The sequence below is a fragment of the Nelumbo nucifera genome, chromosome 4 (assembly GCF_055504915.1).
Source record: "Nelumbo nucifera cultivar China Antique chromosome 4, China Antique-T2T, whole genome shotgun sequence".
Classification (NCBI taxonomy): Eukaryota; Viridiplantae; Streptophyta; class Magnoliopsida; order Proteales; family Nelumbonaceae; genus Nelumbo; species Nelumbo nucifera.
The window spans coordinates 56,002,909-56,063,856 of NC_142652.1; the positions used below are offsets into that span (position 1 = coordinate 56,002,909).

Below are 60,948 nucleotides of genomic sequence, written 5' to 3' on the forward strand. Positions count from 1 at the left end.
CCTTATGAGCTATGGACCGGAATGAAACCAAGTGTAAGACACTTGAAAATAGGTTGTCCAGTACATGTCCAAAGGACAAGTGTGGATAAATTGGAATCCAAAAGCAGGCGTTGCCTATTTGTAGGCTACCCCAAGGGTTCCATAGGGTATCTTTTCTATAACCCACAAGAACAAAAATTGTTTGTCAGTCGAAATGCCTACTTCTTGGAGGAGGACTATATTTTAAACAATCATCATCAGGAAGTTGTTCTTGATGAAGAGAACTCAAGAGTAGTGGGAGATAACCCACAGATTGCAGATAATAATACCCAACTTAGAAGATTTACTTAGGTTTCTAGACCTCCAATTCGTTATGACTATAATCAAGAAAGTTACTTGATGGAAGCTCTAAGCAGTGAGGAAGATCTCGTAACTTATACGAAAGCTATGTTGGACATAGACTCCTTGAAGTAGGTAGATTCCATGAAAGTCGATATGGACTCAATAAAAACCAATGGAGTCTAGACTCTTGTAAACCCAACCCCTAGGGTGAAAGCAATCAGTTGCAAGTGGATCTACAAGAGGAAGAAGGGCCCTGATGGAAGCTGGAACATCCGATTTGACTCAACAATCAAACAGTTTGATTTTGAACAAAATCCAGATGAACCCTGTGTTTATTGAAAGACAATGGGAGATAAGGTTACAATTTTGATTCTGTATGTAGACGATATTCTACACATTGGGAATGATGTATGAATGTTGACTACGGTGAACGTATGGCTTTCGTAGTAATTCTCCATGAAAGATCTTGGAGAAGCCCCATACGTCTTGGGACTTTAACTCTATAGAGATAGATCGAGGAGGATAATTGGATTATCCCAATCTACTTACATTGACAAGATCGTTAACAGATACAACATACAAAACTCCAAGAAGAAATTTGTTCCTTTCAGGCATAGAGTCACTCTTTCCAAAGGAATGTCACCTAAGACCCCTAAGGAGATTGAGGGCATGAGAAAGGTTCCCTATGCCTCAGTCGTAGGGAGCATCATGCATGCTATATTGTATACTCAACCAGACATTGCTCAAGTTGTTAATGTGGTAAGTAGATACCAATCTTACCTGGGACAAGAGCATAGGACTGCTATGAAAAACATACTAAAGTACTTACGGAGGACTAAAGACTACTATCTTGTCTTCGACGGTAGTTCACTACAGATGGTCGGGCATACTGATGTTGACTTCCAATCTAACCCAGATACTAGAAAGTCTATGTCTGGATACTTTGGGACCCTATGTAGAAAGAGAAATAGTCCATGACCGAGGCCAAGCACATTGCCATAAGTGAGGTTGCCTAATAAGTAGTACGGATGAAGAAATTCATCATGGAATTTGGAATCCTACCATATCACCCATTCCACTGTTGTGTGACAACACTGGATCTATGAGAGATTGTTGGTGTAGAGGACATCTAGATTTAGAAAGTAGCATTAGCGGAGAATGTGGCAGACCCATTGACTAAACCGCTAACACAGAAAGTGTTTAAGAAGCACATGGATAGTATAGGATTGAGGCTTGTACCCAATTGGACCTAAGTGAAAATTGGAGTTGATAGACAATGTATGCCTTTAGCTCTAATCAGATTGATGTATAGATGCATTTATTGTAAATGAATAAAAGTACATTATTGTTTCATGCTAATATTGGTATGTTTCTATGAAATTACCCCTTAAACTAGACACTTATGAGACTCATGTTAGCTTATAATGTCTCAGCCGTTGGATATACTTGGGGAGTTTATCTTGCCAAGGCTGACACTGATGTGCTACCAAAGAAGTTGGGACAGCTTGTCTCAATTGCTAAGGTTACACCCAAAGCACATGCAGTGTGTGTTTGGTTAAAATACTGAACCCAAACCATTTTCTAATAATGCCCTAGACCTTGGAGATTGAAAGGCAAAATTGAAAAGTTACACATAACCCCTTGACTTGATTATGCTACTGCACTAGGTGTCGAATTGGGTTGTCTTTGATATGCTAATCAGTGAGATCCATTGTGGATCAAAGCCTAGATATGTTGGGGCAGTCTAAGAATTCACTTAAGTGGGTGATCATAGTAAGGATCGGCCCCTTTGTCAGACAAAGTGAATGATAGGGTTTACACTCTCTTTGATGTAAACCTAAACTATCGACAATGGATTTTCATTGTGTTTGAGATTTGGTTTTGCAAAATATATGTTTTATGAAAAATGTTTGCAAAAGATTTTAATTCTCGGGATCCATCTGAGCAGAGAGTGTGACATTGCACCTTGTAGCCAGGGGAGAGGTCCTTCCCTGTCAGGCAATGTTTAATCATTATGGGCCGAGAGGTTAAGTGTAAGAGACCACTACAGGGTTGATTACCTGATGGGCATTATCTTACTTAAGTCCATTATCCTTGGGTTTTCATAGATTGGCTGAATTCAAGTATCATTTAGTATAAATGTTGGGCCCATTTTGATCCCATGGTGATGTGTTTAGGAGTTCACTGCATTTGGTAGTGAATTCAGTTAGGCCTTTTCATAAAAACTAGGCGGAACCCATGTGGATTTATGTAAGGTCATTGTGGGGTCCCATCCCATACAAATCAGGCCAAAGTTGGCCATGCAACACCCTTGGGTCGTGAGCCTTATAGTTGCTGATGGGCCTAAAGCCCATAATTAATATGATTAATTAAACTGTCACATGACAGTTTAAATTGTCATGTGACATGGGGCGAATCTAGGTATAGAGCACCTAATGTTATAAGAAGATAAGGTATATATCTAATTAGAGTCCAGATCTGATTTAGATATGGATTATCTCCTAATTAGATTAGGAGATAGCTCCATAAGAGATTATAAAAGAGGAGGGGGCAAACCAATCCAAGACAGCTTCATATTTTTGTAGTTTTTGGTCCTCTCTGCACCCTTTTGTTTCCCAGTTCGACCACAACTTATTTGGGACTGATAGAGATAATTTTTCCTTTGATTTTTGCAAGAAAAATCCAGAGGAATTTCGTGTTCACCTCCCCAATTCGATCCAAGTTGTTGGATTGCAGTTTTGATAAAAACCGCGTTGTTGAACCAGCTTCAAGAGTACACTATGCCATCTTCAATGGAGGCTGGTTTTAGGACTGATTTGGGTGTGAACTTCCACCTTGGGATCTGCATTTGTGTTATCCGTATCAGGTATACATCTCTCTCTTTTATCAGTTTCAAATCTGGTCCAGTTCAGTGCAAGACCGATCCTGAAAAATGTAGTTTTTCAAAACATAGGAAATTTGATTCCCAAGGATTAGGAAATTTTTGAAATTTCACCCAGCTATCTAGCATGGTTCGGCCATCTATATAATGGATTTTAACCCTTCCTTAAAATAATACTCAATCTCATATCTGCATTTTTTTTTTTTCATTTTTTGTTGTGTTTCAGGTCATCTCAAGCAACCCATGCAAGGGATTTTCAGGCTTAGGTACCACATACCCTGTGGAAAGTTGTGATTTGTCATAGTGGTTTTTGTTTAATTTTGTTTAAATATTGGTGTTTCTTCTATTGTGTATCCCTTCACCCGAAATAGACCATTACCAGATCTGAAAATTGTAGGACCCCCCTACCTGTCTTACATTAGTAACAATTCAGATATATTGTTTTGATGAAAATGGTTTAATAAAGTTTAAAAAAATTAAGAATAAAAAGATCTATTTGACCATAAATGAATGTGAACGCAGTAAAATGCAATAACTTCATTTTTGGTCCTAATGTGAAAATGCAATGCCTAAATTACTGATTTATTTTATCAATATATAAGGTTGCTTTAAGTTTCCAAAAGTCTAGGCAATGGGCATTTGAACTTGTCAGAAAAATGGTAGCTTACATACTAATAGTTGAGAAAAGATTTCTACAGGATTTTGCATGTATTATGTTTCAGATTAGGCATCGTAGGGTATGATACACAATAAAAACTACAGTCTACAGCACTTGCAGGAGCATATCATGAAAGAGATTTATGGACATTAAGGAATGAAGGTTGAATTGCTTCTGTATGGAGTCACCCAGCTGGTCCATACCATTTGGTAAAACCGAAACCAGATTAAAATAATTTTAGCTTTGTTTTGCGCTCGAAGTCATATGTAGGCTGAACAGTCCCTACTAAATTTAGATAGTTAAACCTAGCCAAAAGCTTAAATTACAGAAAGGTTGAATCGAATCTGTCTGGAGTCACTCTAGTGTATTTGGAAATTGCCTAGCCAAAATGTGAACATAGAGAAAAACAATTCTCAAGTTTGGGTGCAATGATAAGTGTGTGACTCTGCTTCTTATCATGATAAGTTTTTTTTTTTAATCATCTATATATATATTAAAACAAAGCGGTCAACAAATTTTCTCCTTTTTTGAAATTTTTATTTTTTTATTCCATGTCATTTTTAAAGAACCAATGAGATGCTCTCATTCCTCATGAAAAATTATCTAAAATCTCTCTCTTACCCACAAGTTCCCAACAATCTCCTCTCCTAAAGTTTATCCTAAACTATCTCCCCCACTTTCACCTAAATCATCTCCAATTCCTATTTATCTCCTAACTTATCTCTAATTTACAAGAGCATTTCTCTCCAAATTATCTCTAATTCCTATTTATCCTCTTTGCCACTTTTTATCTATATCTATCTAAAGAAAGTTTAAATTATAAAATTTCTCTCCAAATTATCTCTAATAAACTTTAAAATAATTATTAAAAACATAAAAAATAATTATGATAGATTTAACAATATTCATATTATTAATAGTTTTATATTTCTACATAATTCATCACAAAATTATGTACTTACAATATAAATTATGATTTTCCAGATTACTCAAATTAAATGTTATTCAAATAATAGAAATTTAAAATTAAAAAATAAAATATTATTTCAATAACTAAGTATCTTAAATAATAAAATACTAAAAATAGCTAAATAACTATATAGAAAAATATTTAATTATTTAATTTCAATAACTAAATATCTTAAATTCAAATGATGAGTATTTCTAAATATTTTATATATTATTTAAATATATAAATAACTAAATGTTTTAAATAATGAAATATTTAACATAACAATATTTTAAATAGTTAAAATAACAAATTTAACAATAAAATAAAAAAAAAAATCTTAAGATAAAAAATCGTAACATAATATTCAAAATAATAATAATTTAATATTTTTACAAAATTAATAATTAAATAATGTAATAATAGTATAAACTTTAAGATATTTATTAAAAACACAAAAAATAATTATAATAGATTTAATAATATTCATATTATTAATAGTTTTAAATTTTTACAAAATCCATCACGAAATTATGTACTAACAATATAAATTATGACTATCTAGATTATTCAAATTAAATTCTACTCAATTAATAGAAATTTAACATTAAAAAATAAAATATCATTCCAATACTTCAATAACTAAATATCTTAAATTCAAATAATAATAATTTTAAATATTTTATATATTATTTAAATTTTTAAATTTAAATAATGAAATATGTAACATAACTATATTTTAAATAGTTAAAATAACGAAATTATGCAATAAAATAGAAAATCTTAAAATAAAAAAATCATAACATAATATTCAAATTATTAATAATTTAATATTTTTAGAAAATTAATAATGAAATTATGTAATAATAGAATAAATTATAATTTTATAGATTGTTAAATTCAATAAATAATTAAAATTATAGAATTTAAATAAGGATATTATTTAAATAACTAAATAATAATAATAACCAATTTCACTTACATCAATTAATAATTCTTGAAAAATAACTTTCAACAAAAATATTAATTAATTTACACACACACACACACACACACACACACACACACACACACACACACACACACACACACATATATATATATATATATATATATATATATATATATATATATATATTAATTCCATGTCATTTTTGAAACAACCAATGAGGTACACTTTCCCAATAACCTAAATAATCTCTTCTCCTAAAATTTCTCCTAAACTACCTCCCCCACTTTCTCCAAAATTATCTTTAATTCATATTTATCTTCAAAATTATCTCTAATTCCTATTTATCTCCAAAATTATCTCTAATTTAGTAGAGAGTTTCTCTCCTAAATTATCTCTAATTCCAATTTATCCTCTCCCTACTTTTCATCTATATCTATCTAAAGAATTTGGATTAAAAAATTTAAGAATTATTCAAATATTCTAACAAAATTATATAATAACTTTAAAATATTTATTAAAAAATATAAAAAATAATTTTATATTTCTACAAAATATATCACAAAATTATGTACTAACAATTTAAATTATGTTTTTCTGGATTACCAAATTAAAAGTTTTCTCAAATATTTAATAATATGTAACAACTTTAAATAAATAAAATTCAAATAACAAAAAAATTTAAATATTTTATAGATTATTTAAATATTTATCATAATTATATTTTAATTAGTTAAAATAACGAAATTATGTAATAAATTTAAAAAATTTCTTCAAAGTAGAAAAATAATTATAACATAATATTGACATTAATAATAATTTAATATACTACCTAATTAATAATGAAATTATTTAATAATAGTATAAATTATGATTTTATGGATAATTAAATTCAATAAAAACTAATATTTAAAATTTAAATATTTTTCATATTATTTAAGTATTTAAATAACTAAATATTTTAAAGAAAAAATATTTAACATAACTAGATTTTAAATAGCTAAAATAAAGAAATTATGTAATAAGTTTAAAAAAATTGAAGAGTAGAAAATAATTATAACATAATATTTAAATTAATAATAATTTAATATTTTTACATTATATTGTAAATAACGAATTTCACTTATATCAAGTAATAATTCAAGAAAATGGCTTTCAAAAAATTAATATTTATTACTAATAATTATATATACTAAATTTAATATTTATTGTATTTTCAGTAATCATTTATTATTTTTTGTGATAAATGTATTTTCAATGATTATGTATAAATTTATTTTGTTTGGTTATTTAACAGAAAACTTTCAATAATTATTGGAGATTAAACTACTATTACTGAAATTTTTAAATTTAATTTATTGTATTTTTTTTATAACTTATTGGTTAATATTTATTAGAGATTAAACTATTATTTGAGATTATACTATTTATTGACTAAGTTAATATATTTTTAGTACTTATTGTATTTTTGTAATTTTTGTATTTTTTCATTATGAATATATTTTCAACAATTGTGTATTTTCGCTATAAATTTTCAATAATTATTGGATATTGAACTGTTGTTATTTATTAGAGATAAGACTATTAATTAGCAGAAGTTATGAGTGTTCATGAGTTGTTTCAGTTTAGTCGTTGCTATTTGGCCAACCAAACTAACATGGTCAGGTTGGGGAGTTGTTCAGTTGAAACTGACTGACCTTTTGTGAAAACCAACCCACTCAAGTTGTATCGGTTTGGGTCGATTTTTTTTGTTTGGTTAGTCGGTTCAAAAGATTTAAACTAACACTATCATTTTCCACTGTCATCTAATGGAAGATTGATTAAATCCACTGCAAATTATAAATAGTGTTTTAGTAAAATGCTAAATATAGGGTAGATTTTAGTAAGTCCATGAAACTATAAGGGGTATTTTAGTAAATGACCATTTCTATTATTTAACTTTCGCTTAATATATCCTGTACATCACACGGTTCTCCACTAGTTTAATTATTAAAGCGTTGAGATTTGTTTTCTGGCTCTAGAACATCTTAACTTGAATATTGATTCAAATTTCTTAAATATTGTTCAGCATTTAATTAATGAAGCACAATTTTTTCCTCGTTTATAGCTGGTTGATGCCTCACATTATATGTATATAACACCTAGAAGTTACAGTGAAAGCACCAAATTTCTATTTTAATATATCCATAATTCATTAATAAGAATTTGCCTGTCCTCATCTCCTTTTAACATTTTGTTGACGGATGCAGCCAAACTCTTACAATAAGCTTGTATCTTTGACCTGCACTAGTCAATGAAGTTTGAAATTCTAAACAATAATATTGAGTGACTGTAACTCTGTAAATGCTAATTGATGTTTCTATGTGGTATTTTAATGTCCAAGTCTGTAAAACTAGTGATGAAAGGATGTTTTGGTTTTTACATGAAAACAGACACTATTAGTAAAGATGCATGGTTCTGATAATGCACATTTTCTTCATTCGTGAAAAGCCTCATTTGATAGGAATGAAAGTTCATGTGCTGATTATCTATTATGCGAGTCTTTCTGTAGACTGAAATAGAAAAAAGACGCTCCATATTATTGATGGCCAATCTTCAAGATGCAGAAAGTGTTTAGAAAACAAACTCTAAGTTTTTGGAGAATTGAATTATGAAACTGTTGAATTCTGTATTAGTTCATACAAAAAGCTGTATTTACCCTTCTCTCTTATAGAAGCATGTGCATATGTTTTACTCAAGGTTCAAAGTATTGGAAGCACCAAGTGTATCGGAAAGGCAATTTTAAGAGATGTATTGGGATACGTATGTCTATCGGAGAAAAATTAAGATACGCATATATACGCTTGGAAACACTATAAATATTTTAATAAATCATAAAAATGCATCAAAAACACTAAATATAAGACCTCAATGAGGTGTATATACATTAAATTAATATATTTTAATGGTTTTATGAAGAAATATATTGTAGTTAATTACAACTTCATTTAAAATCCTATGCTTAACTATAATTCATAAATTATAATTCTTAAGTTTAATGTTTTATAGGATTGGAAAAACCCAACTCTCCTATCCAACCATAAAACATGCACTGGCACAACTACTATGTGAAAATATAATTAATAATTATTTACTATTTAAATAATTATTATTTATTATTCATTTCCAAGAATTATAAAAAATAAATGAACATTATTTAATATATTCAAAAAATAGTTATTAAAGAAGAAATTTCAACTGTTTTGCGGATATGATAGATCATCCATAGAATTATAATATATTCAATCATTGTGATTGAATAATAAAATATAATTAACTATTTATTTATTTTTTAATTCTAAAAATATAAAAAAATAATTATTAAAGAAGAAATTTGAATAAGTCTATGGATATGATAGATCATCCATAGAAATATAATATATTCAATTGTTGTGAACAAATGATAAATATAATTAATTATTATTTATTTTTTAATTCTAAAAATATAAAAAAATATATATTAAAGAATAAATTTCAATTGCTCTATGGATGTGATAGATAAATCCATACGTGTAAAACATATTTAGTCTTTATGGGTAGAGAAAAAATTACATTTTCAATTTTTTTGTTAATTTATATTTCCCCAAATATCTTCATGAAATTTCCATAAATCTACTAATAACACAAAAATATTGTGATTTTAAATGTAAGAAATGTAGATCAACATAAATTTAAACACTCAAGAAAAAAAAAATCACAAGATATTATAAAAAATTGAAAAAAATACCTATTTTTGCCATATTTTTTCAAAATTTGAAATATCTTTAAAAAAATTAACGATTCACACTTGTTTCTTGCAAACTTTTGCAAATCTAGCACTCTAGGAATGAAGTTTGGAGTTTTAGAGTCATTTGGGGGTGAAAATAGGCTTATTTCAAGGAAAAGAAGCTTGCTTCCCCTCTTTAATTTTGTTTAGTTTTTGGCTGTATCTTTTACGTCAATACGCTCCCGATATGCCTCAATACACCCCCAATACGCCCTTGATAGAGGTCTGATATGCATGAGAAAAGACGAAACATCCAATTTCCATGCATATCCCGTATCTATTTTTCAAAGGTACGATACGATACGCCCTGTATCGGGCGTATCATATTGAAATTTTAAACCTTGGTTTTACTTTGTTGGGGTCTATTTTTGTAAAAATGTCGATTAGTAAATCTCACATCTTGTTATCTATTGCTCAGTTATAGTTTCAAACCAGTTTTTAGCTTGGATTTGCTGGCATGGGGGACTGGTCAGTTCAATCTTTATATATTATTAACAATACAATTGGTTCGGGTCTGAATCAGTTTCGAACAGCAAGAACTGGTCCCAACCCAATTATTAATTAGGACAAAATCATAGAACTAGAACCGATATGCTTGGTTCAGTTTTGTTTTGTTGGGTAGACCTGACCCATTGGCAGTCCTATTGTCTTTAAATCTGGCATGTTAAATTTGGAAAAGGACTCAGAAGTTTAAATACCACAGTGGCAGAAGGTGTTTGTAAATCACCAACACAAAGAGGAATAGCTTACTCTTGTAAGAAATGTGCTTTTGGAGTGCAAAACATTGTACTAGTATTGTTGGTTGATGTTTGCTTTTATCTTTTTTTTAGGTGGGTGGGAATGGAGGTGGGGGTGGGGGTGGGGGTTGGGAGACTACATATTTTGTTTGTGTTAACTTTTCAAAAGAAAAAAAAAAAGTCATTTATGCATTTTATTTGAAAATAATGTTCCCACATCCAAGTCATCAACCCTGATAGCCCTGGATACATTGTATTACTACCCAAAAATATTCACTCCTGAACACAGCAGACTGGCTGATGTTAGAATACATACAATCAGGTTGAGAGTATTAAAGCATTGAACCGCTCTATGGATTTTCCATTTTGGATGGTTAAAAATATGAGAGTGGTTTAAAAAGTAAATCTTTCTAGTTTATGGTTGTACTTTTCCTATTAATGAATTGATACTTTACTTCTAAAAAAAAAAACTTTCTAGCTTATTTTAAGATTGGAACATTGTTTAGTTCCTGAAAGGATTTCATTGAAAACATTCCCCATTTGTCCCATCTCCAGATCTATTGATCCGCTATTCCTGTGACTAGATGGTAGCACTGAAACTTAGCCAAAAGCACCATGTTTTGGTCTTGGACAATAGTGATAGATGTTTACAAGTGGCCACCACTACCAATCTGTTTACAACAATGACTAGATTGGTAGATAAAAGATTATAATAACCAACTAAACCAAAACACAGAATTTAAAATATGTTCCAGCAGCCATTAAGATGGTCTATCCCACCAGACTTCAGAAAATGATCAAAGGTTAGCCCTTTGAGCTATCTCGAGTGAGCAACACTGTTTACAAATTTGAGGAATATAACTACAGGAAACAGAACTAAAAGAAGACATCACAGATTTAATCAGATCCAGTTCAGCCACATAACAAACACCAAAGTGGAAGGAGAGGAGTAGAGCTTGAAAGGGAGCAATAACGAAGTGGAAGTAAGGCAATTCAGACTTAGATGAGAAAGCCAGAAAGGGAAATCAGATTTGCTTGCTTGTAGGCTTTGGCTGACAATAAATAGATTATTCTGAAATGGCACTTAAGAATTAATAAGATACTAACTTTGGTAAGACTAGAACCATATATATATACAAAGACTATAGTTAAGCTGAGGTTGGTTTGTGGGCTTCCTAATGGAAGCCCAATTTATTCATTTTGTGGGTGGGGCTTGAAACTTGAAAGGCCATTGACAAGGATATGGACCCCAACTGTCAATACAAATGGGCCCTACCCTATACATTAATTCAAGATGTGAGTGAAATGAATTTGTTAGGCCTATCAAATATTAACAATGTAGTTAATGAGATTTATGTTCAGTGTTCACCCTTCTTCTGCACTGCACTGCAGTAGCAGTAGATGTAGATTTTGAAGAGTACAAGGTCAAGCTGGCCGACAATGCTCTAACACAAGTGGGCTCGTGCCCACCATACCTTTCAATACCTAAACCCATTTAAGGATGTCTGTTTATTGTCTTGGACAATAGTGGTGACTGACCACTTGTTTTGGCCTCCCTAGGCGAACTGTTGACTAGTTGATGCCCAGGTAACAACTGGTCAAGCAAGACAGAATTTCTTGAGAAAATAAGAGAAGAGTGATTATAGGAGATAGTTTCCATAAAAATAAGGTATTCAATTTTCTAAAGTTGATAATTCTGATAAATGTGAATGGACATCTACCTACAAATCTGCACATATAGAAACATTAAGTGATTCAATACTTTGAACAGATTTTATCTTGTTTGCACCATGTTGAAATAAACTAGCAGAACTCCAGTTACTTTGAACAGAACTGTGCCTTTCTTCCTACTTATTCTTCCATTTTGAGAAGAATTGACCAGTAAGGGAAACTGATTTTTAGTAAATGAATCTATTAGTTTGCAGAAAGAATGGACCCATTGGGTGCTTTCATACCAATATCTTCATTTCTTCTCTAATAAATGAACATTACTGATTACTTTAACTAATCTTTATCTGGTTTTACTTATAGTTAATATGCAACAGGTAGAAAATAACTATTCTCAATTACTTTGTGGCAAGCTTTCTTGTCAATCTTCTTGCTCTTCTAACCCAAACAGGATTTGTTTCAATACTGAACTGATTCAAGAGAACCCTGCCTAATAAGGAACATGATTAGAAGTTCCAGGCAGCAACTAAGAAACTTAAACAATCATAGTTCCAGAAGAAGTCCAATCAGCCCCATTTTATTGGGTATCTTGAAAATGGGGAATATTTTCTGATTTCAAGAGACACCAGAATGAATTTCAGAAAAATATTTGCTTCACTAGATTGAATTTTGGTTTAGTAGTAGAATTTAAAACCTTTGATACAGAGACCTTATGAGACTGAATGAAGAGTTGAACCTCCAAAAGTGATCTGGAAGGGAGAAAGAGAAAAATACATTTTAAAAATTTATGCAAATAGTTCAAGACATGACTAATAACTGAAAGCCATATTAAAATGACTTTAGGCACATACAGAAGAATGGCATCAGATATGCATAGAGATGGAATTCCTATATGCTTAAAGTGATTGACATCATTTTGGAATTGCTTTGGCAGTAGGAAACCAGATAACAACAAACTTGGGGCATCCATCTAATCTCTGTTCAATATGTTAGCATAGAGGGTCCTAAAATTAATGTCAATTGTGTGAACCTTAATTTTGAAGTTATGCATTCTTTGTATTCCTTTCAGATTTTTGTTGAAACCTCCACAGAACATGTTTCGATTATCTTTTGCAGCATCCAAACCATGTTTGACCAATGATAATAATGTAGACATCTGATTATGTTAGCGTAGTCTCTCATATGATTCATACATTAGGGATTTTTTCTCCTTTTTTATATATTTCTTGTCTGGATATATGGACACAGAACTTTGATTGCAGTGGTTGGGGCTGCAACCGCTGCAACTTCATTGACCCTGACCATCTTGCAAGAATGGATGGACTATGTGGATAGAGAACCTTCTGTCAATAGAGACTTAGATAGGCAGGATTTGTTGGATCGACTATATAGGGGGAGACCGATTGATTGTTACAACCAATTGAGGATGGGGAAGGAGGCATTCTATAGGCTTTGCAAAATTCTATGTGAAACTGGTCGATTGAATGACACATTACGAAGTACTGTTGAGGAATAAGTTGCTAGATTCTTACACATTTTAGCACACAATGTTCGGAATAGAATGATGGGGTTCCATTTCAGTAGATCTGGAGAGACGATGAATCATCACTTGAACTTGGTACTAGATGCAGTTCTAAAACTAGAGGATAGATATTTAATCCAACCAAACGGGGCAGAACCACCGTCCAAGATTAGAAATCAATTAACCTTTGGACATACTTTAAGGTAATGAATATGTCAAAGTTTTATATGCTTATGAACTTTATACAACATCTTAGGCATTAGATATTAAAAAAAACTGTTGAAATGGATTACTTGGCAGGATTGTGTTGGGGCAATTGACGACACACATATACCTGTGAAGGTTCCTGCTGCAGATGTAGCTAGATTCCATGGCCATAAGACATACTTGACACAAAATATTCTTGTTGCATGTTCAATCAACTTGCATTTAATGTACATATTACCTGGTTGGGAGGGTGTGGCATCAAATTCCCACATGTTAACTAATGCATTATCAAGAGAACATAAACTATATGTTCTAGCAGGTGATAATACAAGTTCACATAGGTTATATAAATGTTATACAATTAAATTTGGGGGTTTGGTTCTAATCTTTGCTTTTTATATATTCAATTAGGTAAATATTATCTTGTGGATGCCACGTTTTCTCTAAAGCCTGGATTTTTAACACCGTATCATAACACAAGATACCATCTTAAAGAATGGGGCACACACTAACTTGAGAACCCAAGAGAATCGTTCAACCTTCGTCACGCATCACTTAGGAATGCAGTTGAACGAATCTTTGGTGTCCTTAAGAAACGTTTCCCAATCTTGGTCTCTGAACAACATTACCCATTCAGAACTCAAGTGAAGATAGTGTTTGCACGTTGCATATTACATAACCATGTCATGGGGGTGAATCCATATGATCGAATCATGTCTCAATTTGACCAAGAGGAAGGAGATGCAGATTTAGATGCAGATGAATTAGATGATGGGATGGACACCCAAACATCTCAACCATCCCAACGCATCAGTGGAAATGAATAAAGCAGAGAAGGGAACCGATTCAAAGAGGAGATAGCTAACCAAATGTGGGCAGATTACCAAGTGTCTTGGTCTAGGCGTCAGAATTAATTTCAGTGTGTTGTTTTGTTATCTAGGATCTTTGTTGAACTTGTGTTATTAAATGTAGTCCTATATAGAATTTTGATACTATGATCTTCTACATTTGGGTTGATGATTTTAATGGCTTATATTAGTACATTTATTCTGAACTATTGTATTTGGTATCATGATTGCAATTGTTTGATAGCATGTTATGTTGTGTTGGATGTTTGAAATAATTAACCAAACTATGCTTGATTGATTTAAGCCAGCAATGGATTCTATACCTTCTCAAGATGATGTTAGATCCACCAGGCCTAATATGTCTTGGACCATGAACATGGATAACTTGTTAATAGAGACCCTTGTTGAGCAAGCAAACCTTGGAAACAAGGTAGACAAGAGCTTCAAGGCTTTGGCATATGATGCTGCTGTTAGGGCCATAAGCTTAGCATTTAGGGTGGACTGCACTTATAACAACATTACAATCCACTTGAAAACAATCAAGAAAAATTTGAGCACCATTTCAAACATCCTTAACTCGAGTGGTTTCTCTTGGAATGACCTTACAAAGACTATAGATGCAGAGCCTAAAGTATGGGCAGAATACATCCAAGTAAAGTTCAACTAGTGTTCTTTTTTTAGTGTAACAAAGTTGACATACTTGATTATATTATGATATTAATGGAATGATTCATCAAAAAATGATCAGGCACACCCTGAGGCAGGGAAGTTTAGAAGGAAAGCAATCAATAACTACGATCAACTTGCAATAGTTTGTGGTAATGATCAAGTAACTGGGGCTAGAGCTTTTACTGCTAGAGAGGCACTTAGACAGAAGGTAACAACATCAATGACTCCCAATAACATACAAACAATGCATGAGCCAGCCTACGGGGAGTTGGATGAGGGAGAAAATGCTGGTGACTCTACCCTGTAAGCTAGGGTACCAGAAGAGGGTAGCTTTGTTGAAGGAAGGAGCTCATTGGGGAAAATGATGTCATATGCTAGCATTGTTTCTGATGAAGTGCAAACAATAGCTCATAGCATATCTACACTAGAAAATGCAGTTGAGAAGACGATCTCTCTCTTAAAGAAGGACAAAATATTTGATGATGTATACAACCTCAGGGATGAGAACCTAGAATTCCTCATCAAGGCCATAGATTTTCTATCTCAGTTAGAGAGTAGGGCAATAGCATTTTATGCCCTTAGGCCCGAATTAAGGAAAGCGTGGTTGGACATGAAACTTGCATCCGAATACTAGATTGAACTTAGTCTTCTGATTAGACTTTGATAGACACATGAACTGATTGGATATCCATTGCATCATTTTGTTCTTGTCTTTTTGGGATGCATTGGATGTTTGTTTGACATAGTATATAAACATATACACGATAATGGTGATACAAACATATACACGGACATATGGTATTGTGATTGGTTTGTGAATATATCACTATTTAAAGTTTTTTGCAACTTAAAAGATGATATACATATATAGGTTTTTGTGAATTTATGATCTTACTCAGGTTTATTAGCATTGGATTGGTGAAACCAAACATCTTATAGCTTTAATATGATATATTTGCAGGTTCAGCTATAGGTTAGAGATTCATTGGATTTAACCCACTGCACTCTGTGGTTGTTATTCACATCTTGCCATGTTGATGTTTGATTGTGAATTTATGATCTTGCTCATAGGTTTATTAGCATTGGTTCGGTGAAACCAAACATATTGTAGCTTGAGTATGACATATTTGCAGGTTTACTTATAGGAGAAGATGCATTGGATTTAATCCACTACATCCCATGGTTGTTATTCACATCTTGCCATGGTGGTGTTTGATTGTGAATTTATGATCTTGGTCACAGGTTTGGTGAAATATGTATTTACGTCTTTATAGGTATTAATATGGAAAAATACTATGTTGTGTTCAAAGGCCGCTGACTAGGAATCTAATTCATGCGGGCAGAGCGTAATGCCCAAGTGCATAGGTTTAGCGAAACTATTTTTTGTTCGTATAGCACCTACAAAGAAGCGGTATTTCAATTGCAACAGTACCAGTGCAATATGTATTCAATATCCCAACACCCAATAGTTGGGAACACCTCTAGGATCCATGTAGAGAATACCGACACGGAGGTAAAGACATCAAAAGAACCTTGTTCACAATCACTAGTAATTCTTGTGTTGGTAGTCAGTTTGATAGTTATGTCGATCTTATACTTGTTTAAATGATGGCTACAAATATTTGGTTGTTATGAACCTAGTAAACCAACTTATGACATTTATGTTTGATGGAATTATTATGTTAACTATTATAGGTAGGCTATATCTTTAATACATATGAGTTTTTAATTGTGCTATATCAACATGACACATGGCAATGTTCAAATACTATTATGCCATGTCATCCCAAAAACAAATCTTGTGTTGTCGAATCAGATATTACATGGATCATTCATTTATATAGAATGAATCCATCCACCCTTCAAAATTTCTCAGCAACCAAACACTGGAAAGTAGATTTAGTAGGATAACTGGTCTCAGCGACCAAACACATTTGACAGAATTGAGAAAATAAATTTTCCCCTCTCATCCCATCCCATCCCATCCCATCCCATTCCATCTCCTCACATCCTTTCTTGGCAACCAAATGGACCATAAGGACAAGAAATAAAATTCAAAGGTAATAAATATAGCGTAACCTACCTATGGGCCTAAGGTCAGCCTCATTGAGCATCAGTTTGGCCAGGAACTCATCGACTAAGGAGCGTCGTTCAACGAGGAGTCTAAGATCGTTCAGCAACTCTTTGTCAATCTTGACCTCATACCTATTTTCCTTGGCCCTCCAAGTCGTCAACATAGGCCAACCCTCCTCATGGCACAGAAAGAAGAACTTTGTCTTATAGTTCACGATCTTGGACAAAAAACCACCCAAAAGCCTAAACTCAGACCGGTAGCTGATGTAGAAGCAACAGTTTTCATTTGTCACTCGCTTTACGTAACATATCCCCCTGAAGATCTCTATATCTAAGGAGAAACTGAGGTGATAGCTAAAAGAAATGGTGCCTACAATGGTCCTAATTGAGTCCGGATGCAGTTGATCTAGTGCCAAACCATAGTAATGGAGGACTTCACAGATGAACAGATGAAGGGGAAAGCGGAGCCCGACAATGAGGGCGTCCTTAAGACACAAACCTCTGTTTTTTCATGGCTCCACGGATATTGCCTGTCCTCATGCTGGATACAATTTAAGCTATTGGGGATCTAATAGGTGTTGATCAGGTCCACTATCTCCTTGTCAGACAGTTCGGAGGGCCCGAAACATGTTCTAGATGGGTTGAGAGGTTGAGGCTTCTCCATGGGAACCTCTTCGCTCTTGAACCGAGGTCCCTACCTTGGTCCAAGCATTTAGGTGGCTGGAAATGGAGACTTACCAACAATAAGAAGAAAAAGACGAATTGCCGAAAACCATCACAATCGAGTTGGAGGTCATCAACAATCTTCGCTTCAGTGTAAGTCCAAAATCAGAAAGCGACATGGGGCCCTTGAGGATCCCCCCAATTTATAGACAACAACGCGGACTATCGATGGTCCAAATTCACCCAATCCAATGGTCTAGGAAAAAGCTTGTGTCTGAAATTTTGAAAGGCACACGCAATAATTTAAATTTGGAAAGTGTACCCTATTTTGTATTTTGAAAGTGCGCCCTATTTTGAATTTTGAAAGGCCGCGCGCGCTCGACATTTTGAAGGACGCACGCACCATTTGAAGGCACGCCCTATTTCGGATTTTGAAGAGCGGCGCTCAGTTCCAAGTGCACACCTCCGCGCCAACAAGTAGCCTGGTAACTCGGCCAACTAGTGTGGATCGACTCGATCGACTTCCAAAGCAGGTCTCCTCGAGCTTCGTCTTCAAAGAAGCTACACCCTTCGCCGAACTAGCCTCGACTTGAGAGTGGGGGCAATTAATGGGGGCAGATTTAGCCCTCCAGTGACATACCAACACATGGCATCTGTCTTTGCCACTTGACACCTCAACACCACACAGATAGACGCGTATCTTGCCAGGTCAAGGAGACGCACCCTGGAATCAGTCCAAGGCACCTCATACACAGCTTGGGCACCTTGGAAAGAAGGCTAGAAGCAACTCGTCCAAGTTCGACCTATAGTACCTCGTCATTACCGGTCCAAGGGACCTCAGCATGAGGAGCAACCTCCTCAAGAACTTGCCAACCCGTGGTACCTCGTCAGTACCTGTCAAAGTGACCTCGGCATGAGCAGCGACCTCCTCGTTAGTACGTGTGATACAGCTCTCACATACTCTAGCAATCTTGCTCCCTAACTCTCTCCAAAACCTCCAGTTCGCTAACTTAAGCATCGGAGTGCCCACCCCGGGCAAAGCAGCCCGGGCACTCTAATATTCTCTCTTTGCAAGTCGACCTGGTGAACTAGCCAGATCGACATCCGAGTCACCTTCCTGCAGGATGAAGGGATGGGAGATCCATTATATGGATGGCCGAACCCTGTAGGAAGGTTGGGCGAAATTTCAAAAATTTCTTTACCCCCATCCAGGAATCCTATTCCCAATTTAGAAAACTGCATTTTTAAGGTTCGTTCTTGTAACCAAACCGGACCAAATTTGAAACCAAGATTAGGGAGGGATATACCTGATACGGAATCCACGCAAAAAGCTCCTCCCAACGTAGGTGTTCATGCCCAAAGAGTGTACCAAATCCTCCCTCCACTGAAGATGACACAACTTAGGATGAGGCAAGATTAGTAGGCAGTTCTTCACCAAGAACATGTGATTCATCAGCAAGAACCGAATGGGGTAGTGAACACAGCTTCAGAATTGTTTCTTCTATCAAGAAACAATATCAAGATCCAATCTTGATCAATTTCAAGAAATGGAGATTGAACAGGGTAGGGCGGCAAGAGCAGGGAGAAAAAGAACTGAAGATAGAAACAGTCAAATTGAGTTGTCTTCTGTGTTGTGTGTCTTTTTCAGGTCTGCCCTACTCTCTATTTATAGCCTTAAAGAGACAACCTCTTAATCTGATTAGGAGTCTCCTAATCCAAATCTTTATTTGGATCTGGACTCTTTAAGTGATAAGGACAATCCCTTATCTTATCTGCAGATCAAGATCAACCATTCCTAATCAAATTAGGAGTTCCCTTATCCAAATCTATATTTTAGTATGTTTTTCACAATGGTCCAATGCTCTTGTCCTAGGTTAGATTGGTATCTACTTACCACATTCACGGCCTAAGCAATGTCTGGCCAAGTGCACAACATGGCATACATAATGCTCCCTACGGCAGAGGCATGGGGAACTTCCTTCATGCCCTCAATCTCCTCAAGTGTCTTGGGAGACATACCCTTGGAGAGAGTGACTCCATCCTAAAAGGAACGATTTCTTTCTTGGAGTTCTCCATACTATATCGCTTGACTATTTTGTTAATGTAAGTAGAATGGAATAATCATATTATCCTCTTCGACCTATCTCTATAGAGTCAAAGTTCCAAGATATATAAGAGTCTTCTCCAAGATCTTTCATGGAGAATTATTGGGAATTTCACTGTAGTCAACATTCCTACATCATTCCCAACGAGTAGAATGTCATCTACATACAGAATTAAGAACGCAACCTTATCTCCACTGGTCTTCTTGTAAACACAAGACTCATCTGGATTCTGCTCAAAGTCAAACTGTTTGACGATAGAGTCAAACCAGATGTTCCAGCTCCTATAAGCTTGCTTAAGTCCATATATGGATCGATTAAGTTCACATACCATGTGTTCCTGACCTGCAACTATGAAACCTTGGGGTTGCTGCATATAGATATCTTAAGTAAGATCTCCATTCAAGAACGTGGTTTTGACATCCATTTGCCAAATCTCGCAGTCATGGTATGCTGCTACAACTAGTAGGATCCTAATGGATTTAAGCATGGCCACGGGAGAAAAGATTTCCTCACAGTCGATTCCTTCCTTCTGAGTGTACCCTTTCGCCACAAGATGAGCCTTGTAGGTCTCAACCTTACCATCAGGGCCCTTCTTCCTCTTATAGATCCATTTGCAACAAATTGCTTTTACCCCAAGGGGTGGATCTACCAGAGTCTAAACTTCATTGTCCTCCATTGAGTCCATCTCAGCTCTCATGGCATCTACCCACTTCAAGGAATCTATGTCCAACATAGCTTCCGTATAAGTCACAGAATCCTCCTCACTTGTCGTGGCTTCCACCAAGTAACTTTCTTGGTCATAGCCGTAATGAACTAGAGACTTGGATACCCGGGCAAATCTCCTAGGTTGGTTATTATCTGGAGCTTGTGGGACATCTCCACTACCCCTGAGCTGTCCTCATCAAGAATAACTTCCTCACGATGATTGTTCAAGATGTAACATTCCTCCAAGAAATGAGAATTTTGACTACAGAACACTTTCTGCTCTCCTAGGTTATAGAATAAATACCCTACAGAGCCTTTGGGGTAACCTACAAATAGGCAACGACTAGTCTTAGATTTCAATTTGTCAGCACTTGTTCTTTTAACATGTGCTAGACAACCCCAAATCTTCAAGTGTCTCACACTTGGTTTTTTGTCGTCCAAAACTCATAGGGAGTCTTCGAAATGGATTTGGTTGGAACCCGGTTCAGCACGTATATCGCAGTCTCTAATGTGTATACTATCCCATTTAATTGTGGTGTAGTTGGAGGAGGTGGTTGTAATACTATCCCATTTTCCTTTAAGTAGTCCCTGAACTCGTCAGAGAGATATTTGCCTCCTTGATCTGATCGAAGGGCCTTAATGTGTCTCCCCAACTATTTCTCGACCTCTTGCCTAAATTCTTTGAACCTTTCAAAGGATTCAGACTTATGTCTCATTAAATACACGTAACCATACCGTGAGTGATCATCGGTAAATGTTATGAAGTAAACGTGTTGGTTACGTGTCCTAATATTCATGGGACCACAGATATCAGTATGTATAAGGTCAAGTGTACTTGTTGATCTTTTAGGCTTACCAGTAAATGGTCGTTTCGACATTGTTAGCATAAGGGTATTTCTATCTTTATACTTATATTGAGGTTGTTGGTTTGTAGTTATTATGTTAGAACTAGTGTCTCTTACTTAAATAAGGGCACTTGTGTCTTTTCCATTATATTAATAATATAAAAACATGTCTAGCCGAATGGGAGGGTGACTTTTCCCTAATTCGAACCAAACCTTTTCTCCTCCTTTCTCTCTCTCTTTCTTCCTTCTTTCTTTCTCTTTCTTCTTAATTGCTAACAAACAAACAAAATTCAAAGGCAGGCCAAATTATAACATGGTATCAAAGTTAATTAAGCAAATCGGATCTGCCTAGATTTTTGTTCTCTACGCACTCAATCTAGGGTTTTCCCTTGAATTCTCTACCATCGATTGGAGATCAGGGAAAGGGCTGAAAAGGAGTGATCACCCTCTTCCTTTGGGGGTTTCTATGCCTCCAGTTGTGTCTTGTGTGGTCGGTTGCTGTGGTTTCTAAGCCCTCCCCTAATCGATGTAAGGCTGATTTGTGTGGTGCAGTGGGTGTCTTGTGTGGACTGATTTTCTTCTCGTGTGGTTGTCCTTCCGGTGATGAGGTAAGAGATTTCTATACATATTTTCTGTTATGAATCAAATAGGAAGTATGTTTTAGATCGTATGGTGGAATTTCAGACTATAGTATGCTAGGGTTTATGCTGTTTTTTGTGTGATTCGAAGGAGAAGTGGTGCTCATATAGTGGTGAGATTTCAGGTAGCCGTAGGGTAGGTTTTGTGGTGTCACGAGTGCAACTTTCAGCAATAATCAGTGCTGAAACCAGTGTGATCAGTGTGATCAAGTCGTGTGCAGTGTGCAGAATTCAGTGACAACAGAATTCAACAAGTGTGCAGAATTCAGTGACAACAGAATTCAACAAGTGTGCAGAATTTAGTGATAATAGAATTCAGCAATGGGAGATAACAGTGATAGCAAATCTAATGTGATGATACCCACTGACTACCTGAATGTTCAAATGACCTCCATTAAACTGAATGGGGAGAATTATGTCCCTTGGGCTAAATCTGTATAAGTTTTTCTGAAAGCAAAGAAGAAGGTGAAACACATAAGAGAGGAGAAACCCTCCACTGATTCTCATGAGTACGAAGACTGGGAACAAGAGGATGCACAAATTATCACGTGGTTATGGAATAGTATGGAACCCAGGATTAGTGTAAATTTCATGTTTCTTGACACTGCCAAAGATGTGTGGGACCATGCTAATAAATTGTATTCTGGTCAAGACAATACAACTAGGGTATATCAGCTGTATCAGGAATACCTGCAACAGGGCAATCAGAGTCTTGAGGAGTACTATGCCAGTATGAGAAACATCCGTAATGAGTTGAATGTTTATCATCCCCTCACTTCTGATGTCAAGATTCAGCAACAACAGAGAGAACAACTTGATGTGACTCGATTTTTGGTGGGGCTGAAATCAGAGTAAGAACCAGTACGGGCCCAGATACTAGGAGGATCAGTTCTTCATTCTTTAGAAGAGGTGTTTGCTCGACTTCAAAGGACTTCTATTGGATCTATTGAAAACTCTAATGTCTCAAATAGATCAGCCTTTGTAGTGTCGAGAGGCCATGGTGTTAGAGGTGGAGCTAGAGGAGCTCAGTCTGGCCGTGGCAGTAGTAGTGGTCTGGTATATGGCCGGAGTGGTAGTGGTGGACCTACATATAACCGTGGTGGTGGTCGTACTGGAGGTAGAGATTCAAGGGGAGCCCGTGGTAGAGGACGTGGCTCAGGTCCGAGGAGGTGTAATCATTGTGGTATGGATGGACATACCATTAATTATTACTATGACTTGCATGGTCCACCCTCAACCTGGGCCAATCATGCCATGACTAGTGACACCAGTTCCAGTTTTAGATAGGAGAATCGTTCAGCTGATCAGATGCCTCCTAAAAATGGTCCCGGGAAGGAGATGGGGAGTGTTCCCCGTGATGAGTATGAGAGGTTTGTCCAATCCATGTCTCAGCAGAACACGACTACTTTCGCACACTCAGGTATGGCTTGTTTGGCATCTACACCCAATCTCTAGATTATTGACTCTGGAGCCTCCGATCACATTACTGGAACTCCATGTGTGTTTTCTTCCCTCTCTCATTGCTCAACATCACAGTCTGTTACCCTTGCTAATGGTTCCACATCCTCAAATTGTGGTGTTGGTAATGTTGACCAAGACCCTGTATCCCTATCCTCAGTTTTGTATGTTCATAAGTTGGCTTTTAATCTTATGTCAGTTAGTAAGTTGACCAAGTCACTTAAATGTTCCATTACCTTTTACCCTTCTCTGTGTGTTTTTCAGGATCTCAAGACGGGGATGAAGATTGGTGGAGGGCATGAAGCTGGTGGACTGTATTATTTTGACGGTGGTGGAAGAACATCAACAGCCCTCCAGTCATCTATCTCTCCTCTCTAGTGGCACTGTCGATTTGGTCATCCTTCGTTGAAAGTTTTGAAATCTTTGGTTCCTTCGTTGAGTCAACTTTCTGTTTTAGATTGTGAGTCGTGTCTGTTTGGGAAACACCATCGTGTTCCCTTTAGTTCTAGGGTTGATAACCGTGTGTCGAGTCCTTTTTCTTTGATTCACTCAGATGTTTGGGGTCCTTATAAAGTGATGTCATACAATGGATATAAATATTTTGTTATTTTTGTTGATGACTTTTCAAGGATGACGTGGCTCTATTTAATGAAAGAGAGAAGTGAATTGTTTACCATCTTCTAGAAATTTTATGCTGAGATTCACAATCAATTTGGTGTTCACATTAAAATTTTTCATTCTGATAGTGGTCGTGAATATTTATCTTCACCATTTCAAGAATACTTGGACCAACATGGCATTATACATCAGACCTCATGTACCTACACTCCACAACAAAATGGGGTGGCTGAGAGAAAGAATCAACATCTCTTAGAAACAGCACGATCCCTCATGCATTACATGAATGTTCCCAAACCTTTTTGGAGTGATGCGATGTTTACCTCTTGCTTCTTGATTAATCGGATGCCCACGTCTATCCTTGATGGTCATTCCCCATTTAATGTCTTGTTTCCCACCATGTCTTTGTTTCCTCTTTCTCCTCAGGTCTTTGGGTGTGTCTGCTTCGTCCATAATCTGGGCCCTGGGAACGACAAGTTAGATGCACGATCCCTTAAGGGCATCTTCCTTGGCTATTCCCAGACCCAGAAAGGGTGTAAGTGTTACCATCCTAGTTCTCATCGTTCCTTTGTGTGTGTTGATGTCACCTTCTTTGAGTTTACTCCGTTCTTCTTGGGGTTCGGTGATGCTTCTTCCTCCTCCTCACCTCCTCCTCTTCCACTTTCAGTTGCCGATCATCTTCCCTTGTTCCAGTCGTGCCTAAGCTCTAGCCTCCAGTGCCACCACCTGTTGAAAGCCCACCTATCCGTCAAGTGTATACACATCGCCCATGTGTACCGACTGCTACTCCTCTGGCTGCATCACCGTCGACAGATCTAGCTCCAAACCTGAACCCAATATCTGATCTTGATCTTCTCATTGCCTTGCGGAATGGTAAATGCACTTGCACCCTTCATCCTATTTCTAAACATGTTTCACTTACTCACCTTTTCGCCTCCCATCGCCAGTTTATCTCTTTGTTATCCTCAGTGGTTGTCCCTAAGGATGTCCAGGAAGCTCTTGCCTCTCTACGATGGTGTCGTGCAATGGAAGAAGAACTCTCAGCTCTACATCATAATCATACTTGGGACCTCACCGCTCTTCCTCCTGGGATGCAGGCCGTCGGTTGTAAGTGGGTTTATACCGTTAAGTATTTGCCTGATGGTAGTGTTGAGCGCCTGAAAGCGCGATTTGTTGCAAAAGGGTACTCCCAAACCTATGGTATTGACTACACAGAGACCTTCTCCCCGGTTGCTAAGATAGGGTCGGTTCGCATTATCATCTTTCTTACAGCTATGTATGATTGGCCCCTCTATCAGCTTGATATTAAAAATGCCTTTTTTCATGGTGATTTGCTCGAGGAGGTCTACATGGAGCAACCACCAAGGTTTGTTGTTCAGGGGGAGGATGGTAAGGTATGCAGACTAAAGAAGGCTATATATGGGCTTAAACAATCTCTTCGAGCATGGTTTGGTAGGTTCAGTGAGGTGGTAAAGAAGTTTGGTATGAAACAGCGCCAAGTTGATCATTCCATCTTCAGTCATGACTCTCCGGCAGGAAAAATACTATTGGTGGTGTATGTAGATGATATTGCTATTACCGGGAATGATAAAATGGGCATTGACAAGTTTAAGACCTTTCTACAGGAACATTTTCAGACAAAAGACCTTGGTAAATTGAAATATTTCTTGGGCATAGAGGTAGCAAGATCTAAGCATGGTATTAATTTGTGTCAGAGGAAATATGTGCTTGATTTGCTGGAAGAAACAAGCTTGTTAGGTGCTAAACCAACTGAAACACCTATGGAAACAAATACTAGGCTGAGCAGTGATATGGCAACTTGTAGGTAAACTGAACTACCTAACCATTACTTGGCCAGACATTTCATTTGTGGTTAGTGTGGTAAGTCAGTTCATGCAGAAACCTTTGGTTCCTCATTGGAATGCGGTTCTAAGAATTGTGAGGTATTTAAAAGGAGCTCCCGGTCGTGGTTTGATATACAAAAGTGGTGGAGAAGTGGAAATAGAAGGGTATACTGATGCTGACTGGGCCGGTTCTATGTCTGATAGGCAGTCTACCAAAGGTTATTGCACTTTTCTAGGGGGTAATCTGGTGACATGGAAAAGTAAGAAGCAGACAGTCGTGGCAAGAAGCAATATAGAGGCAGAATATAGGGCTATGGCACATATTGCTTGTGAATTAGTGTGGCTAAGGAACCTTCTAGAGGAGATAGGGTACGACATTAGTACTCCAATGAAGCTCTATTGTGACAATTAGGCTGTATTTGATATTTCTTCTAATCCGGTGTTCCATGAAAGAACCAAGCACATTGAGGTTGATTGTCACTTTGTGAGAGAGAACGTGCTGAATGGAGTGATAGACACTGCATACGTTAATACGGGAAACCAGTGGGCAGACTTATTTACAAAAGGGTTGAGTCGGGGAAGAGTGGACTACATATGTAACAAGCTAGGAATATATGATATATACTCACCAGCTTGAGGGGGAGTGTTAGCGTAGGGGTATTTTTGTCTTTATACTTATATTGAGGTTGTTGGTCTGTAGTATTATGTTAGAACTAGTGTCTCTTACTTAAATAAGGGCACTTGTGTCTTTTCCATTATATTAATAATATAAAAACATGTCTGGCCGAATGGGAGGGTGACTTTTCCCTAATTCGAACCAGACCTTTTCTCCTCCTTTCTCTCTCTCTTTCTTCCTTCTTTCTTTCTCTTTCTTCTTGACTGCTAAGAGACAAACAGAATTCAAAGGCAGGCCGAATTATAATAGACATCTTACCCTGAAAGCAAGGTTCACAGGTTGGAAGATCTTCTACAATTAGAAAATCCAAAGGACCATCCTTTACCAACCTTGTGATACGATCTATGTTAATGTGGCCAAGTCGGTAATGCCACAGGCACGTGGGATTAACTGCATCACAAGTTCTTTTCTTGGGGTTATTATCTGACGTAGTTTCGGTTAAATTTGTTTCCAGAGAAGGATGGAGAACATAGAGACCATTCTCAAGTTCTCCATATGCGAGGAATTTGTTATTCCTTTTGATAGTAATCACATTACTAAAAAGAACAGAATAACCATCCACACATAGTTTTGAAACATAAATCAAATTTCTTCTCAAATTGGGTACATAAAGACAATCTTTTAATGTAATAATTCCTTCTCTGAAATACAATTCTATAGTTCCTATAGTTATAGTTGTAACACTTGCAGAAGTCCCCAAGTAAAGAATCACTTCTCCGTCACCTAGTCTTCTGCTTGTCCTAAACCCCTGCAATGTATTACATGCATAAGTAGAAGCCCCGAAGTCAATACACGAAGAAGTAAAAGTGACCAACATATTGGTCTCTTTGACAAAGGATTCGAAATTACCTTATTTCTTGGTCTCCAGGTACTAAGGACAATTCCACTTCCGGTGGCCGGTCTGCTTGTAGAAGTGACAGGCATCTAATGCCTTGTCCTTATTCTACTTTTTAGGCTTGCTAGTTTTCTTCTGAGGTTTCTTCTTTGCCTCCCTCTTCTTCTTGCCCGATCTGCCACCTCCAACAAGCATGGCTATGGGCTCATCCTTCTTTATCAGTTCTTCAGCCATCTACAACATATTGCTAAGTTCCTAAAGGCTAACATTTAGCTTGTTCATATTATAATTCATTATGAACTGATTGAAGGAAGGAGGCAAAGAGTTCAGGATGGCATCAATTTTGGTGACATGATCTATCCCAGATTCAAGAGCCTCCAGTTCATTAATGTATCCCATCATCTTAAGACAATGGTCATGAACTAGCTGGTTCTTGGACATTCGTGCAGTCATAAGCTGTTTTAGGATCTTCTGACGAGTAGAACAATTTTGCTCTTCATACATGGTCCTTAGACTATCCAAGATATCCTTGGACACTTTGATCTGATCAAACTGTCACTATATTTGATTGTCTAAGAAGGCTATGATGTAGCACTAGGCAAGGGAGTTTTTCTATTCCCATTCTAGATATTCCCTCCTGCAGGCCTCAAAAGCCCTAGCACACGGACGATCTAGAGCAAGGTTCTTAGCAACTTTGTCCAATTTCTCAGACGTCAAAACCAGCATAAGGTTACAAAACCAGTTAGCCTAATTTGGGCCCTTACGCTTATTATTGTCCAATAGTTTGGTGAATTGTCCGTTTGCCATTTCTGATAAAGGGCAAAGCAAATATTAGTCCACAACCTTATTTGATTCATGTTATTTACATAGATATGGCTTTTAATCTATGTTCCATTTCCATTTGTTCATCTCTGAGATTTTCCTCCTATCTCAGTGACAGAGACTATGAAATATGTCTCTGGAAATGTGGGAAACCACATACAATGCATGGAACCAACTGTTTCAGCTGCATAACCCCACTGCCTTCTGTGAAGGATCATATCCACTCATCTTATGAATTTTCCCTTTGACCTCTGTCAAAAAAGGTTTATTGCCATTTTAGGTTAAACCTTTCTGTCCAGTAAGTGCTTACCCATCATATTCGTGAACGCCAAGGTACCGTGAGAGAGTCTTCCATTTTAGGATAGGCCCCTCCCACATCGGTCTATGATGCCCCTATCATCTTATGAAACAATCCAACAGATCCTGTAGCAAATGGACAACCCAATTTTATGGTGCATCTCCTCATTACTGAATGACCCATCTTCATGCTAATGATGGAAGGCTTTTAGAGAGTTCATCATATCAATCTCCCTATCACATGCACTTATGTTTTAGTGGAGGTAACAAAATATTACACCCTAATTTTATTTAGGTCAAACCAAAGTGTCTCCTACTAACTTTCTTAAAGCCAGATTTAGACGGGCCCTAAACGGCTAGGGTTCCGCATGGTTCCTCTTGGGGAGAAAGTTGATGTGGGGCCCATCAAGCAGCGCAATCATCCAATGATCTTATGGATACCATGGCAATGATGTGCATTCAGCTATGGTGTGCGAAAGAGCCACTATCGAATTAGCATGCACCAAGTGCTTATGGCCCATGTACGTAGCACATCACACATCCATACATCACATGCATGAAACAAATTGATCCAATCAATTAAAATATCTGTAAAACCCCTAAATTAATTAGATTAAATCAGTATCAGCCCAACAGAGCCCATAATATTATCATATAACATTATCTAGGTACATGGGTTGTACTGCAAAAGACAATTCGACCCATATAGCTAAATCAGGGCTCATTCAGTTTTAACATATTAAAACTAGGTTTTACAGAGGTGGGCCGAATTAAGACTTGAAGTAGGCCATCAACCCTTTGGCCGAAGTCGAATTTGGGTCGGAAATACCAACCCTATCGAACCAAAAATTTGGTCCAACCAGTTTGGACCAAATCTAGTACAAATCGGCCCAAGATTTGGTGTCCAGTTCAAGATTTAATTCAATAATGATGATCTGAAAAATAAATTAAATCTAGATAATCAAATTATCAAGAAAACAAAATCATAGGGTTGCACTGTGATTTTCTTGGACATCCTATAAACCTGCAAAGAACAATTAATCGTCGATTGCAAAATCAATATCTGCAAAATCGCAAATTATAGAACTTCTTTCAACAAAATCTTCTTCTCCTCTATTACGCACTACAACAATCTCCAGATGGAAATAAAATAGAAAAACCTAATTTTTCTATTATTACATCACATCAAATTCTTATACAATTTGTCTAAAATTAAAAGAAAAAATTATTTACATACCATATTGAATAGAAAAAAATAGCAAGGTGTGCCAATCTTGGCACCAAAAAGATTCGATCTCCATCACACATGCAGCCCAAATATTCAAGAAATATTCATAGAAAAATTCTATAAATATAACAAAATAATAAAGATTTATTTTCCAGATCATCTGCCCATAATCTAGGAACCAATTCCCAGAAAAAACACAAACTATGCAAATCAGGTAGAACACCTTCTGCCCATTTGCGTAGATCCAAATCAGATCTAATTTGATTCAAGACTTGAACCTTGCTCTGATACCACTGAAGGGATGGGAGATCCATCATATGGATAGCCAAACCCTGCAGAAAGGTTGTGTGAAATTTCAAAAATTTCTTTACCCCCATCCGGGAATCCTATTCCCAATTTAGAAAACTGCATTTTCAAGGTTCGTTCTTGTAACCAAACCAAAGCAAATTAGAAACCAAGATTAGGGAGGGATATGCCTGATATGGAATCCATGCAAAAAGTTCCTCCCAACGTAGGTGTTCATGCCCAAAGAGTGTACCAAATTCTCCCTCCACTAAAGATGACACAGCTTAGGATGAGGTAGGATCAATAGGTAGTTCTTCACTAAGAACTTGTGATTCTTCAACAAGAATCGAATGGGGTAGTGAGCACAACTTCAGAATTGTTTCTTCTATCAAAAAACAATATCAAGATCAGTTCCAAGAAATGGTGATCGAACAGGGTAGGGCGGCAAGAGTAGGGAGAAAAAGAATTGAAGACAGAAACAGTCAAATTGAGTTGTCTTCTATGTTGTGTGTCTTTTTAGGTCCGCCCTGCTCTCTATTTATAGCCTGAAAGAGACAACCTCCTAATCTGATTAGGAGTCTCCTGATCCAAATCTTTATTTGGATCTAGACTCTTCAAGTGATAAGGATAATCCCTTATCTTATCTGTAGATCAAGATCAGCCATTCCTAATCAAATTAGGAATTCCCTTATCCAAATCTTTATTTGGATTTGGACTCTTCAAGTGGATAAGAGTTATCCTCTTATCCTTATCTACTGATCCAAACCCAGATAAGCCCCTTTTTAATTAATTCAATTAACCCAGTTCGAAATGGGCTTTAGGCCCATTAAGCTTTTAGGCTCACTTCCTTTTAATGCTGGCTAGCTCGGCTTTCTTTGTATGGCGTGGAACCCTATCATTGATCTACACATCAGCCACATGGGTTCAGCCTAGCCTCTGTTACAAGGCTTGGTCGAATTCACTATTGAATACAGTGAACCCTTGAGTCCATCACCATGGGCTCTTAATGGGCCCAACATTTACACTAAATGGTCATTGGGTTCAGCCATCTTATGAAGGCCCAAGAACTGTGGGCAGATGCAAGATTAGCCCATCAGGTATAACTCTCAATGGTCTTACACTTAACCTCTCAGCCCTTAATGATCATACACTGCCCGACAAGAGAGTACCTCTCCCTTGGCTGCAAGGTACAGTGTTGCACTCTCTACTCACATGGATCCTAGGAATTAAAACCTTTTGTAAACAATTTGAAATCCACTATCGACAGTTTAGGTTTCCATCAGAGAGAGTGCATTCCCTGATCATTCACTTTGTCCGACAAAGAGGCTGATCCTGTCACTATGATCACCCACTCAGGTGAATTCTCGGACTATCCCAACATACCCAAGTTTTGACCCCCTCTAAGGATCCCACTGATTGGCACATTAAAGACAGCCCAATCCGACACCTAGTGTAGTATCATAATCGAGTCTAGGGGTCAAGTGTAACATTCCAGTTTTTCCCATCTATCTCCAAGGTCCAGGGCAATATTGGAATTTGGTCCAATTTAGAGTTTCAAGAAAACTCACACTGCATGTGCCTCAAGTCTCACCCTGGTAGCTGAGACAAGCCACCCCAACCAACTTGGCGGCACATTAGTGTTAACCTTGACAGGATAAATCTCCCTAGATCTATCCAACGGCTGTGGAGATTCTAAACTAACACGAGTCTCATATATGTCCAGTTTAAGGGTATTACACAGAAACACACCACAATAACATGAATCAAATATGTACTTTATTTACAATAAATGTCATAATGTACATCATGCTAATTGGAGATAAGGGCATACACTGTCTAACACAGGGAGTTGCCAAATCACACACCATCAGTTTTTAAATGGACTTTAATCGCCAAATGCATGTATGGAAGACCTTATTTGCTGGTTATCAAAGAGTTTATGAACTCCTTTCAACTTTCAAATGAGATATGGGTTTCCTCGCTGGATTCTAAGCATATTTTAATTAGGTTTGATTTTGAAGAAGACAATTTAAAAGTCTGGTTGAAGGATGCAGAGACTGTACGTAGTACCTACTGATATGTAGAATTTAGACAATTCTGTCCCAATCAATAATAGTGGTCCATTTGATCCTCTTACTGATATTGAAATCTTGAACCCAGCTCAAGCCATAAAGCCGTCGGAAGTATTTCTTGGCTTCGAAGAGGAAAATAACAGTATTAATTTCAGTGATCAACACCCCAAGTTCTAAGAAAGAATATCTTCCTACTGATTTGGATATTAATTTGGAAGACAATCTGGTGACTGATAACAGACCTAGAGGATGGAAAGGGTCCAAGGACGATCTTATGCTTGAAAGGTACACAACTTTTGAACCAAACTCAGGGAGAAAAACAACCAGTTCGATCATTTGTGCAGTCTGATTCTAGAAAGAAGAGTTGTAGGGCTCTCTAAGAAAGTAACAAATCTCCAGCCCCCTACCGATGATCACGATGAGGGTTTTACTGAAGTCACTGGAAGGAAGAAAAAGAAATCCAACACTGTTACTCATAAGCCCATACGGGTGATGGTAAGTCTGTCTACTCATCATCTCTTCAATGAATTTGTTATTCTGGAATATTAGAGGTCTAGGCAATAGGCCTTCAATCCGCATAGTGTTAAGAAAATTATGAAAATTCACAATATTAGTAACGTAACAACTGAATGATCAATGAGGCTTTAATGGAAATGTTCAAGACTGATGACGGCACCCCGTTGATAGAGTTGAATGAGATTAAGACTGAAGCTATTCGGTTTCTTGAAAACGTTCTTACTACAACGGATACTTGCCCTCATGATGAATTACTAGAAGTTATCCCACCCCTTGTTACAACTGAGATGAATGAGGTTTTAATGGAAAGATCGACTAATGAAGAAATTTAAGAATGTGGTGTTTTCTCTTTCTAAAGACAACTCTCCAGGTCCAGACGGCTTCTTAGGGTACTTCTTCACTCATTGTTGGGATATTGTAGCTGCTGATATTATCCATATTGTACTTTTCTTTTTTGAAAGAACAAGGTGCCTTTGTGAAGAGTGGAAGCATTTTGGATAATATTGCCCTCACTCAGGAAATATTTTAGGAGCTAGACTATAAAGTGAGAGGTTACAATGTAGTCATTAAGTTGGATATGATGAAAGCCTATGACAGGCTAGATTAAGGATTTTTGTTTAAAGTGTTGGAAAATTTAGGCTTCTCTCTTACTTGGATTGAGAGGTTGTGGATAACTGTTGGTTCTCAATCAACATCAATGGAGGATTGTTTGGATACTTTAAATCTTCCTGTGGATCAAGACAAGGAGATCCATTGTCTCCGTATCTTTTTATCCTAGCTGAACAAGTGCAGAGTAGAGGTTTAAAGAAGTTGTATGCTGAAAATCCAGACCTTCGTTATCATGTTCCTCGAGGTTGTGAGAGCCCTTCACACTGCCTCTATGTGGATGACACTATCATATTTACAAGGGGATCAAGAAATATTGATGGCTTTTCTTTCAAAATACAAAGAGGTCGGCTTCAGGTCAAAAAATTAACAAAAACAAAAGTGCTTTCTGACCGCTATCTGCAAGAGTACGGAGTCGTGCAAGTAATATAGTAAGGAACATAGAATCGTTCCCACGAGGAATGAATTATTTAGCCACCTATTAATTTCTTCTCAACTTATTTAAAGCAATGATCAATTGGGTTTGCGCACTACTGATTAAGGAAATTTAACTAACAAAAACAAGAACCTTGAACAAAATCAATAACAAAGTAGCTAGGGATTAATCCTATCACAATCATCAAGATTCAATATCAATACAATCCCATGAGGGTTGTTATACTCCAAGGTGTTCCTAAAAGCACTAGTCAATCTTTCTCAAGAATCAACTAGCTAACCCTGTGTTCAATTAAATGGAATTACAATCAATGAATTCTCATTCTTTCGATTAAAATTCTCTTTGCATAAACACAAGCTATTAATACACCTATAAGGAAATCCTACCAACAAATGATATCTCTTCCTAATTATTGGTCGAATAAGTGTTATTAATTCCACCTCAATTATCATCTCTCGATGGTTAATCTTGATTAAAGAATGAATCATTGGTGATCAATCAATGATAGGTAATCAGCACAAATAACACGATATAGCAAGAACCTCATCAATTTTATTAATGACTGAAAATCAATGCATGATCAGGTATTAATCCCTAACAATAGAAACCTAGCCCCTCATGATGTAATTACGAATAGGCCAACTACCCTAATTAATTTCGGATCAAACCACTTTTAATGATACGAAGAGTACTGCATACAAGAATTGACAGAACCGATTTAGCAATCAGATCTTTATGCTGTCCAACCGAAGTGAATTCAGTCTTGGGTTGGCAAAACCCTAATTTATGAGCAGCCTCTCTCGAGCGCAGCCCACCCTATCTACAAACGACAATTCCTATATCTCTATCATAAATTTAATCACCATAGATGCATTAAGAACACAGAATTTGCAGGTCATCAATTCAGGTATGAATGATTGCCAACCGAACCATGCAACTTATCACTAAGATGCATTCAGTCCATTTCTTGATTAGATGATCTCATTACCTAAACTCTTTCTCAAGTAATTCAAGTAATCCAAGATGCAAGAACAATTTGGCCAAGATTATTCTATAAACCAAAACCCTAATCAAGAATCCCAAGACTAAATCACACTCAATGGGATTTGCTAAAAATTAATTACAAGTTAGAATTAAAACTCATCATGATTCGCATAAAAGAAAGAAAGAAGAAAGATTCAATAGAGAAACCTCAAGAAACCCTAATTGAGTCTAGGTTACCAAACTGCAGAATTAAAGAAGAAGACAACTTATGAATCTTTGCATCAATCTTCGATCTCCTTGTTGTGATCCTTCTCCAATTTGCCTTCAGCAGCCTTCTCTTCTCTCTAGCAAGTCTTCTTCTTCAAATATCTTTTAGGGGTTTGAACCCTAATCCCTTCTTTTTCTTTTCTTTTTATTCCTTTCCTCTTCCCTAAAGGCAGCCACCTTTCTTCCCTCTAGGGCTGCGAATTGGGCTGTTGTTCTTGGTGGGCCGAACTGTTGTTCAATTGATTTTCAATTGGGTCTTACTTCTCTATGGGCCTTTCAGCTGGGTTTTGCTTCTTTGTGGGCCGAAGTGCTGCCCTTTTCACCCTATATTGTCCCAAATTGGCCCAGAACCTTCATCTTTGGCAATTAGTTACCTAAAAAGTGACAACATCCGAATGCATTAAACTGACTCATAAATACCCAAATTAACCCTAGAATCCCAACAATCAAGCCTAGAAACGCCCTAAGTTCTTATGAATAACTTAAGCTTATCAAATTCCCCCACACTTGAATTGTTACTTGTCCCCAAGTAACAAAGACACAAATCAAGCAAAATCTATGCAAAAAAAATCAAATTAAACACAATTGTGCTCGGTTCACTATGTTAATCACAAGAGTCTCACCAATGCACTGCCCATGTTTTAATTAAGAGCACACAAGTCAACTAAATCCAGGATAAATCACCAACTCACAATGTAAATTCAAAAAAATTCAAGAGACATCAATATGAGTATATGAACACTTTATAAACACTTCATAATAAGCACCTCAACTAGATTGTCAACAAATGAAATTACAAATGCTAATTCAAATGCCATGGATTTTACCAACTAAATAGCATAGAGTCACATGAGATCATTAAGGTCAACTTTTTTTTTTTTTTTGCAAACCTCCACCACACTTAAGCTTTTCAACACGCCACTTGTGGGGCATTTTAGTGTTTCCTAAGTTATTAATATGCCTTTTGACACAAATATAAACGTGGGTAACGAATGCACCTGGTTACTCAACATATAATATACTTAGAATGCTTTGCATACTCTTATTCTCAGTCACCGTTTTACGCAAAAATCAACATTTGTGATGAAGATTCCCGATTACTAAGCAACCAAAAACATTGGAGTAGACACATTTTAATTTAATTGACCTTAAATCATGTCTCAGAATTAAATAATTTGACTTCCATTATAGTTACAATGAATAGCATCCAAAGGAGTAAATGTAATTTCATTCATCAGCTACCTTGCCAAACTACCCATTAATCCGCATCTCAAAAGTATTATACACACCAAATGAACTTCCTAAATTTATGCACTTTACATTACAACTTAGTAAATTCACCCTAAATTCTTTTAACTTGATACGTCCTAAAAATAGCATGAGTAGCATTCTTGCATTAACTCTCAAAAAGATTAACACTATTAATATCGAGCATAGTTCACACAATTTCTGCAAAAATTATACCTAGAACAGAGAAATTCAAAAGAAATGACTGTTGCAATTACTTAAACATCACACCTAATCCCCCCCCCCCCCACGGCATGGCATTGTCCCTAATGACAAATAAATAATCAGAAATAGAAACTCCCCTGCATGGCAGTATCAAACAAGCTCAATAAGGGACACTATCTCCCTTTCTCTAAGCACTTCACCCTAAAGGTATGGCTTGCAACGGTGACCATTCACCTTAAAACGCTCTCCTTTTCGAGTTTTCCAATTCAAGAGCACCATGAGAAAATGTATGAGTGACTGTGAATGGTCCACTCCATCTCGACTTCAGCTTTCCTGGAAACAATTTCAAATGAGAGTTAAACAACAAAACCAAATTACCTACCTGGAAGTCCTTCCAAACAATATGCGTATCATTCCATCTCTTTGTGTTTTCCTTGTATAGCCTGGAATTCTCATATGCCTGCAGTCTAATCCCATCTAACTCATTAAGTTGTAGCATTCTCTTTTCACCTACAGTCTTTATATCGAAGTTCAGTGCCTTCATTGCCCAAAAGGCCCGGTGTTCCAACTCGACAGGAAGGTGACACGCCTTGCCATAAATCAACCTATAAGGGGACATACCAATAGGGGTTTTGTAAGTAGTCCGATACGCCCATAAAGCATCACCAAGCTTTGCAACCCAATCTTTCCTTGACCCATTGACAGTCTTCTCCAAAATCTTCTTAAGTTCCCTATTAGATACCTCGACTTGCCCACTAGTCTGGGGGTGATAGGGTGTAGCAACCCTATGATAACATTATATTTCTTGAGGAGAGAATCAAACTATTTGTTGCAAAAGTGGGATCCCCCATCACTAATGATAGCTCTAGGAACTCCAAACCTCGAGAAAAGTTTCTTCAAGAATTTAATCACTACCTTAACATCATTGGTGGGGGATGCAACCGCTTCAACCCACTTGGAGACATAATCCACTCCCACCAAAATGTAACGGTTCCCATGTGAGGATAGGAAAGGACCCATCAAGTCAACTCCCCACACATCAAAAAGTTCAATCTCCTGAATAGAAGTCAATGACATCTCATTTCTCTTGGAGATATTTCCCACTCGCTGTCAGCGATCACATCTAGCAAAAAACCCTCTAGAGTCCTGAAATAATGTAGGCCAGAAAAACTCACTCTCTAGAACCTTAGCAACTGTCTTTGTTGCACCAAAATGACCACCATATGCTGAGTCATGGCAATGAGTAAGAATGTCAAGCATTTCTTCCCCAGGCACACATCTCCTAATGATATTATCACCACAAATCTTGTAAATGTAAGGATCCTCCCATAAGTAATGCTTAGCTTCCGACAAAAACTGCTTTTTTCTGCTGATAAGACAAATCTAGTGGCAGGATATCGCAAGCTAAATAATTTGCCAAATCTGCATACCAGGGTGCACTCAAATGTTGAATATCTAGAAGGAGTTCATATGGGAAATTCTCATTGATCTCAGGCTCATCATCTCTTTTCTCAACACCCTCCAACCTAGACAAGTGATCAGCTACTACATTCTCTAATCCTTTCTTATCTCTGATCTCAATATCAAATTCTTGAAGGAGTAAAATCCAACGAATGAGTCGTGGCTTTGCATCCTTCTTGGCAAAAAGGTACCTGAGATCAGCATGGTCAGTATAAATTATTACCTTAGAGCCAAGCAGATATGATCTGAATTTGTCCACTGCAAACACCACTGCTAACATCTCCTTCTCAGTGGTTGTGTAATTGAGCTGGGTATCCGCCAAAGTTCTGCTTGCGTAATACACAACATGCATCTTCTTATCCTTCCTTTGCCATAGCACAACTCCAATAGCTTGATCACTAGCATCACACATAATCTCAAAAGGCAAAGACCAGTCTGGTGGTGAGATGATTGGTGCAGATACTAAAGTTGATTTTAACACCCTTTACCGATGTAGGAGGTGGCAACTTTTCAATGATCTCTGTTTTAGCTCTGTCAACCTCGATAGCTTTGCTGGAAATTTTGTGGCCCAAAACTATGCCTTCCTCCACCATAAGGTGGCACTTCTCCCAGTTTAGAACAAGGTTAGTCTCCTCACATCTTTTAAGAACCCTGTCAAGGTTAGCCAAACACAGATCAAATGAATCACCAAAGACAAAAAAGTCATCCATGAATACCTCCATTATGTCTTCAATCATGTCAGAGAAGATGGCCATCATACACCTCTGAAAAGTAGTTGGTGCATTACACAACCCGAAAGGCATTCGCCTATAAGCAGAAGTGCCATATGGGCATGTAAAAGTGGTCTTCTCTTGATCCTGGTAATCAATGCACACGCGCCATCCATCAACTACCCGCTTAGAAATAAATTCACCATCTTCGTTTTTCACAACAGCCATACCACTTTACTTGGGTACACACTGAACAGGACTGACCCAAGAACTATCAGAAATAGCATAGATAAACTTGCATCAAGAAGCTTGACAATCCCTTTCTTCACTACTTCCTTCATGTGCGGGTTCAATCTTCTTTGCATCTCAGCTGTGGCATGAAATCCATCCTCCATGTGAATCTTGTACATCACAATAGAAGGACTAATGCCCTTTATGTCAGAAATCTGCCAACCTAAAGCCTTAATCCTACGCCTTACCACATTTAACACTTTTTGTTCCTGCTTATTCGACAATTTGTTTGAGATAATAATTGGCAAGGTATTATCATCTCGCAAGAATGCATACCTCAAATGTGATGGTAAAAGCTTCAAATCGAGCTTAGGTGGCTGCTCAATAGAAGGAGGAGTGGGGTTAGCACTTCTTACAAGTAATTCAAGTTTAGCAAAAGGTTCAGTTTCACAAGCATTGACATACTTCTTTCACACATGAATCGATCACATCAATTCTCATACAAAGTTCTTCCTCCATAGGATGCTTCATAGCCTTGGACATGTTAAACTCCACTTTGTCATCACCAATTCAAAGGGTCAGCTTTCCTTCATACACATCAACCAAAGCTTTCCCTATGTTTAGAAACGGTCTGCCAAGGATCAAGGTGCAATCATGATCCTCCTCAAAATCGAGCACAACAAAGTCCACAGGAAATATAAACTTGTCCACTTTCACAAGTACATCCTCAACCACGCCATGAGGTTTCTTGATGGAATGATCTACCAGTTGCAAATTCATCAAGGTAGGTTTTACTTCTCCAAGACCAAGTTTCCTAAAAATAGACAAAGGCATCAAATTAATGCTAGCACCTAAATCACACAAACACTTAGGAAACTCAATGCTGCCAACAACACATGAAATTGTAAATCTCCCTGGGTCTTTCAATTTGGCAGGCATCTTGCTGGTGATGATTGAACTGCACTTTTCAATCAATGAGACCGTTTGTTCATCCTCCCATCTTCTCTTATTATTGATGATCTCCTTCAAAAATTTAGCATATTGAGGCATTTGAGCAATAGCTTCAGCAAAAGGAATATTGATTTGTAGCTTCTTAAAAATAACCAAAAATTTGGAAAATTGTTGTTCAGTCTCCTGCTTCTTCAGTCTTTGAGGAAAAGGGATTCGTGTGACATAGGGTAAAGGCTGGGAATTAGAGTGATTCTCCTTGTCACCTTGGTTCCCCTCTGACTTATCACCGGTTTCTTCATCATATATTTCAGCATTGGTTGATGAAGGACTCTCAACATTTGTACCTGTCCTCTTACTTTGCACATCTTGCTTTGGCTCCAGCACTTTTCCACTCCTTAGTGAAATTGCTTTGAGTTGCTCCCTTGGATTAGTCTCAGTGCTGCTTGGTAAATTACCTTGGTTCCTAGCCAAAACAGCATTGGCTAGTTGGCCTATCTGCACCTCCAAGTTGTGAATTGAAGACGAACGGTTCTTTGCAATTTGATCAAATTTAGTTTCCATCCTTCTCTGGGCCTCATCCTGGCTGCTCATCTTGCTACTCATCATGTCCATGAATTTATCCAGCTTGGCTTCAAAAGAACCTGATCTATCCTGCTGAGGATGTTGCTGGAATCCTGGTGGTCCTTGCTGTCTAGGCATGTTGTTGTTTTGGAAACTGGAACTTCCAGCATTGTTGTTATTGCTACTCCATGAAAAATTGGGGTGGTTTCTCCACCCTGGGTTTTATGTGTTGGAGTAAGGGTTGTTGACCTGCCTTCCTTGGAATTGATTCCCCACAAAGTTGCATTGCTCCATAAAATTCCCACCTGCAAAATTAAAATTTCCAACACAACAGTTAGAACTAACATGACCTATACCATTACAATACTCACAGATTGGTTGCATAGAATTGTTGATGGCGTTGGCCTGCACGTTCATGGTGCCCAATTGCTTGATTAAGGTTGAAATTTGAGCCTGCAAGGATGCTATGGAGTCTGCTTCTAATTTGCCTCCCTGTCTAGGTGGATTTAGTCGCTCGGCTGGCCACAAACAATTATTAGCTGCCATTTCCTCTAAGAGATCAAAAGTAGCATCTATAGTTTTCCTCATCAAGGAACCTCCTGTAGCAACATCAATAGTATCTCTAGTAGTGTGAGTGGCTCCATTGTAGAAAGTCTGAATCAAAAGTCCCTTAGGTAAGCCATGGTGAGGGCAGCTTCTCTGCTAATCCTTAAATCTTTCCCAAGCCTTATACAATGATTCGTTCTCAAATTGCTGAAAAGTAGTGATGTCTTTGATGATCTTTGTGGTTTTAGCTGGGGGAAAATACTTAGCCAAGAAAGCCTATGCCAGTTGTGTCCATGTGGTTATGGAATTTGCTGGTAGAGAATTTAACAACGATTTAGCTTTATCCTTAAAGGTGAAAGAGAAAAGCCTCAGCCTAATAGCATCATCTGAAACTCCATTGTATTTGAAAGTATCACAGATTTCCAAGAAATTTGCGATGTGAGCATTAGGATCTCCATTGCCCATGCCATAAAACTGCACGCTTGATTGAATCATTTGGAGTAGAGCTGGCTTAATCTCAAAGTTATTGGCATTGATGTTCGGCATTGCGATACACTATTGTGCACCATGCAGTCTAGGCATAGCAAAGTCTCTAAGAGTTCTCTCACTATCTTGTCGGTCTGCTTGGTTACCTCCATTATCTTCTGCCATCTCTGAAAACCTTACTTGCTGAGCTTTCCTATTTTCTCTAACAAAATTCTCGATCTCAGGTCTAAAAGGAAGAAGCTCGGGTTGTGAACTTTGAGTTCTTTGCATACACCGAAACACTATCTAAAGAAAGAATGCAAACAAACAAAGTTAGCAAAAACTAATAAAAAAAAAAGTCGTGCTTTAAATCAAGAGAAACTAAATTAATTATGGTGTTAAATAAAATTCACTCCTCGGCAACGGCACCAAAAACTTGATCGCTATCCGCAAGAGTATGGAGTTGTGCAAGTAATATAGTAAGGAATACAGAATCATTCCCACGAGGAATGAATTATTAAGCCACCTATTAATTTCTTCTCAACTTGTTTAAAACAATGATTAATTGGGTTTGCGCACTACTAATTAAGGAAATTTAACTGATAAAAACAAGAACCTTGAACAAAATCAATAACAAAGTTGTTAGGGATTAATCCTATCACAATCATCAAGATTCAATATCAATACAATCCCATGAGGGTTGTTATACTCCAAGGTGTTCCTAAAATCACTAGTCAATCTTTCTCAAGAGTCGACTAGCTAACCCTGTGTTCAATTAAATGGAATTACAATCAATGAATTCTCATTCTTTCGATCGAAATTCTATTTGCATAAACACAAGCTATTAATACACCTATAAGGAAATCCTACCAACAAATGATATCTCTACCTGATTATTGGTCGAATAAGTGTTATTAATTCCACCTCAATTTTCATCTCTCAATGGATAATCTTGATTAAAGAATGAATCATTGGTGATCAATCAATGATAAGTAATTAGCACAAATAACACGATATAGCAAGAACCTCATCGATTTTATTAATGACTGAAAATCAATGCATGATCAGGTATTAATCCCTAACAATAGAAACCTAGCCCCTCATGATGTAATTACAAATAGGCAAACTATCCTAATTAATTTTGGATCAAACCACTTTTAATGATACGAAGAGTACTGCATACAAGAATTGACAGAACCGATTTAGCAATCAGATCTTTAAGTTGTCCAACCGAAGTGAATTCAATCTTGGGTTGGCGAAACCCTAATTTATGAGCAGCCTCTCTCGAGCGCATCCCACCCTATCTACGAACGACAATTCCTATATCTCTATCAGAAATTTAATCACCATAGATGCATTAAGAACACAGAATTTGCAGGTCATCAATTTAGGTATGAATGATTGCCAACCGAACCATGCAACTTATCTCTAAGATGCATTCAGTCCATTTTCTTGATTAGATGATCTGATTACCTAAACTCTTTCTCAAGTAATTCAAGTAATTCAAGTAATCCAAGATGCAAGAACAATTGGGCCAAGATTATTCTATAAATCAAAACCCTAATCAAGAATCCCAAGACTAAATCACACTCAATCGGATCTGCTAAAAAGTAATTACAAGTTAGAATTAAAACTCATCATGGTTTGCATAAAAGAAAGAAAGAAGAAGGATTCAATAGAGAAACATCAAGAAACCCTAATCGAATCTAGGTTACCAAACTACAGAATTAAAGAAGAAGACAACTTATAAATCTTTGCATCAATCTTCGATCTCCTCTCCTTGCTATGATCCTTCTCCAATTCGCCTTCAGCAGCCTTCTCTTCTCTCTAGCAAGTCTTCTTCAATTTTCTTTTAGGGGTTCGAACCCTAATCCCTTCTTTTTCTTTTCTATTTATACCTTTCCTCTTCTCTAAAGGCAGCCGCCTTTCTCCCCTATAAGGCTGCGAATAGGGCTGTTGTTCTTGGTGGGCCGAACTGCTGTTCAATTGATTTTCAACTAGGTCTTGCTTCTTTGTGGGCCTTTCAGCTGGGTTTTTCTTCTTTGTGGGCCAAAGTGCTGCCCTTTTCACCCTAGATTGTCCCAAATTGGCCCAAAACCTTCATCTTTGGTGATTAGATACCTGAAAAGTGACACAACATCCGAATGCATTAAACTAGATCATAACTACCCAAATTAACCCTAGAATCCCAACAATTAAGCCTAGAAATGCCCCAAGTTCTTATGAATAACTTAAACTTATCACTTTCTATGTAGCAGAATCTAAGGCTAGTCTAACCCCGGGTATCCATTGTAGAGCTAACCTTGGGTTGTTCTCACACTGAAAGCTTCCTTGTAGTTACCTTAAAGTTCCTATACAAAAGGTAAGGGTAGGCTTCGATATTTTTCTGCTTTAGGGAGCATTCTTTTTCTAGATTTTGAGAGGGAGGAAAGTTGGTCAATGGGATTTTGATTCCAATTGACCAAGAATCCCATGATCTTTTTTCAGATTTATGTGGGGACCAGGGAAAGTTTATTTTCCTAGGTAAGTGATGCCCATCTCCTAGGTGGGTAAATAACTTTCCCACCTTGGGAGAAAGTTGCCAACACTTGAATGGGACAAAAATGCCCCTTGTAATAATGGATTTTTATGGCTAAAATGGTCATTGTCTTGTTTGCATGGGAAATAAAAGAACATGGGTAAATAACTTACCAAATAGTGAACGGGGCCCTAGTGGAAAAAGTGGAGATGAAAATTGTGACGTGGCAAAGTAAACTACTCTCAACTAGAGGTCGGGTGAGCATTCACTTAATGATGAAATTTGATTTGCTGAAGGGGTTATGACATAGATTGGAAAGGAAGTTCAGACACTTGCTTTGGAGTACCACCAATGACTAAGCATAGTTGGGTGACTTGGTCGAAATTAAGTCTGCTGCACCATTGAGGGTGATCCATCTCTTAGTAGGGAACGGCATCTGGTTTTGGACTGCTAATACTTCGGGTTCTTTTAATTGTAAATCATCTTAATTAGAACGTTATACAGAGTAGAGAACCAAGAGTGTTTTGGGCTAAATATAATCCATTTGGCATCAGAGGATACCAAAGAAAATATCCTTTTTTACATGGAAAATTATTTAAGGTGGCATTCCTATAGATTTGAATGTTCAGAAGTTTGGAATTCAATTAGCATCCGCTTGTAATTGTTGTAAGCATAGAAAAACAATGTTTTCCTACCTTTCTCTTCCTTTCCCTACTTTTTCCTTCAAACCGAACAACTCCTAATGGAAATCTAGCTTTGAAAGTTTGAAGTAACTTTTCTACACTTGTTGAAGTGCCTCTAATCCAATTCCATTTAGTTCAGTTGAAGAAATAAAAGAGATCTGGACCGATGTGAATGGTTCAATGATAACTTGATCGAACCTTGATCTATTTATAGATAAAGATTGAGTGCAATACAACTGTTAGAGTTTGAGTTTGTGTACAACACTCAAGACTAAGATATTAGTTTAAGTTACACCTAAACTCTATCAAATAGTCTATCAGGATAAGGAAACGATTAGATCATGATAAAGTTCATCACGTGTAAGGGTCATGCAATGGACTTTATCATGAAGTCTATCGCAGGTCTCTGATAACCGGTAATAGAACTCTATAAGTTCGGTCAAGGCTCCTACATTGGCTTCAGTTGAGTAGAGACTCACGTACGGTTGCAACTCTCTAGCTAAGATTATTGGTTCAACAGCTATGTATATTGTTTGGAAGGTCTAGAAAGAAAGGTGCAAGAGACAAATGGAAAATGTTTCTTGTTCAGCCTCCTCTGTTATTTATACAATTATCTCTTGGCTCCAACAACTTCAATGGTCCCCTCCTTTGAAATCCTCTTCCTTGATGGAAACCTCCATTCTTGAAGTGTTTAATGTGATAGTTTATCATCCTAAGCTGAAGAGGTACCGTTGGGTGCTTTGGTGTCCACCAATGATTCACAAAATTAAAATTAATGTTGATGGTGCTTCCCGGTCGTAGTAATCCAGGTGGTGGTGTTCTTAGAAATCAGCAAGGCTCTTTTCTTTTCGGCTTCACTTACTACTATGGTTCTGGAACTAACATGGAGACTGAAGTTTAGGAAATTTTAAATGCTATATGTTATGCAAAATCTATGAACTTCCCTTCCACTGTGATAGAGAGTGACTCCAAATTTGATACTGATATTCTGAATGGAGTAAGTTCCCATGGAATTTATTGAAATTTGTTGATGTTATTTACTCTGAATGTTTGGACTTGCAGATATCTTTTGAACATGTATTGAGGGAAGGAAACACAGTGGTTGATCCTCTCACCAATATCAGGCGTGGGACCAAGATAAATCAGACTTTTCAGTCAAGACATGATCTTCCAAGACTCATTAATAAATTTTTTGGGGGCCTCCCCTCCACTGAGTGTAAATTTTGGGCTAAAAAAACCAGGAAGGGGCAGCAAATAGAAATTTGGGGTGATAGTAGTCCCTTGAATGGAGATGGGAACGTTGGCACATTTACTCAAACCCTGTAACTTTTCTCCACTAGCCACCATGACCTCAACAGTGGTAATCTTAGGTGGTGTTTGATAAATCTGAAATTTCAGATTAAATATGGAACAAATGAACAATAAAATAAGTGCCATAAATGTCTCGATTAACTCAAACTATGATGCTGTTAAGGGATGAATGTGAGGTTTTAGCATGCCAAAGTAGATCATGCAATTTGAAATTCCTTATAGTAAGAGAATAAAATGAACTAATATTAGCTAGTCATGCAATAAAAATGAAATCTTGACTGAAATAACAATGCAAAAAGACATATTTTATTTGATTATTTGTTCCTTATTATTGTGCAGATTTTCTACATGAATGAAAGCCAAAACACGGTTATGCTGAAACAAAAGCATGTAAAACAGTTCAAGGACAAAAAAGTGAGTGGTAGTTTTTTGCTATTTTAAAAAGAAATTGAAGATTATCCTAATAGAATGTTGGTTGATGCATACGGTGTCAGATGGAATGGACCAGCCATGAAGAAATTATTTTACTATGATGATGATGATGCAACTTCCTAGTTGATGATTTCTAGCAAAATGCATATTTATCAAGTTTCTAATGGATGTTACAACTAAACCAAATGGGTCAAATAAGTGGATGTCGTAGACTGAAAAAGAAATGCTACTGAGGCTAAAACTACTACAGAACATGCAATGATCAAATTCAGCAATTCTGCTATTTTAATCTATTCTGAGATTGAAATTAGAAAAAAAAAAAAAAAAAAAAAACTAAAAGCAAGAAGTGATCCTACTTAAAAAAAATCAGATTATTAAACATAAAATGACACTACTTAACTACTCCCGAAAATAACACTAATAATAATAATAATAATAATAATAATAATAATATGCTTGGCTTTTGCTCGAGTGGGGGAAAAGCAGATGTGTTGGGATTGTGAAAGATGATTCTTTGGCATCCGAAACATATGGTGAGAGTGACAAAATATGTGTAATAATAGCTCACCATAAACTACAGCAATGGTGTAAATGGGTTGGGGGAGTCTTGGGACGTGTTGGGTGTGTTCTGAGCTTAAATGTGGGTGAAGGAAGGCTAGGGTTGCTTGGGACGTGGGGGAAGTGTTCTCTAGGTTAATGGGGGTAGAGTTCTCTCCCTAAGCTAGATTGTGTGTGTCTAGGTCAGGATGTGTCTAGGCTTGACCTAGGGGGTTCTTTGGATGTGATGGAGGTTTTCTCATGAGTTTGGACATGGGTTAGGGAAGCTTGGGGCTGCTTGGGATGAGAAAGGAGACACTCTCTAGGCTAATGGGGATAGAGTTCTCTCCCTAAGCTAGACTGTGTGTCTAGAATGTGAGATATGAGTGGTATTTATAAATTTTTGAGAGGGGAATGGAGGGCTGAGATAGGGAAACAAGGGAGATCAAAGGATAAGGTTTAAAAGGGATTTTGGAGAGAGCTTGACTGAGAGAATGGACTATCAAGACTGCTTTGAGATAGATCCTCTCAATCAATCAAGACAATGAGTGAAAGATTTCACCAATTTACCTAAATTGAACATTCCAATTTTAGGTGATTGGCTTGATTGATTGGAGCTCATCGCTGGTCAAATCTTGGATTTTAAGATGGTTCCAGAGTCTAGGAGAAAGGTTTGGTCATGGGATGCCCTAGGTTTGAAGTTGTGGTGAAGGGATTCCAAACAAAAGGCTCGGATCATTCTAGCTTCATGTCTCAAGATGGATGGGTTAACGGTATCGGAATTGGATGATCTTGGTACCGTTGGACTCAGAATTTTGAGATCTATCCATATATAATCTTAGATTTCAAATTTCATGTAGGATATGGTTTAGGATAAAAGTTTATCCCGATTGAACGATCAGAATCGGTTCTGGTTTCGGGTATTGAGATGAAGGGGTAAACGGTGTCGGATTTAGATGATCTTTGTGTCATTGTTTTTTGTTTTCTGGGCTCTATGTACCTGTGGTCTTGGAACCTCGAACCCCTAACTTTTGTAAAATTCTAAAAATACCCCCAGGTCAACCATGAGGTTAGCTGAAACATGCTTGAAGCCCAAAGTGTTGCACAAAGACTAAGGGGCACAAAAATAGGGTGTCTACACTCCCTACAGGAGCATGGGTGGCAATGGTTGCTCATCTACTCCTCCAACGGACATCTGGGAGTGGTCTTTCAATTGCACGAACTCCTTAAAGTGCTTCTAGAGCCTATAGTAGTCCATGATGTTATAGGAGACTATTTAATGGAATTCATAGAAGTATAGACTCCTCTTCATTTCTGCTGTAGGCAAAAGAGAAACTAGTGGCTGTTGAATCTTGCCATCTGCAAGTAGTCTCTCCATGATGTCCAGCACTTCTTGTTTGTTGGTGGAGAATGGGGCTGGTTGTGGCATGTCAGACCTTCCTCTTCTTTCTCTATGCATTGGAGACCTCCTGTGAGCACTAGTTCCTTCTGCAGCATATGCTTCCCCATACCACGGTCTTCCTTGGGCCTCTTTAGTGTCTGAGCCATCCTTGTTGTGCACTACCACAGGATGGTGAAATCTTATAGGTTTAGGTTCACCAGATTGGCACAATGGTGGGGATTCATCTTCCCGATGCACTCCTCGATTGGATCAGATTCCCTCACCCGATCGTCATGTAGTTTGAGGGTTCTAGGTAAGTCAGCAGGTCTTTATTATCATACTACTTCACTCCCCTAAGGTCAGCCATGATGAGATAAGTCTCTACAATGAACCACTTATAGGAACTTCTTCACCAGATCCACCCAAGATTGAATGTTGCCTATGTTAGGTTGATGAACCACATATAAATCAGGCAAGTGAGCATCTTAGAAAACTCCCTGACCTTGAGGTCTCCATCTACCAAATGTTGGACCAGAGCATCCTCAAACTTGTTCATGTGCTCCCTGGCATTTCCATGAAGACCATTGTATTGCTGCCAGTAAGCGAGGGAATAGTAATCCTGAGGGTATATTTTTGCGTGATGCACTGGTAATAAGGTCTTTGGTAAAGAGACTGATAACTTTGATGCTAGAGCTGCCTACAACTACTGATTGGAGGCACCCTAACAGCTATTCCTTAGGCATCTAATGTAGACAATCCCTCCAGGCGATGGTGGATCTTGTCGGTGTTGCCCTGTTAATCAAGATAGCTTGACCATGGAGTCTTGGTCCCAATGATGATAAATAGACGTCTAGGTCGTACATTTGGGTCCCGATGCCAATGCTATTGACAAGTAAGCTAGTGAAATCGGCACTACGAGTCTTTCTTTGAGCCAGTTGTAGAGCTGGTCCTGTTTCTCCTCCATCTTGGAAAAAACATTGTTGTTGTAGATCCTCCATCTTATTCAAGTGCTCTTATAGATAATAAAACTTACCAGCCAGGTGATCATGAATAGATCATCTCCGAAGAACTCTTCTTGCTAAGTTTGTACCGATGGATCTAAAGTTGGATCCTCTGGCATAGAGTGTTGTACAGTCAGTTCATCATGAATAATAGCAAATACAATCTTTCTCAGTGGAATCCTATTATGCATTTGCAAAACCACAACTTCAGATTCTACTATAAGGATGGCATTGTGATGATGGTCTTGGTTTTGGAAACGTAAGTAGGATGCAGAAAAAAGGGGATAACAAGAAAACTCAAAAAGACACTTAGGGTCTGTTTGATTGCTGAGAAAGGAATGAGAAAATGGAATATTCCCGAATTATTCTTCCTTTCTTGTGTTTGTTTACTGGTAAACAGTGTTTTGGGATGAGAAACAAGAGGGACACGAGATCCCCAAATTAAGTGAGCGGGGTCGCACCAAAACAGTGCGACCCCAGTGAGAAAAGAAAATGCTAAGAAAATGCAAGCTGAGCAATCTAATACAAGGTGGGATGCGGTGTAAAATAGATTCCAATCGGACATAGAAAAAAGGCATTCCCTCACGAAGGTGGCGCCCTTCGCCTTCAGGCGACCGAGAAACATCAAAAGAGGAGGAAAAGGGGCGAAATCCGAGATCGGAACTCGAGAGTCCAAATTCCGAATAGAAGGAAGCGACAAGAAACGGAACAGAAGGGCAGTCGTCGTCGTCGTTTTTGATCAATCGATATTCGAGTAACGAGATGGTGGCGATCTCACTGTACAGAGGGAACCTGCACAGGGTGCCCGACGTCCCTCGGCGATGGCTCATGCCAATCCCTCGCATTTCCCTCAAAGATTTCAAGATTCTCCTTCGCAAACAGGAGAAAGCTCTGTCTCGCATCTCCAGCACCACCGCCCCCACTAGCTCAAATCCCAACCCTAACCCTGATTTCAAACAAGAGGAAGGCGTTGGAGAAAGTGGTTGTTCCAAACAAAACGGGAGAAAGCTCTGTCTCGCTTCTAAGCCCCAATCCCAGCCAACCATCGCCAGGAATTCTGAAGATGCACCATCCCAGCATGGAACGGTTGAACAGCCAAAGATCATAATGAAGCAGACTGCGATCCTCGTGCTGAGCAATCCAGAGAACTCGGTGGCTTTATTGGCGTTGAAAAACCATTTCAGGGGATACCCGACGCCGACGCCGATGACGAATCCAACGATCTCTACCTCACGACAGTTAATTTCGTGTCTCAATGGTTGCCGGCTATCTCAAGATAGTTGAAATCTCTAGCAATTTCGGATTTGTGGATCCAATCTTGCTGGCGATGATCTGAAGTTCTGCCTCTGATTGCTGGTGACAATCAGCTCAAAAAAAAATTCTTGCAAAACAAACACTAGAAAGTGGATTTTCTCACAAAAATTTTCTCAGCAAACAAACACATTATAATTAACTGAGAAAATAAATTTTCCTTTTCTCATCCCATCCTTTCTCAGTCCAATTTTCTCAGCAATCAAATAGACCCTTAGGATGAAAGTGAATTCAAAAAAGGGGATAACAAGAAAACTCTAAAGATGGATGATGTCCCTTTTCTATAGTTAAGGACCCTAATTTATAAACAAGGAAAGGAAATAGTTTTGCATACGCATTTATTAAGAATTCCAAAAGTTTCGTTCATCTATTATGAATGCAAATCTTGAGGCCGTTAAGATGGTGAACATGTCAAGCAACAATTCATGGAGCAGTTTCATTCCATTGCATACTCCCAAACCCCTACCACATGTCACATCTGAAGGGACACATTCTAACATTCGTAACAGGCATCGCAGTCGCTTGGGTCTTAAAGTCACTATTAAATGAAAAGTATTTTTGAAAACCATTCTTGAAGGGGTCCCATCACCTCCATTTCACTTGATTGTTGGGTGGCGACTCCAAATTAGCCCAAGTGAGCCATTTCCTAATGCTCACAACTAGCAACGATAGGGTTGTGGATATAGTTTCATAGCACAAAAGAAAGCATCATGGTGCAAAAGTTGGCAGAACCTACCCTAGAGGTATTAGAACACTTCGTGGAGCACCTATATAGCATAACTAAGGAGGATTACGGATACAAAGTTATACAAAAACTACAAAGCCCCCTGGAACCAACAGAAGAAAATCATTTCCTCACCAAAGTCCAAACATTGGGAAATGTATCGTATCATAAGATGGCAGATGGAGTAAGAGCAAGATGTTTGAGGGCTAAAGAAAGTAAGAGTCACCAAAAAAGTTCATAAGCAAGTCTGTAAAAATTGGATGACCAACTTATACAAAAATTGCAGAGATTGGGTTATTATTGGCCAAAAATGAAGAAGCAAGGAAATGCAGGAGGATAACAATATTGCCTACCTATGATATACAAGAAAGAGTGCTTAAACATATCAAAAATGGGTAAATTCCACTTTAGTACCCTAAACTTTGGGGGTAGTGTCAAGTTAGTACCCGAACTTTCAAACGTGTCACTACAGTACCCAAACTTTCAAGAAGTGGCAAGTTGATCCCTTCCCATCAATGGATGTTAATGGACAAGTATAATGACACAAACGCCCCTTGTAGTGTGAAGAAGAGAGAATTTTTTCCAAAAAACGAAATCACCTGTGCGTGTTCACTCAAACCGAACACTATTCATTGAATTACAGTCGATTGTTCACTCGTGAAATCGTTGCAATGTTCACTGCCCACTTGTTCGCTCGTGAAATTAGGGGTGTTCATGGGTCGGGTTGGGTCGGTTTATTGGGGTTTTCCCAACCGACCCGACCTGGTCGGGTTACCTGAGGTGGAAACCAAAACCGACCCACTGATAGGCCAAACCGACCTGGTCGGTTTGAGTCGGGTTGGATCGGTTTGGGTCGGTTTCGGTTTTGCTCCTGTACAAAAGGACACCTAATTGAATTCTAATTGTAATTGCCTAATGGGTTGCCTATTTGGTGTGAAAGATTATAGAAAGTTAGAAACTATGATAGATTGCCTATTCTAATTGTAATTGCCTAATGGGCCTTCTAGTTCTAGTAGAAGACTAGTTATGGTTAAGTAGGAAACTACTCTACTCAAACTAGGAACTACCAAACTAGTAGAAGACTAGTTCGGTTCGGGTCGGGTTGGTTTCGGTTTTCACACAAGAAAATCGAAACCGACCCGATATATCGATTTATATATTTGCCCAACCCAAAACCGACCGGTACTGATGAAAACCCGACCGACTCGGGTTGTGTCGGTCCGGATTGGTCAATTTGGTCGGGTTGGGCATTCTTATGAACAGCCCTACGTGAAATTATTGCCAAAAAGGACTTTGCTAGTCTTCCTAGTCATCGCTGATGAACAAAACCCATTGTAGAACGAGTGTTTTTAGCTTGTCGTTGCCAGTAAAGACGAACAGATCTTGTCATCGCTGAAGAAGAAAGATAAACACAGGAGACGACATTTTTCCTTTTCCTTGACAGCTTCTGAAATTGAATTTTTTTTTTTTTTTTGTTTAACCCATAATGTTTCCTCTTTTTTTTTGAAAAAAAAAAAACACAATAGACGACATTTTCCCTTTTTCGTCAATTTCTGAGGTTGAATCTTTTGTTTAACCCATAAGTGGTTCTACCTACAAGCAATAATAGTCAAGAGCTTCAGAGCAAGCTTGATATACATGTCAAACATGAATCGGTTAGTCTGACAGATCCAAGCCAATTAGTTCATAAGGTTTTTGTAAAGGACAAAGAGTAAATCATCCTATGGAAAGGCAGGCACACCATGAAATCCAAAATGTCTAGTATCAAACTCGATGATATTTTTTATTTTGGGTGCCAGGAAGTTCAAGGAGATCCTCCAAACTTGATAGCCTGATGTATGAAACTTTGTTATTAAGGAGATACTCTCGTATTTATGAAAACATAAATACAGAAATAACGGCAAAATAGATATAGTACCTAGCTAATAAGAATCGTCGGTCGTTCAACAATTCTCCGGTCGGTGTAGCTTGCAGCTTGAACGAATACACAGCGGTGGATCTGAATCTTCGTCATTAAGCTTTAGCTTACATTCCCAAATGTTAAACAAGTGTGAAAAGGGTAAAATGGTCTTTGAATTGGATTAAAGGGCATTTCTAACATATTGAAAGTTTTAGATCGTTACATGTCATCACGTGACGGATATAATGGACGGAATACTAACAGCAAGGACTACCTTGACATTTTTTAAAAATTTGGGTACTGCAGTGACACATTTAAATGTTTGGGTACTAACTTGACACTACCCTCAAAGTTTAGGGTACTAAAGTGGAATTTACCCATCAGAAATAGATTGGAGGCAACCATACAGAGTTCACCTGAATGGTGGAACATTGCCCACGAATGCTAAAGCGACAACAAACTTAATACGAAAGCATAAATGTACCATTTGATAGATGGAGAGTTATTCAAGATGTCCTTTTCAAGAAAACCTCTTAGATGCCTAAGCGGGGAAGAGATTAAAGATACACTCACACTAGCACACAACCAGGAACTTGCCACTCATCTTGTCACTCATCAAGATCAGCATATGCTTTTTGATCATATTCTACAACTAGGATTCTATTAGCCCATAATGGTACAAGATTCTCATGCCCGCACCTATAAATAGTGCCAAATCCATGCACCACTTATACACAAGCCAACATAGCCACTAAATCCCATCATCACACCTTGTTCTTTCCATACCTGGGTTCTAGACCTAATAGGTAAAATAACTCCCCCATCCCACGGATATTGTTGGATCCTAATAGAAATCGTTAGACAGTGTATGCCTTTAACTCCAATCAATTTGATGTACACAAACATTTATCAGTAAGTGAATAAAGTATATTATGAAACTCCTTAAATTGGTCATTTATGAAACTCATATTAGTTTAAAATGTTCTCAGCCATTGAATAAAATTGGAGAGTTTATCCTGAAAAGGCTAACACAGGTGTATTGTCGAATTGGTGGAGCAGGTTGTCTCAACTGCTAGGATTCAACCCCAACTGCTAGGATTCAACCCCAAGCATGGCCAATGGGTGTTTGGAAGAAAAACTAAACTCATACCAATCTCTACTTATGCCTTGGATCTTAGAGATAAATGGGCAAAACCAAAAAGTTGCACTCAACCCCTGACTTGATTATGATGTTGCACTAAGTTTTGGACTAAACTATCTTTGATATGCCAACCAGTGAGACCCATCAAGGGTCAAATATCTTTGTATGTTAGGGCAGCTAAGGAAATTACCTGAGTGGGTGATCATAGTAATAGGATTGGTCCCTTTGTTAGACAAAGTAAATAATAGGATTTACACTCTCTTTTATGGAAACTTAAATTGTCGCCAATGGATTTCAATTGTATTTGAAATCTAAATCGCAAAATGTATTTATATGTTATATTACTATTTTATAAAAAAATGCAAAATTTTTTAATCCCAAGATCCACCTAAGCAAAGAGTGTGACACTACATTTTGCAATCAAGGAAGAGGTCATTCTCCGTATGCAGTGTTTGATGATTATGGACCGAGAGATTAGGTGTAAGAGACCATTACAAGGCCAATTACCTTATGAGATTTATCTTACATAAGTCCATTATCCTTGGGTCTTCATAGGGTGGCTGAATCCAATGATAATTTATGTGTAAACATTACGCTCAAACTGAGCCCAAGCTAATTAGGTTAGGGGTTCACTACCCCCGATTAGTGAATTTGGCCTAACCACTTCTAGAGGTAGGGCCAAACCCTTACAAACTTGTGTGAGACCTTTTTGGGTCCCATGCCATACAATATTCAAGCCCAAAGTGGCCATGCAACACCTTTGGATGTGAACCATTAAATAAAATGGGTCAAAGGCCCATTACTAATATGATTAATTAAGAGATCACATGACAAGTTGCCATGATATTTAGGTCAAAATAAGTATAAATCTAGGTATGGAGCACCCACTCTCTTATGAAGACAATGTTTATCAATTAAAGATAATGTCCTAATCCAAATTTGATTTGGATCAGCTCCTAATTAGAGTAAGAGAGTGCTCTATATAAGGGACTAAGAGGAGAGGGGTAATCCAGTTATCTCCAATCTCTTTCTCTCTTCTCTTTTCCCTTGCCTCCTTAAAACCCTAATTCAATCCATCTATTATAGTGGCTGATTCCCATCAGTTCCCTATTGTGTTTTTGCAAAAAAAAACATTAAAGGATGTCAAGTTCGCACACCCACATCAATCCAAGCAAGTTGGGTACCGATTTTGCTGAAACGGTGTTGTTGAATCAGATTCACATACACATTGTGTTATCTTTAATTTCGAAGCCAATTTTGGAACTGATATTGAGCGTGAACTACTACTTTGGGAACTACACACTATGGTCTTAGTATCAGATATAATTAGTTTTAGTTTGGGGTTCAAATCTGATCTGATTTAGTGCAAGATTGACCCCAAAATTTCAGATTTCAAAATCACCAAGAAATTGGTTCCCAAGTAGCTCGCGATTAAGAGACAAATCTTTATGAAAATCCAACAAACAATCAGATAAAGAACTTTCAACACAAATGTCCACCAACCAATCCAAAAGACATCAACGTTAAACCCACTAGTTTACAAATGAAGTATAGCTTGAAACCAAATCCGTCTACAATAACCTCATCTGAATATGACAAATAGTATTCAAAGCAAATTTAGAAAATGCGTGGACTATAGAATCTAAGATAAAACCACCCCGAAGTAGAGACAGAGTCATCTCCTCAGCACCACTACGAACCTGAAATCCCATTCAAAATTAGGAACATCCTTAGGTTGACAGAGAGATATTAACTCATTGATAACCACCTCAACAATATCCTCATGACTATTTATAGAATTTGCAAATTTTCTTCAATAGCTCCATGGCCGATAATTTCAAACAACTCATTACTTGCATTCACTTCAAAAACCTACACTGTAAATAAAAAGTAAGTTGAGACAAAGAGAAAACATAGGAAAGAAATCATATATAAAAGTAGGTCAAACCTCGATGTGAGCATCGAAAAACGACTCACTTGGGCTGGATTTGGAGTCACCACCCATCCTCCGGAATAATTTTCAAAAACGTTTTTTTTTTTTTTTTCTTTTAATTTTAGTAGTACCTCCAAAGCCTGTGGCACCGGTTAACCAATCTGGGTAAGGCTTAGATGGGAGAGGAAAGGAATTAGGCACCCCTCTCCTGGGTCCAATAGGTGGGGCACACATGATATCATGCACAATTGCAATCGCAAGAGTATAATTACTTGATCAATCCACACATATTAATATTAAACGAAAATAACTAATTAACATCAAGAGATCTAAATTTGTGTCTAACAAAAGAAAGTGAGAATCACTAATTAATCAAGAAATAAACCAACAGTAGTGCAAAAAGAAAATAATACGATCGATAAAACCAGGATTCTTCTACTGAACGAATGATAGATTCAACTAAAAAAATAGTAGATCTGTCATGTTGGTACCGAGAGTTGTAGGGGCTGAATAAGCCCACTCTCTCTCCTCCCAACTGTAGATGCTAAAGATTTATTGATCATACCACAAAACAAACAAAAAACCAACCAAAAACAGAGTAAGAATGGATGTTACCTAGATTGGGATTTTGGCCTAAAAATCGACCACTGCAACAAGGGAACGGGAAGGTAGATCTGCTACGGTTTTGGCTTCCTCACCGACAACAAAATCAAATTTGGTTTGCGATTGGATGATGTAACAGGGGAACCGAAAAACTCTTTGAGCATAGGCTTCACACTATGACTAGAATGGAGCAACTTTAGGTAATGACGGTTGTCATCATTCCAATGAGGGTGGACGCAGAGATTAGTTGAATGCTTCAGGGGAGTCGAAGATGATTAACAGTGTTTCAGGTTGAGATTTCAGCTTGCTGGGATGAGAAAGAAGGAAGCGATGGAGGAAGAGGAGGTTGGAACGGTCGGAGTAGTCCGGAGTGATGAGAGATCATTGTCGCCACAGTTCAATTGTTGCTGGTTCGACTTGAAGGAGGAAGAGAGTGAATACTGGATAACAGTGTGGGATTTCTAAGAAGAAGAAGAAGAAGAAGAAAATGAGAGGACCGTTGCCCGAAGTTGTAGCGACGGGGAGTAACAGGGGAGGGTAAAGCCGGGAAAGAAGAAGAAGAAGGGGTGGAAGAGAGAGAGAGAGAGAGAGAGAGACTACTGAGAAGGACCGGAGGAAGAGAAGGTCAGAGCCGCCGCTGCTACTCTGGTTCAAACAAAGAGGATGAAATGAACAGTTGATTCCTCTGAATTTCGTTAAATATGATAATGGGGTAGCTTTTATAATGGAACAGGAGCATTTTGGTAATTTAAAGTTTTGAGGAGTATTTTATAATTTCGACAAACTGGGGTATTTTTTGTTCAACCGGGTCTAAGGGGATAGGACCAGGGGTTCATGGATGGATGGCTAGGATTTGGCGTCTGTTGTCTCCAGAAGCGTGTCATTAAACACCCCGGAACACCAGTTTAAACATTTATAATTTTTACCGTTTCTCAAACATCTATTAACGCAGTAAAGGGATGAGAACGGGTCGTATCCACAAGGAAGCGAGGGAAAAACTAATATGTACTTAGATCCGGACAAGAGAATATAATCAAGAATTGCAAAAAGTAAGAAAATAAAATCTATTATTGTTGAAATTAAATGATTCGGAATTAAACAAAACAATAACTAAAATTCAGAATTTAACAAAGTGCAGAAATCAACAAAAGAAATAAACAAAGTTGATCCAGAATACAGATCTAGTGGCGATAGCTGCAGATCGGTCAGACAGCTTGCAAAAAGCCCTCCTGACAAGAACCAAGCATCTGTCCTTTCTACAACCCTCGAGACACCTTAGCCATGAACTGAACAAATTCAGATCTTCAAAATAGAGAAACGAACAAGGATTAAACCTAAAAGATTGTAGAAATAAAAATAACAGAAAATAAAATAATAGTTGATCAGATCTAGTGGCGGTAGTTGCAGATTGGTTGAACAGCTTGCAAGACCCCCTCCTGACAAGATCTGGGCGTCCTCCCCTTCTACAACCCTTGAACTCCTCAAGAAACCTTAGCCCTGTTAACTGGGTGAATTGACCAACCCCTTCTATAGGGCCCCTAGGACCCTTTTTATAGAGAAGAGTGGACACAACTGAATATAGGGAGAAAGATGGAGGGCGACAGCTGGGATTTAGCAAAGTTAGGGACGGCCTAGGGTTTCTAATGGATGGCTAAGATGGTTTTGGGGTGATCTTATAGCTCAAACTAAAAGGAGAGGGCGCCCAATATTATGTAGGGTTGAGATTTGGGGGCCCAGAAATGGAGGGCGTAGATTAGAACATCAAGGGTTGAAGGGTTAAGATTAAAAGAATAGGTGGTGCCCTAGATTGAATAGTTGGGATATAAGATGGAGGGAGTGGCTGAGATTTGGAGGTGAGGGATGAATGGTGAGGATTAGCAGAATAGGTGGTGCCCTAGGGTTTAAAAGCTATAAAGAAGAGCCCTAAAATGAGTGGTTGAGATTAAAAGAAGTGGAGGGTGGAGATTAAACACCTAGGGGCGGCTAGGGTTTGCTAAGAGTGAAAAGATTAGGTTAAAAAGGTTCGTTAGGGTTTGCTAAGGAAAAGGGAGAATGGTACTACAATAGGAAGGGCGCCAATTGGGTTTAGCAGATAGGAGGCGCCCTCCTATTCTCAATTCTTTACAAAAACACCCCCTCTCTCAGTTGGACATCACACCAGCTTTCCAAAAACTGTTTTTCACCCATCAAAACTTCCCGGTTTTCTACATAATTTGCATAGAGACCCTCAAAGGTCACATAATTGATTTTAACTGGAAAAATGACACATTTTGACTTTTTTTAAGGCCAAAAATACCACTGAATTGATAACTTTAAGGCATCAAAATGCTGACTGGCTCCTTGTTGGCAACGGACGACACCTAAGAAGATGGAAAGGAAGGATTCCCGGGGATTTTACCTGGTGGGAATACTGTGATGCTTAAGTTAGAATGCAAGAAGGAAGGAAAAGAAGAGTCAGTAGCTAAGAGTGTAGGTCGCGCTTTATCACTATACTCGAGAGATTAGAGGTCTCTAGAAGAAGTTTCTCTTTGGCCCTGAGGGCTTTCATAGGGGCGTTCTTGTTAGATCGGGCATAACCACCACTGGGCCCCTGCCACAGCCGTTACCTGTCAGGGCTGCGCAAGTGGCCGTTGTGACGTATTCCTCGCCCGGGTGAGTGACACGTCTCCAAAGTGATAGGCACGCTTCTGCCTGCCGAGAGATGTGGGAGCAGACTGTCGAAAGGACAGGGACTGCGCCGTCAGTAAGGGACGTGGCGCAGTCTGATCGGTACGGCCTGTCAAATAGAAGCTTCCTGAGGAATGCTTGTGCGGCTCATTCGCGAGCTACTTTGCAGCGAGCTCGGAATACTTCAAGATTATCCTTAGTAGAATTGGTCCTCGAGATGACTTGTCTACATGGGAGCTCGGGCGAGCTGGTTTCCCTAGCTCGTGAGCTAAAGTTGCCTCGGAATATCCCTTTAGAGGCAGCTCGGGGAACCCGGAGCTCGCGTTGTGGCGAGCACCTCCTTTTGTGCGCTACGATGTAGCGAGCTGCCTTGTGGGCCCGTTACTTGTTTGTACTGGGCCACAATGCCGAGTTGTCGCTCATGCTGAGTCAGTGTCCACGTGTTGCCATTTCGTAGGTCGGGCCAAATCGTCCTCCATCAATTGCCCCCCACTCCTTGAGTTGAGAGTGTTGCCTTAGCGCGAGGAGTTCATGAAGCGTAATGGACTGATTTGACCAAAATTCAAACTTGATTGACTACTCACATTAAATGCATTCGCGGGAATCAGGAGATTTTCTGACTTTTTTGACTTTTTGGATTCCGAAAACGTGCTGAAGTGGCTCTTAACTCTGGACGTTGTGCAGCCGCCATTACCTTAATCATGGAAGACGTGCCGCCAATCACCTTCGGTTTTCAAAAGGCGTGCGGTCAGTGCGCCTGCGAGCCGTTGGATCTTCTTTGATCCGGGCCGTCGATTCGGGGACGTGGGGGCTATAAATAGGAGGGCCCTCTGGGCCTCGTTTCCCTTCACGCCATCTTGCTGTCTTTGGATTCTGAGGTTGCGCACCTGTCAAGTCTACTCGAGTTCTTCAACTTATTCCATCCCGTCCCCTTTCGGTGAGTCTTACTTACTGTCAATCATGTCGGGATAACCGTACCATGTTTGTCACCAGGGCAGTGACCAGGAGGATGATGCTCCCTCGAGCTCGGGGGGAGCTTGGGAGCAGGTTCTGGGGGCCAGGGAGGTCTCCGGCGAAGGGGCTTCCACTTCGCGGGGGAAGGGAGCTCGATACTTTCGGCCCTTCCTCCATGACAGAGGGGAGACTTAGGTCTCTAATTAGCTATTTCCACCTTCCTAGGGACCTCCTCTACTGCATCCCCACTGGTAACTTTCGGTGGGAGCATGGTCCCAACGATATAGT

General features: G+C 38.0%; 3 protein-coding genes and 1 non-coding gene across 4 annotated transcripts; 2 read left to right on the top strand and 2 right to left on the bottom strand.

The window, feature by feature from the left end:
• The first annotated feature begins 14,855 nt into the window (after positions 1-14,855).
• LOC104610167 (uncharacterized protein At2g29880-like) lies at positions 14,856-15,521 on the top strand. Its single transcript, XM_010276658.1, has 2 exons — positions 14,856-15,197; positions 15,294-15,521. The coding sequence occupies exons 1-2, from the start codon at positions 14,856-14,858 to the stop codon at positions 15,519-15,521; spliced, it is 570 nt and encodes a 189-aa protein (XP_010274960.1).
• Positions 15,522-38,516: 22,995 nt separating this feature from the next.
• On the bottom strand, positions 38,517-39,584 carry LOC148800533 (uncharacterized). The gene is made up of 3 exons (XM_088903778.1): positions 39,507-39,584; positions 39,041-39,418; positions 38,517-38,957 (listed from the first exon to the last, which is right to left on the bottom strand). Exons 1-3 carry the CDS (start codon positions 39,582-39,584, stop codon positions 38,517-38,519), a joined length of 897 nt encoding a protein of 298 aa, XP_088759904.1.
• Positions 39,585-39,611: 27 nt separating this feature from the next.
• Positions 39,612-40,691, bottom strand: LOC104610168 (uncharacterized). The gene has a single exon (XM_010276660.2). It carries the CDS (start codon positions 40,689-40,691, stop codon positions 39,612-39,614), a length of 1,080 nt encoding a protein of 359 aa, XP_010274962.2.
• A 538-nt stretch (positions 40,692-41,229) lies between these two features.
• Positions 41,230-41,336, top strand: LOC148800534 (small nucleolar RNA R71). Its single transcript, XR_016071016.1, has one exon. It is a non-coding gene; the product is annotated as a small nucleolar RNA R71 (small nucleolar RNA).
• Positions 41,337-60,948: the final 19,612 nt, after the last annotated feature.

What these genes read in the sequence shown, in the direction of transcription:
- LOC148800533 (XM_088903778.1), bottom strand. Translation starts at nt 39,584, where the DNA reads ATGTCCAAGGCTATGAAGCATCCTATGGAGGAAGAACTTTGTATGAGA. An exon ending in TCGATTCATGTGTGAAAGAA is followed by an intron (nt 39,419 to 39,506) that starts GTATGTCAATGC and finishes TCTATTGAGCAG; the next exon opens with CCACCTAAGCTCGATTTGAA. An exon ending in GTGTGTACCCAAGTAAAGTG is followed by an intron (nt 38,958 to 39,040) that starts GTATGGCTGTTG and finishes ATTGATTACCAG; the next exon opens with GATCAAGAGAAGACCACTTT.
- LOC104610168 (XM_010276660.2), bottom strand. Translation starts at nt 40,691, where the DNA reads ATGCCTAGACAGCAAGGACCACCAGGATTCCAGCAACATCCTCAGCAG.
- LOC104610167 (XM_010276658.1), top strand. Translation starts at nt 14,856, where the DNA reads ATGGATTCTATACCTTCTCAAGATGATGTTAGATCCACCAGGCCTAAT. An exon ending in TATGGGCAGAATACATCCAA is followed by an intron (nt 15,198 to 15,293) that starts GTAAAGTTCAAC and finishes AAAAATGATCAG; the next exon opens with GCACACCCTGAGGCAGGGAA.